Below are 72,089 nucleotides of genomic sequence, written 5' to 3' on the forward strand. Positions count from 1 at the left end.
TAAAAGTTTCTTTTAGATAATTTAGTCTTTCTCAGATAAATGCTAAATCTGCTTCCCTCTGCCTCTCTAAACTGTCTTTTTTTTTTTTATTTTATGGCGATGAGGCAAATGTGACTTCTTGGGGTAGATGGGGTTTTGGATACATTTGGTGTCCTTTGGATCCTTTCTGGTCTCTGCTGTGGAATGAATGGTTTTATAGTATGGATTGGCCCCCACGAGGCCTTGTGGAGTGTTGTACAGAAACTCATTACTAGAATCTAGGTTTCTAGACATTTACTTCTGGAGTGAAACACTGTACACTTTGTCCTCTGCCCATACCTCTGTAAGTAGTCTCTTCACTAAGGTTTTATCACTTGAATCATCTGGGGTGATTTTATTTCCTGCCCTATGGGACCCTGACTAATACAGAGTTGCTGACTGACTTAGACCTAAAGGTCATTGAGGTCATTGATTTAATATCCCCAAACTATCATCCCAATCACATATGTATATCTTTATTATAGTATTCATAATCATCAATATCTGTGTCAACAGTCAAATGCAGAAGTTTTTGAGAGCAAGGAATTTCTTAATCTTTGTAACCCTAGTGTTTACGTACTTAAATACTACATAAGTGCCATGGATTCCAGAGAAAGTGCCACAGATCTCAGAGAAAAGGGATATCTATAAATAGTCAGGCTAGACTGTTTGGGGAAGTTGGGACTTGAACTCTGAAGAATGGATTGATCTTGATTGGGTCAAGAAGAAGAAACGTTCCAGTTCAGAGGAACATTGAACACAAAGACATTAAGGCTTAAACATGCATAGTGTTTTCATGGATCAGTGAGGGAACTGGCCTGCTTAAAATGAGAGATTTTGTTGGGAAATAAAGTTAAGGTCAAATTATAGGAGGTCTTAAATAGAACAGAGGTATTTTAATTTAAAGCAGATGAAAATATAATCATTAATTTATATGGAATTAGGTGAGTACTATGATGAAATAGATGTAAGAAAAATCAGTATCGCTATAGAATGGAATAGAAAGAATATAAGATTGGTTAAAGGGGAGGGGTTGTTCCCACTCTGTTACAATAATTTAGATGTGAAATGATGTAACCATTTTTTGAACACCTCTTATTCATTTAGTTATTCATTAACTTATCTATTTAGTTTCTATCAGTGTCAGACACTGTGCTAGATGCTGGGAATATAGATAAGCAAAAAAAGGCGAAAAAAAAGAGAATTATGTGACATAAAGGATAGAAAAATGTGGAGTAAATTAAAATTTAAAATCCCACTTAATAGGATTTTATAGTAGTAGACATATGTGAGGGAAGCAGGTTTGCACCAAAAACAGAATTGAAGATATATGAACAGTAAGACAATGGATGGATCAGATTAACATTAAATGGTGTCTACAAGACAAAAACAAAACAAAACCAAAACACACAAAAAACAGCTGGGTATTTTGCATTTGCCTACTATGGTTTGCACACACTTAGAGGGAAACCTACCAACACTAGGATTATTGTCAAGAATGGATAACAGAGTTATCAAACAACTACCCATATTTTACAGCCTTGGTAATTCAGAGGTAATGAAGGTATAAATCCAATTTGGCCAGGAAAGTCAGCAGCACTAATCCCAACACAGGGGATCAAATGAGGAAACAAAGAAGGTAGTTTTTTTTTTAAATATTGAAATGTAGATTTAATCATGCATATTTGAAAATCCTGGCACACTTTAAGCCTGTTGTTTTCCCCACTGACATAACTGCCATTGATGTAAATAAATTTGTATTAGCAGATTCACATTGCTTTCCTTCTTCTATGACTGTTTCTCCTATAGAGGCAGTCCTTAGATAGAATGAAGTGGCATTTATTACCTTGGAATTGTTTGTGAATTGATTTGGGATTATAGCTATTTTGACAAACTACTGATGTAACCTATTCATTGTGGCTGCCAAGGTGTTTGTGAGTGTTGTGGGGAGGAGGAACAGAGGAGGTTGGGCCTGTTCTCATGGAATGTAGTGGATGAGATAGATATTTCTGTAATAATTATACAAATAATGTAGAATTATAACCATGTTAAAGGCTATAAAGGATAAGTACATAAACTGTGAGAGTTAAAGAATGAGTAGGAGGCTAATAAATGAAGAATAGAGCATTAGATGCAGATTGATGGCAAAGTACATAAATGTAAATATTTGGATAATTTTCAGATAATAGGAGAGAACTGGAAGTATAGATTTGAGAGTTTTAAGCACAGAAGTGAGAACTGAAGTTGTTATGGATGAATAACCCAAAGAAAAGAGGATGAAGGGTAGAATTAAAGAAAAAACTTTGATAAGAGTCCATATTTGGGTAGTGACAGTGAGAGGGTAAGAAGTAAGAAGCCAAAATCAGAGGGGCAGGTAGAAGAGATGGGAGAACTAGAAGAAAGTAGTATCTTGGAAGTCAGGGTTGCAGAGAATTTTTTAAATATATATTTTTATATTGATTTCAGAGAGGAAGGAAAAGGGAGAGAGATAGAAGCAACAATGATGAGAGAGACTCATTGATTGGCAGCCTCCTGCACAACTTACACTGGGAATCAAGCCAGCAAACCAGGCATGTACCCAGACCAGGAATCGAACCAGGACCTCCTGGTTCATAGGTCAACACTTAACCACTGAGCCATGCCGGCTGGGCAGGTTGCAGGGAATTTTAATAAAACCGAATATAGAAGAGAGTCGGGGGGGGGGGGGGGAGAGGGGGAAATAAGACTGAGAAAAAGACATTAGATTTGGAGCAAAAATATTTTATTGGGAAATCAGAAGATGGCGGCATAGGTAAACACCGGAGATTGCTGCCGCAAACAACCACTTCAAAAATACAACTAAAAGACGGAACGAACATCACCCAGAACCACAGGAAGGCTGGCTGAGGAGAGACTCTTCAACTAGAAGGAAAGACAACAGCATACCGAGGCTCAGAGGAGGCGCAGTGTGGAAAATATAAAGGTGCGGTGGTGCGCGCGCAAAGTGGGCTGGTGGCTGAGGGCGTGGTTGTCGTTTTCAATCAGGAGGGAGTCTCAGACTCTGAGCTCCAGATCTGGGCGAGTCTCTAGGGACTCAGACTCAAACGGGAGAAGTGGGATTGTCTGGCATCAGTTGGAACATGAGGGCAGCTTTCTCTCCGAGGTTTGCAGCGGTTGCTGGGGTTCTGAGAAGCAGAGCCTCTGGGAACGGGACTGAGAGCAGCCATAACTGCTCCCTCCGCCCACCCTGGTGATCCCGCCCCGCCCAAGCCCTGCGCAGAGCCATTTGCCGGATCAGCTCAGGCAAAGGCGAGATTAGCACCTCTCCAGAGGACAGAAGTTTTCCCGAGGCAGACACAGCTGATTCTCACAGCCAGTCGGCCTGGTGGTCAAATTCCTCTAGTATTAACTACAACAATCAAGGCTTAACTAGAACAAGACTGCGCACAAAGACCACAAGGGGGTGCACCAAGAAAGCATAAAAAATGGGGAGACAAAAAAACATGACAGAAATGGAGGATATAGAGCTAAAAAACGCAATTTTGAGGGCTTGCAATAATGTGCTACAAGCTGCCAATAAACTTGATGAGAGCCTCACGAAAACTAATGAGACCCTCGATGCTATCATAAAGAACCAACTAGAAATTAAGCATGCACGGACTGAAATAAAGAATATTATACAGACACCCAACAGCAGACCAGAGGAGCGCAAGAATCAAGTCAAAGATTTGAAATGTGAAGAAGCAAAAAACACCCAACCGGAAAAGCAAATTGAAAAAAGAATCCGAAAATACGAAGATAGTGTAAGGAGCCTCTGGGACAGCTTCAAGCGTACAAACATCAGAATTATAGGGGTGCCAGAAGATGAGAGACAGCAAGATATTGAAAACCTATTTGAAGAAATAATGACAGAAAACTTCCCCCACCTGGTGAAAGAAATGGACTTACAGGTCCAAGAAGCGCAGAGAACCCCAAACAAAAGGAATCCAAAGAGGACCACACCAAGACACATCATCATTAAAATGCCAAGAGCAAAAGACAAAGAGAGAATCTTAAAAGCAGCAAGAGAAAGAAAGTCAATTACCTACAAGGGAATACCCATACGACTGTCAGCTGATTTCTCAACAGAAACTTTGCAGGCCAGAAAGGAATGGCAAGAAATATTCAAAGTGATGAATACCAAGAACCTACAACCAAGATTACTTTATCTAGCAAAGCTATCATTCAGAAGTGAAGGTCAGATAAAGAGCTTCACAGATAAGGAAAAGCTAAAGGAGTTCATCACCACTAAACCAGTATTATACGAAATGCTGAAAGGTATCCTTTAAGAAGAGGAAGAAGAAAAAGGTAAAGATACAAATTATGAACAACAAACATGCATCTATCAACAAGTGAATCTAAGAATCAAGTGAATAAATAATCTGATGTACAGAATGAACTGGTGATTATAATGAATCAGGGACATAGAAAGGGAATGGACTGACTATTTTTGGGGGGGAAAGGGGTGTGGGAGATGCAGGAAGGGACTGGACAAAAATCGTGCACCTATGGATGAGGACAGTGGGTGGGGAGTGAGGGGGGAGGGTGGGGTGGGAACTGGGAGGAGGGGAGTTATGGGGGGGGGAAAAAAAGAGGAACAAATGTAATCTGAACAATAAAGATTTAATAAAAAAAAAAGTCACTTGAGTTCTCAAAAAAAATATTTTATTGATTACCTGAGAAAGTGGTTAAATATAATGGTGATAGCAGTTGAGTTGAAAAAGTCAATGGATAAAGGAGTGAAAAGGAATTGTAGGGAGGAGACATGCTTTCTGTTGGATAAATTTAGCAGTAAAAGAAAAGGAAAATAGTGTAATTAAAATGGGCAAGAGGTTTAAATAAAGGATTTCTTCAGATTCTGATTTGCATGTATGGAGCAAAAGAGGAAGGTGCTAATAATAGGTAGGGAGATATTTTTATGGGAGTACTTTCACAGAAAATGATTTGCTAGGATAAATGTTTACCTGAGTTGATGTTCTATAATATTTCAAATGGAGCACAATATTTTATTGGGGGAATTTAGAGAGATGAATACAATTTTTTGTTTAAAACTCCAGTACATGGAACATTATCTTTATTGCTTTTCCAGAAGGGATTTTGGATGGGATAGGTGGTAGTGGTGTTGGTAGAATGCAGGTGTATTTTTGTGAGAGTAATTAGGATATAAATAGGTGTGAATTTAAATACAAATAAGTTGATTTTCAGGTCTTTGTAAACTGGCATTTCTAGGTTTCCACAATTTTCATAAGAAAACCTACTGGTATGCTAAAATGGATCAACTCTTTTGACCCATCAAATTTTTTTTGACAATCAAAGCAGTGTAATGGCAGTAAAATTAAATTATAAATTTAGCCTTTATGTTATTCTCTCAGGTTTTCTTAAAAGGAGTAGTTAATAAAGATATTATAAACAGGTATACAAATAAAGCTGCTAAGTTTATTACATCATCAAACTTATATTTGCTTTGATGGCTCACTATTATTAATGCTAATGATTAACATATCACATTACAATAAAGTTGGTTATGCATATATGATCTAAGGAACTTAAGCAAGAAAAGTTTCTGAAAGTTTCTCCTTTCATTTTAATAATGTGAAATAACTTAGGTTGTGCTGAATTGAGGCAATTATTTAGATCATTTACTGTTAAAAAAACATTTTGACCAGAAATATACCAATAATTAAGGCAATTTGGGGGACTGGTTTATTGAAATTATTTTTTCTTCATCCTTTTTTCACTTTGGAGATGCAAATCTAAGAGCATAAATGATCTAAAGACAGCATTTTGGCCCTAGCCAGTTTGGCTCAGTGGGTAGAGCACTGGCAATTCTGATCAAGTTACGCACTGGATCCAACGATCGCCAGTGTGGGGTGTGCAGGAGGCAGCCAATCAATGATTCACTCTCATCATTGATGTTTCTATCTCTCTCCCTCTCTCTTCCTCTCTGAAATCAATAAAAATATATTTAAGAATAAATAAAGACAGCATTTCATACAGAAAATGTTAATGTGTGCATTTTATTAGCAACAAATGACTCACTCCCAAAATGTTTGCTGAGGGAGAACGTGTTTGAAGTCTTATGCTTGCTTTTCAAGAACTTTCGAAAAATGCTGATTGCAAATTGAATTTGACTGGTGCCAGTGTTTTTACTGTTAAAGTTAATATCATTGTTATTCTCAAAAAGCTTTTAAAACGGTTATCATGAGTAATCTTCAAAAAACACTTTCTTAAAGAAACCGGGAGCGTCTCTGCGAGGTTCCCCAGCCCTCCATGTAGGGATCCTCCCCGGATCCCAAAGCACCCGCTTCCGGGTGGTAAAGCGCTAGGGTCCCGCTTGGCCCGGAGGAAGCCGTGACTGGCGTAGTCTCGCGGGACTTGGATCTGGCTCTTCAGCTCCTCCATCGGGGCCCAGCGGGCAGTTCCGGGTTGGCGTCTGCCTTCGCGTGCCGGGAGTTCGATTCTGCGTGGATTCTGGGACCCAGGAAAGGAAGGGAGTGGACGTTCGGTCCCGAGGGGCCGGTGAGGTGGATGGGGAAGGGAGCTGTGTGTGGCAGTTATTCCCCCGCCGCCGGTGGCTGAGAGGTTGGGAAGCTGGCGGGCCCTGTCTCCAGAAAACAGCGGGAGGTCGCGTTCTAGGGGCTTCTAGAAACTTCCAGGCGCGTGGCCGGCCTCCGCCACAGGGCGGCCGCAGCCGTGGGCGCCACCGCGTGGGCGGAGTGTGGGGCAGACTCAGGTGAAGGGAAGCAGATGCTGTTCCTGCCACAGAGCGCGGAAGGGCCGCTCCGGAACCGGGTTAGGAGGCTCCGGAACCCGGGTGGGTTAGGAGTGGGGCGAAGCGCGCCTCTGGCGTGTTTCTTAAGCCGACGTGGCGGTCCCGGGAGACCCCCGCCTTCTCCTAGAAGGACACATTCGGAAAGGACATATTCAGAGATATTTATCTCATAGGGCATGTTCTTTTGAGAGCTCTGTGTGTCTGTGGACTCCAGAGCATTCAGACAAGCACCTATAAACAAGTGTGAGGGTGCCCCCGGAAGTCTGCCATGCAACAGTGTTCCCCAAGTACTGAGTGAGGTGCCCACGAGGTCTCTGCCCTCCCCAGTTCTTGCTCCCCATCCACATTTTCCTGTAATAATGCTATGTTAACAAATGTCTTACTGAATATGTGCTGTTTTGCATACGTCTTCAGAAAATCCTTCCTGATAATTTTTTTTCCCCTTAAACACAGTATCCAAGATGAATGACAGCCTATTTGTCAGTTTGGACAGACTTTTGCTAGAATTTGGTAGGTACGAAATAAAAATAAAGAATTATGTAGTTATTTGTATGATCACCTGCTATTTTAACAATGAAGTGAAGTCACAAAAGAATTATTTATTTTAGTTTTTCAGTATGAGCAAGATATAAGTACTAAAGAAGATATGATTCGACGAATTAATAGTAAGTAGTTTTGCACGATAAAAATGTCTTAGTTTTTAATTTCTTATGGCATGCAAGGTAATATGCGGTTGCCTTGCTTAGGGTAACTTATAGTTGGCATTATAACTTTTGTGCCAGTTCTATTGAGTGCCTAATAATGTCCTATTCTGTATTCAGTATTTAATTTGTGCAGAAGAATTTTGCTTTAAGCTGAAATGATCCTCTAAGTGCAATTGAAAATAATATTTTTCTCAAATAACACAGGTTATTTCAAACATTTGAGTGAGTCAGGGGCCAGGATTGATGGATGCCATATTTTTCAGGGATGATAATACTGAAAATAATATTAAGAGTGAGATGGCAAAGCAAATTACATAAATACAGTATTTTAAGATTCTACAGAAAAACTAAAAGAAAATAGAACCATTAATTTCTTAATAGTTCTGAAAAGGAAGAATTTAGTTGTCTTTTCTGCAACAGAAAAGAATACAGGCTATTAAAATTTTATTTTAATCTTTTTAAGAAACTATATTTTACTTTTATCTGTTTTAGTCACTACTAAAAAGAAATGAGTTGAAGGTGCATTTAGTAATTAATTGACATGGAATTGAATCAAAATTTCACATTTGTCAAAAACAAAACTCTTATGTTAGTATCATATATGAGTAAACATTTACATGAACTTATGGCTTCATTAGATGCCATTGATCTTAGATATCACTCTAACCTTCTTACAATAAAAAAGGATGCTTATCTTTCTCTTCAATCCCAAACACAAATCCTTAGCTTATGGGTTTAGGACAGTGATGGCGAACCTATGACATACACGTGTATCAGAGGTGACACGGGAACTCATATTTTTGGTTGATTTTTCTTTGTTAAATGGCATTTAAATATATAAAATAAATATCAAAAATATAAGTCTTTGTTTTACTATGGTTGCAAATATCAAAAAATTTCTATATGTGACACGGCACCAGAGTTAAGTTAGGGTTTTTCAAAATGCTGACATGTCGAGCTCAAAAGGTTCGCCATCACTGCTCTAGGAGCAAGCCTGGCTTTGGTTCTGTGCTTTTCAGTATAGGGCCCTTCCCATCTCATTTTCGCTCTATTCTCTGGCTATCTTCCTTTTAGGTAAATTGCCAAACTCTTTTTTTCTATTGTATTTGTTTACTTTAATTTTATGCTTTTACTTTAAGAAAATAAATATTTTCCTTTTTTTTTCAGAAAACTTTGAAGATATTAAACAAAATAAAGCAATAATTTGTAAGATACAGGAAACTATAAATACAACAGATGAGGAAATTGGTTATTACTGTAAACATAGTAAGGAAATCAAAGACAACTGTAGTAAGTGAGTATTTGAAAGAAAAGAACTTTGAGTAATTGTCACTAGATTCTTTTATTCAAGGTTTCTGAGTTTAGAATCTGCTGTTTTATAATAGTATTTTATATTAGCACAATGATGAATTAAGTCTTAAATTGCCTTGAAAGAAGGGATCAGAGGAAGTTCAAAAGAAAAAAAGTGCTATAAGATCTAATTCAGATCCAACTAGTCTAAATACTGAAATTTGAATAATCTAGATTCAGTATATAAAATTACTATTACATAAATAAATTTGAAATAATTTACATCTTTGAATTTTCAAGATTGTATTTTTGTCTAGTAGAATCTAGTCTAAAATTAGTAGCTTTCCAAAATAAAAGTATTCAATATGTTAAGAATTATTTCAATATGGCATCAGGTTTTAGATTTTAGTACTTAAATCCATTGTAAGATATAATCATTTTGAAATAAAGAATTGTCATTGGGACTTTACTGTATATACAAATACTTAAAAATAAAATGTTAGAGGAGAGGAGAACCAACATGGCAAGGGTAAACACTAGTACTCATCGCCTCCCACAGCCACATATAAATTACAACTAAAATACAGAGCCACAGTCATTCAGAACCATCTGCAGGCTGGCTGAATGGAAGTCCTACAACTAGAGCAAAAAAGCAAAAAGCACATTAAGACCAGTGGGAAGGATGGAGGTATGGAACGTGCTGGTCCAACGCCTAGGTGTGGCATTTTTTTAATCGGGAGGGTTATCTCCAAGGCTTCTCGTGAGAAGAAGGGGGGCTCAGACCCACACCAGACCCCTAGCCCAGGGTTCCAGAGTTGGATAGAGAAGTCCCTGTAACTTTGGGCTGTAAAAACCAGTGGGGATGTGGCTGAGTGACACAGAGGCTGTTGGAGTCCCGGGTGTTCTCTTAAAGGGCCTGTGCACAAACTTACATGATCCCGCTTCCTCTGAGCTTCAGCACCAGGTGGAAGCTTTGGGGGAATCTGGGACATATGGGGAAGAACTGGACTGTGGCATTGGGACAGGAACTAGGGGGCTGCTTTCTCTCAGACGGGTGCTCACAGGGGTCATTGTTCCTGTGCTGGGCCCTCCCCTGTTGCAGAGCTAACTGGCAGCCATAACTGAGTTTCCATGAGCGTGGCTCACACTGTTCACTCTGCTCTGGTGATTCCCTGAGACCCCACCCCATCCAATTTGCAGCCCCATCCAAGCTGTTTGCAGCTGCTTTTCCATATGAATGGCCTGTCCTGGGTCAGTGTTCAGAATTTGCTAAAATCTCTTAAACAAGCAGCAGCTGGCATCAGCATGCTCCAAACTTATCAATAAAAGGCCTAAGAGCCAGCACTAGCACCAGCCTGCTTTGCTTCAACGCTGGGCGTCACCTAGGCTCTTGCCCAACACAAGTAGAGCCATTTGCAGGTCATGGTAGCTCCTGCTGGATGGCCCCAGGCAGTGGCTGACTTAGCACCTCCTGGGAGGCTCCAGAGCCAATGCACTGGTGGACAGCTTCAGACCATACCTGATTACCACTCTACACATTCACAAGTGATACATTCAAGGTACAGACTCAGTGAGCACCAAAGCTCCACAGAAATAAATCCTCCTCCATAGGGGTATCTCTTGCACAGAACCTCTTCCATTGTAGATGCTGCTGGTCCTCATAGCCAATTGGCCTAGAGGTCAATTCCTCCCAGGGATGCCAACAGCAATCAAAGCTCAACTACAACAAGACTGCATACAGCCCACACAGGGGCACACCTAGAGTGCTCAGCTCAGGTGACTGGAGAGGCTTAGCCACAGGGCCCCCTAGGACACCTAATACACAAGGTCACTCTACCAATTCCAGGAGATGTAACAGCTCTACCAAGCACATAGAAACAATCACAGGGAAGCAGCCAAAATGCAGGGACTGCTGGATACAGAGTTCAAAATGATGATACAGAGTTCAAAATAATGGTTATCTGGTTACTCAGGGACCTTAATGAGATTTTCAAGGGACTTGGTGAGACTTCAAGGATTGTAGTGAGAATTTCAAAGATATGAAAAAGGACCAGTCAGAAATTAAGCATACACTAACTGAATAAGGAATAATTTACAGGGATTCAACAGGAGAGTAGAGGATTTCAAGAATCAACTCAATGATTTGGAATATGAGGAAGCAAAAAAACCCCAATCAGAAGAGCAAAAAAAAAGAATCCAAAAATATGAAGATAGTATAAGGAGCCTCTGGGACAACTTGAAGAGTACCAACATTCACATGATGGGGGTGCCAGAGGAGAAGAGAGGGAGCAAGATATTGAAAACCTATTTGAAGAATTAATGACAGAAAACTTCCCCTACCCAGTGGAAAGAAATAGACTTACAAGTCTAGGAAGCATAGAGAGTCCCAAACATGAGGAACCCAAAGAGACCCACACCAAGCAACATCAGAATTAAAATGCCAAGGGTTAAAGACAATCTTAAAAGCAGCAAAAGAGAAGTAGTTACTTACCAAGGAGCACCCATATGACTATGAGCTGATTTCTCAACAGAAACTTTGCAGGCCAGAAGGGAGTGGCAAGAAATATTCAAAGTGATGAATAGCAAGGATCTAAAACCAAGATTACTCTACCCAGCAAAGCTCTCATTTAAAATTGAGGATCAGATAAAGAGCTTCACAGACAAGAAAAAGCTAAAGGAGTTCATCACCAAACCAGTATTACATGAAATGTTGAAGGGTATTCTTTAAGAGAAAGAGAAGAAAATATGAACAATAAAATGGCAATAAATACATATCTATCAACAACTGAATCTAAAAATTAAATGAACAAGAAATCTAATGAACAGAATAAACTGATGAACAAAATAGAATCAGAGGCATGGAAACATGGATCAGATTGACGAAACCCAGAGGGAAGGATGATTGGGGGATGGGAAGAGATTAACCAAGGATCTTATATGCATACTAGAGGCCTGATGCATGAAATTCATGCAAGGAGTTCGGCCCTCGCAGCCACTGCAGCTTGCCTTGGCCCTCATAGCCCCAGCTTCATCTGGAAGGTTGTTCGGCTGTCTAGTCTAATTAACATGTTACGCTTTTATTATTATAGATATATTGCCTATGGACACAGGCAATAGGATGGTGAAGGCCTGGGGCAGGGTGGGAACTGGGTGGAGGGGGGAAATGTAGGGACATCTGTAATACTCTCAACAATAAAGATTTTTTTAAAAAAATGAAAAAAAAATGTGTTAAGTTTTTGTATTTAATTTTATGTGGATCATTGTATTAAGTACTATATCTTAGATTCATATTTGTTTTAAAATATTTTGTTATTCAAAATTTTAATAAGCCTTTTTGGTTTTTACCTCATTACTTAAAAAAAGAAAAATCATAGTTATTCTTGACATTGAGCCTGAAACCCGGTCATGGCCCTGACTGGTAAATGAACAGTGATCTCTTGGTTCATGGGTCAATAATCAAACTACTGAGCCACACTGGCTGGGCCATAACAAACCTTTTAAATAAATTTTCAATATTATTACATACTAGAGGCCTGGTACATGAAATTCATGCACTTGGGGGGTTGTCCCCTCAGACCGGCCTGTGCCCTCTTGCAGTCAGGGAGCCCTCGGGGGATGTCTGACTGACGGCTTAGGCCCGCTCCCCGCCTAAGCTGTCAGTCGGACATCCTTAGTGCTGCTGCAAAGGTGAGCCAGGCTTCTGGCTGAGCGGTGCTCTCCCTGTGGGAGCACACTGACCACCAGGGGGCAGCTCCTGTGTTGAGCATCTGCCCCCTGGTGATCAGTGTGTGTCATAGTGACTGGTCATTCTGCTGTTCAGTCTATTTACATATTAGCCTTTTATTATATAGGATACTGCATGCACATCTATCTACATATATATTTTTTTTTTACAAAGATGGGAGTATACCATATTTATTCTTCAACTTGTTTTTTAAATTTTAACAATATGTAATGTAAATGATATTACACATGTAATGATTATGTATAGACTTCATTTTTTATCAGCTCCATTGTATTTTTTAATATTGATGTATCCTAAGTTATTTAACCATTCTATTAATAGACCTTTAGGTTGTTTTCAGTTTTTTTGTATTATAAGCAACATGTCCAGGTATCCTTTCACATTTATAGACCTAATGCTATAGGATAAACTTCTAGAAGTGAAATTGTTAAATCAAAGAGTATGCATGCACATTTAAACATTTGATAATGTCAAACTGCTCTTCAAAAAGATTATACTAATTTTATACTCCCACCAACAAGGTATGAGAGTTTCTATTTCCTCAAAACCTTGCCAGAACAGGAATTAGTAATGTTTAAATTTTTTGGCTATCTGATCTATAAAAACTATATCTTGTTGAACTTTAAAAAAATTTTTTTGATTTAGGTTTTATTGTAAAGGTTTTACCAGTGGTTTCCATCAACTAACTGCAATGGGTACTGGGAAAGAACTGATAGTTTTGCCAGAGAACCTGCTGTATTCATGATGTATTGTACTTTATACAATTTCATCTCTGCTGGGTTCGGAGGACCGTTAGTAGGATCTGTTGAGTTTAATGCCGTGACCACCTCTAGTTTATGATGTCAGCATGCTGGTTTAGAAATTTAAATGTTAAAGATGAATTCATAATAGTGCTAGAAAAAATATGGATGACATCATAATCTTTGAGAGAAAAAAACTTTTCCAAATATGTCACCAAAAGTAGAAATCACATAGGAAATGGATAAATATGACTACATGCAGATTAAAAACAAAGACACCCTAAATTGATAACAAAAACCAAAAGGAAACAATTTATTTAAACAATAATATTAGTTATTTTTCAGTGTTGAAACTATATGGATGATATTCTGTGCTTCCAAAGTGGGCATTTATACTTTTTGAATCTGAAAAAATAGAAAAGATTAGAAAGAAGAGCTAGAGAAAATATTTGAACAATACTTAGAATGGAGGCTGCCATGATATATGCTAATTATAGATTTTTCACATTGGTAACACTTTTTGAGTCATGTAATAAAAATGTATAATATGAATATTTATTTTATTATTGCCATCTGATTTTATAATTCATTTATAATTCATTTTGGCCTAGTTTCTTTTTTAGTTCAGGAGGGTGTAACAACCCAGCTTTTTAAGTTTCAAAGGAGAAAAAACCTCTCTTTAGGCCTTATCCTAGCTCTTTGAATGCTTACTCCAAAAGAATTTCTTAGCCAAGACCTTAGAAGTATGATGAGAAAGAAAGCCGGATGTTGCAGTGTTGCAGAGGATATTCTAGAAATGCCATAGCAATACGTACACAGTCCAGTCATGTTACAATTGCTGCTTCCCTAGTTACGATTCCAAAATGGGTTTTATGTAAAAACTAGAGGCCCTGTGCATGAAATTTGTGAACTCGAGGGTGGGAGGGTCCCTCAGCCTGGCCTGCGCCTTCTTTCATTCTGGGAGCCCCGTGATCAATGGCCCTGCAGAGGGAGGCCCTGCCCACCTGCCACAGCCCCGCCCAGCCAGGTAGACTTGGCCTCCCTCTGTGGGACGATCTTGGGGCTATAGCAGCCCCCCCTCCCCCACTAATTACATTGCACCTGCCTTGGCTGGCCTGGTGCCAGTGCATGTCATAGCATGGTCGTCTGGAAGGTCATCCAGACGGTCGTTCTGCTGTTCAGTCATTCAGTCAATTTGCATATTATGCTTTTATTATTATAGCTTAACAGATAATGATATTTGAGCATATGTATGATTGCATGAAGGATGGTAGTGATGATGGGAGATGGGACTATTTTTCTTGATGTAAGCTTGTTTTCTCTAGGAAGGGAAAAATTTGTTTATTTTTAAATGGTTGCATTCATTTTCATGATCTCTAACAATTCATTTATCATTCTGAGATGCTAATTATCATATTTTTTTCCATAGCTGGAAGCCAACATGTGATGTTTTTCATAAATATGAAGACTATATGAAGGACCAATTTACTATTTATCAGGAAACAATTGAAAAAGACAAGTACAGTATATAAATGCTTTTATTTTGTTAAACCTCATCCGAGGGTATTTTTTCCATTGATTTTTAGAGTGGAAGGGAGGGAGGGGGGTAAGGGGGAGAGAGAAAGAGAGAGAGAGAGGGTGGGGGGGGAGGGGAAAAGAAAAACATCGATGTGAGAGAGACACATTGAGTGGTAGCCTCCCACACATGCCCTGACTGGGGCGGGGATCAAAACTGCAACCCAAGTATGTGCCCATGACTGGGAGTAGAAACTGGGTCCTTTGGTAAGCAGGCTGATGCTCTAACCACTGACCTACACCAGCCAGAACGAGTACCTATATTTAAGCTTATCAATCCTGTAAGTATTAATAGGATATGCTTTGTAAGAATGCAGAAATTTTGTACAGTGGGGAGGGGGTAGTTTTTTGTTTTGTTTTTATTTAACTTCATTTTTATTGTTTATACTATTATAGATGTCTCCATTTTTCCCACCTTTGCCCACCTTCACCTAGTCCTCACTCCTCCTTCCCTCTGGTCAAGTAAAGCCATGTTTTGGACTCTTGGGGTACCATTAAAGGCCTACCTATTTGTTATATAGCTCTATCAAACCCTGGATTTGTTTATATATGTCCTTAAATAGAAACTATCAATAGCAATTGCTGTAGCAGAGTGCTTCAATTAATAGTGCTTCAGTTATGACTAAATTGTTATAAGCAAGCATCTGGGAGACGAGTTAGCTGTAGATTTAGCTTATGAAAAATTTGGAATACAGGTTTTACCCGCAACCCAAAAATAGAGCATTCTTAGGAAATCCTTCATAAGCTGAAATGGCGTCAAGTGAAGAAGCAAATCCTTCACTGTGCTGAATCAATTTATATGGAAACATTTTTGAGCATTTCTGGACCTAAAAATAATCTATTAAATCATACCAAATAACATTAACATTATAGTAAAAGCAGGAATGCACAAAGTAAATTGAGATAAAGCACAGCTGTTCACAGGCACAGTTCAAGGTTATGGTGGCTTGATAGTGAGATGCTGAGTATAGTTCCCAGGGAAGGAACTTGGTAGTGCCAGTCTCACTGCTGATATTGCAATATCCTTCATATTAAAAGAAGGTAGAGACTGAAGGTATAGATTTGATCTTCATTGGCTTTTGAAATCATGAAAATAGATGAGATAGCCCAGAAAAATGTATAGAGCAAAAATAAGAGAAAGGTAGAATACATGATCATTCAAGGAAAAGGCAGAAGGTGGAATTAGTAAAGGAGACTGTTACTTTGTCATTTATAGCCCATGCTTCCATACAAAAAGCATTTGAGATACTTTGTATAAATAGTACCACAGTGTTAAAAGAAAACTAAATATAAAAGTCAAGGCTACAGAGAAGTAAGGATAATATAGAAAAATGAAGCCTTTGGTCAGGATAGAAATTCATACTACATGGTTTTGCATATTTGTTAGATATAGGCATAAATTAGGCTTTGAAATTCCTAGTAGTAGCCAAGACATTATGGAAATGTGATCTGTTTGGAATTCAGAGTAATCATTTTAAAAACAAAAAACAGTTCAGTTGCTTAGGATAAGTAGAGGTTTTTCCTGGTAATAAGAATTGAGAGAAATTTCTCCTCTTGGTTCTCATAAAGGGGAAATTATGCAATGTGATAATCAGTATCTTCAGTGTTCTCCCCAAAATAAAATCTATATTATTGCTTCTGATAACATCTCTCAATGCAAGCCTTGGTTATAAAAGTTATTAAAATGATTCTATGAGGGGCTAATGAAAACCATACAAACATCGACTTTTTTTATCTTGTTTGTTGTGGATTACTTCTCTTAGCTCGCCATAGCTACTTGTTAAAGCTATATTTTTCTTTCTTAAACCAGCCACATGGGTTGATTGAGTTGATGAGTCAATACCAGGCATCTATAAAAAGAAAAGAGTCTATTTGTTGGTATCATGGGTAATGAAAGAAGTAAAGGCACCAGCTCCTTGTTTTTCCTAATCTCCCATCCCTGTCCCAGGCAGTCACAAAAACTAGTATAGTTGGCAACAGATAAGATTGTAATGACTCTTCTTGAATCATGACTTGGCTATGCTGGGCTCTCTCAGAGTTCCTATACAGAGTATGTTAGAAGAGTGGGCAGGAATATGTAATAGGAACAGGATAGATGTGGTATGCTAATCTCATCAGAAACTGGTGTCTCAGACTCAGTTTTCTTATGGGTATTTTCCCTAAATTAGCACCTAATTAGCAAATATGCATTTAGAGGAATAGGATCTTGTTTGGGCTCAACTGCTTTATCTGGTTAAAAGGGAACAGAGTTTAGTAATATTAAGGAATTAAAACATTCTCAAGATTCAGACCTGCTAGTACAAGGCTGTTGGCCCTACTTTTCTTCTTACTATACAAGCAGTTGATGAATACTTGTTCTTCTTTACTCCTGTGCTGAAGTAAGATAACCATTATTGTATTTTAAAATAATTTCCCTGTATAGTATGGCTTAATTTATAAAATTCACAAAATTTTGAGGAACATGAAGATTATATATTTTTAGAATATTTTCTATGAGTACTAATTCTTGAAGCTAAGTATTATATAAAAATTTGGGTAAAAAGAGGATAATGAATATTTTAGGCTTTGTGGGCTACACAGTCTCTGTTGTAACTACTGAACTCGGCTGTTGTGGTGCAAGAGCAACTTTAGACAATATAGAAATGAATGACTATTCCAATAAAACTTGGTTGATGGACATTACAGTTTGAATTTCATATAACATTTTTAAATCTTTTTTCTTTTTGGTTAATGGATATTTTTCCATTGATTTTTAGAGAGAGTGGAAGGGAGGGGGAGAGACACAGAGAGAGAAACATTGATGTGAGAGAGACAATGATTGGTTGCCTCCTACATGAGCCCCAACCAGGATGGGGATTGAGCCTGCGACTGAGGTACCTGCCCTTGACTGGAATCGAACCCGGGACCCTTCAGTCCACGGGTTGATGCTCTATCCACTGAGCCAAACAGGCTAGGGTTGAATTTCATACAACTTTAATGTGTCATGAAATATTATTATACTTTTTATTTTCTTCAATCATTTAAAAATGTTAAAAAAAAACAAAACATTTTTAGCTAATAGGCCATACAAAAACAGGTGGCAGGTTAGATTTGCCCCATAGGTCATAGTCACTGACCCCCTACTGTAGAGAAAGCAAAGGTCAAATGAGAAGGAAGAGTTAATATCATTTTGCAAGAATTAACTGTCTCACTCAAGACTTATACCTAAATAGATGACCACCCACTTCTACCTGAGTTGGAACAGAGTTCCAAACAGTGCTGAAATTTTCTTTCTAAAATAGTTTTGAAGTATACCAGAATGGTTGTGAAACCAGAGTTCTAACACATAGAACATGACTTTTTGTAATCATTTTGGCTTAGATAATTGAAGAAGATTTAAAAGCCGTAGTTATAGAAGTAGCTAAACTGGGGAGAATAGAGACTCAGAACTCAGGGAGAATAGAAATTCAAGAAGTGATCAAAAGAACCAGGTTGTACCCTGGCCAGTGTAGCTCAGTTGGTTGGGTGTCATCCCATGCACCAAAAGGTTGCCAGTTCGATTCCCGTTCAGGGCACATGCCTGGTTTCAGGCTCAATCCCTGGTGGGGGTGCGGGGGAGAATGCAGGAAGCAGCCCATCGATGTTTCGCTCTCACATCATTTCTCTCTCTCCCCCTCTCTTTTCCTCTCTCTCTAAAAAAGTTAATCAAAAATATATTTTTAAAAAGAGCCAGGTTCTGTAATGTCAGTTGGAAAGAGAGCTAAAAAGAGATCACTGAGTTAGACAAATTAGCTCATCTGTGACCTTGGGAAGGGTAGTTTCATCAGAATGGTGAGAACGGAAATAGTGGATTAAGGAGTGAATAACTCAGGTAGTGAAGAAAAAGTATAAGAGTTGGAAAGTGTGATGGAGTTAAGGAAAATCTGAAGGACAAATGGTATTTAGGGAAGCAGGGATAAGTAGGTATTAGACTTCCCTTTTATGCTTAATTTAGTAGACTTTAACAAGTGATAGTTTTAAAAAATACTCTGTGATGATGATATCATTTTTTAAAATTTTAACAGAAAAATGTACCATGGTTATATATGTCAGTATAAAGATGTTTTGAAGCAATACCAACTAAAATACTCAGAAGCACCCCTTTCACGTGAATATTATGAGAAGAAAAGAGAACATGAAGAAATTCAAAACAGAGTGTTGGCATGTACTGAACAACTAAAAATGAATGAAACTATTTTTATGGAATTTCTAGGTATTAACATTTTTATTGTATATTGTTTTAATAGTGACATCTTTATAATGAAAATAATAACTCAATCTAAAATACAACTTTGTTTTTCAGTGCCTGCTCCCTTTCCATCACTTACTAAATGGACATTACATATGTATCCACAATAGTATTTCTGCTTAGAATTTTTATTAGATAAGTATTATTTCTGCATTTTAATTGTTATTGTGTTTCTTTGGTGAGAATCACATGGGTTTGTTTTTGGTTTAATTAAAAAATTTTAGAGTTTACTTTAAAGTTCATCTAGGATTAATTTTCATATATGTGCATGTGATTAGAAGAGACAATTTTAATGAGAATGAAGTGCTATATGTATCTGGCTTTAAGTGGTATGTCTTAGAAACCAAACCAATGAAAAAGTCATCTTGCTCTGTCTTACCAAAGAAAGAATTCCAATTAAGTAGTTGATTCTAACTTGTTAGGAGGGAAGCGGTAAGGAGGTGGAGTCACAATCATTCATTCACCTATAGAAATTCATTAGGTATCTGCCTTGTGCCAGACAGTGCTCAAGGAGATACAGAGCTTTCTTGCAAGGAGCTTTTAGTAGGGAGAGAGATGAGTAGGCAAATATTTTGATACAGTGGCATTGTATTAGAGTCTTAAGTAATTCTTAATTGGTCTAAGTCTCATTTGTTTGTCAAGATCTTGCCTGGTGATGAACTTGGAACTTTAATCCTCTTCCAACCTCCACAATCCTTCATATGCTTTCCTATCAGATTATAACTCCACTGTTTGTACTAAGTCTTCTTTATCCCTGTACTCTACCTTTCTTCATTCTGCTTCATCCTCAATTACCCTTTTATTCCTTTGCTGCTTGCTCTCTCCGTGTTTGGGTTTTAGCTTTTTCTGTTCTTGATTGTTCAACTGCTGCCCATTTATGTTTTAACTTCTCAATAGGAAAGGGCAGAGGTTATAGATGCAGAAGGTACAGCAGGGGTTTAGGGAGTTGGATGTAGGAGGGATGAGATGTATGAATGCATGGCAAACAAGAAGAGGTATTACAGGTAGGGAGATGATTTAAATGTCTATATCTTAAAATTCAAATTGATACTTTTGATAATGTCATAGCATTATAAATAATGTTCATCTTAAATTTTATGTTCATACAAGTCATATTTTAAGGCAGAATAGAAAAGGCCTGACAGATTTTCTATGGAGTTTTTGTTTACTGTCCTATTAGTATTTATTTTTAAATTCTCCTAAATGAATTGTAGAGTAACTCAGGGAACTGTAGTAGCTAATAACCATGCAGAATATCTAGTAACAGCTGAAAAATTCTCTACTTGAAATTGGGTATAAATTCAGTTCAAGCAGAAAGTCCAGATAGAAGTTCTAGCTCTCTTCTGAGTTCTGCAGGGTACACTGATGAACCTTACAGAGCAGGAAAAGGGTGGATTTTTAATGTTGACTTTGGAAAAAAGAAATAATGTGGAAACACGGGAAATTAGATTTGAACCTGAATTGGTTGTTTATTATTAGTCATGTCAAATTACATGATGAACTTGGGTAGAAAAAAAACAAAAGCAAAAAAACACACTGTAAAAATACTTAACTGAAAGAAAAAAATCTTAAGTATTTTGGATGAAATGTGTTTTGTTTTTGTTAATCCTCACCAGAGGATAATTTTGAGAGAGAGTGGAAGGGAGCAGGGGAGACACAGAGAGAGACACATCGATTTGGTTGCCTCCCACGTGTACCTGGACCAGGGCTGAAGATGAAGCCTGTAATCAAGTTAGGTGCCCTTGACTGGAATTGAACCTGGACCCTTCAGTCTGCAGGCCAATGCTCTATCCACTGAGCCAAACCGGTTAGGGCTGAAATGTTATTTTTACTGTAAGCTCAATATATAACATAGATAAACAATAAATTTTCTTTGTCAGTTTGACAGATGTTTATATTCTGTTTTCATATACTGTTAGTAATATTAATTATTGTTTATGTGGAACATAAGTATATAGAAATGTTACATGATATTCTGATATAATATATGTATTATAAATGTAAAATCTGTTTACATAACATAGTTCCTTAACATATAAGTGTTAATTTGAGATGTAAAACACAAGATATTCTTAGACATGCCAACAATTTTTCCAAAATTTCATGTGAATTGAAGAAAGAAGTAGATGAAGTGGAAATAGAAATTAAATATTTAAACCAGGTATATGTTATGTGTATAAATGTATAAGTGTAATGGTATATTACTTTAAGGTCTTAGGAGAGTTATTTTTAAAGAGCCTCAATATGGACAAGGCCATATGATAATTTGTTTGCCTCAGATTGCCTTTGGAGCCAAAATATAGGTATTGAGTATATCCAATTCTGGATTTTGGGGACTAGTTTAACTTTCTTTGGGGGCTGAGGAAGAAAATGATGAAAAAATATCATCTAGCTTAATAACAAAAATTTAAAGGCATTAAAAGAGAACAAGACAGTAAATGGTTTAAAGGACTTAATTTTGAAAATGTATGACTATAATCTTTATAGAGCTAGGCTAGAACTAGTTTAGCCTTTAAGATTGATGGTACATGATATTTTCTTGAGTACATTTTAAAAATTGATTTTAGAAATAGGAAGGGAGAAAGAGAGAAATGTCGGTTGGTTGCCTCATGTTCACACCCTGACTGGGGGACCTAACTCGAAACCTGGGTATGGGCCCTGATGGGAATCAAACCTGCCACTTTTCAATGCATGGGACAACGCTCCTACCAACTGAGCCACACCAGCCAGGCTTTTGAGTATATTTTTAGTGCCATCTATTGAAATGTGGCTTTCATTGACAGGTATGTGAACAAATCAAAGTCTAAAATTTTCAAAATTTTGAGAAAAATTTAATAGCTAATTTTCTAAATTCTCTGAAAATTGTGTTATATGGTATATTGATCATTCATAGGTATGAGGTTCAAGATAAGTAATATCATTTGACTTCCTTTAAAGTTTGTGGTAATTATGTCTCTAAGTAGGGAATCTGTCTACGTTGCTTCTAACTGTCCTTTTTAAAAAGTGTACATGTCAATAAATAAAATAAAGAATGTTAAAAGGTGGAAGTTCATTGAAATCTAGGTTTGCTAATGGAGTTGTAAGAAAAAAATTAAAGATGTAGGATTTATTGTTAATTTAGCAACTTTCACTAAACAATAGCTTATACTTGCTACAATATAAATCTTGTGGTAATATAGAAAAATCATATTTATTAAGGTAAAGCATGTTCCTTAATACTTTGCAGGTAATTATTTTATTTTGCTTTATCATTTTTATTTTTAGCAGATTACAAGATTTTATGAAACTAAGAATCTGGAAGAGAACACTAAAAATATAGAAAAAAGAAAGGAATTGAAAGAAAGGTATAGTAAACTTTAAAATGGGATTTTATGTGAACAAATATTCTGCATCTAACAATTTTATTCTATATTTTATCCCAAGCCACTAATATTTATACAAAATCTATATTCATATTTTGTGCGTGCTATTGTCTATTAATTTCTTACGAAAAATATTAATATATACCTTTAAATATTATGGGCTGATTTTCAAATTTACTTGTTATTTAGTACAGCCAAGGATAATTTGTAAAGAGAAATGGGATAGCAGCAGCATATTCACTGTTTTATAACCTGTCAGTTGTATATTTCATCCAGTTTTCCATGATGAGTCAGCAATGGGAAAATAGTAGGAGCAGCAACATACTTACCTTTTATCATCCTCTCACCAGCTTGACCAGTTCTTCCTTTGCCAGAGAGAGTGAAGATGAGCCAAAATGCTACTGAATTGTGGCATCATGTGTTTCCTTGTCATTCATCCTAATGGTGATAAAATAGACATCAGTGCTGGAGGCATTTAAAAAAAGATTGACTTTGTCTGTTATTGTGTGATGAAAAAACAGATGTATTACTATTGCTATGTCTGATAAACTTTCTGTTTTTCTATTCTGCCTATACCCTTTTTCATTCTTCTTAAGTTTCTCTCCTATGGCTCCATTGCTTTTATCCTGATTTTTCAACATATTCCTCTCCCAAATTAATTTTCCTGATTCCACTTTCTTGGGTCTGTTATTTTCTTGATTCCCCCTCTCCCATGTCTCACATTCACAGTAATGTGTCTTTAATTTTGTAAGTCAAATTGATTAGAAAAAAAATAGTAAATGTACAGAATCTCACTTTATTGACAAATTTTTAAAAAATGTATTTTTATTGATTTCATAGAAGAAGGGAGAGGGAGAGAGAGATAGAAACATCAATGATGAGAGAGAATCATTGATCAGCTGCCTCCTGCATGCCCCACACTGGGGATCAAACCTGAAACTCAGGCATGTGCCCTGACCAGGAATTGAACCGTGACCTCCTAGTTCATAGGTTGACACTCACATCGGCCAGGCTATTGACAAATTTTTAATATGAAAATTCTTTATATTGTTATTATCAAGTAATATAATTATTTAAATTATTTAATCATCAATATTAAAAAAATTTTTTTTGACTTAGAAAAAATTCAGTGAAATTGCTCTTCCAGTAAAAAACTTAAAAGACTTATGATCATAATGTTGCTTTAATGGTTTCTATATTCATGCTAGTTGATTATTTCTAAATAAATATTTTTAAAGTTTGAAGTATTTCAAAATCTAAAGCATGCTACTTATAAATATTACTAGAGGCCTGGTGCATGAATTCATGCACCAGTGGGGTCTCTCGGCCTAGCCTGAGGGATCGGGCCAAAACCAGCTCTCTGACATCCCCTGAGGGGTCCCGTATTGGGAGAGGGTGCAGGCCAGGCGGAGGGACCCCACCAGTGCATGATCAGGCCCGGAAGGGATGTGGGAGGTTGGCCAGCTGGGAGGAACTGCAGGAGGGCTCAGGGTGTGTCCAGCCCATCTCACTCAGTCCCGATTAGCCAGACCCTAACAGCAAGCTAACCTACCGGTCGGAGTGTCTGTCCCCTTGTGGTCAGTGCACATCATAGTGACTGGTCAACTGGTTGACTGTTTGCCCCTGGTGGTCAGTGCACGCCATAGCGAGCAGTTGAGTGACCTCAGCACATCATTAGCATATTATGCTTTGATTGGTTGAACGGACGACTGGACACTTAGCATATTAAGCTTTTATTATATAGGATATTTTAGTTTAAAATATTTTTGACATGTTTAGAGTCATAAAATTACTGTTTTAAAAATGAGAATGTGGTATACTGAGAAGAGCACTGGACTTAATCAGGAAAGATGTCTTTTAGCTGTGACACTAGTAAGTAACTTAATATTGGGTAGATCTGTTAAATTCTCTGGAACTCAGTTTTATTTGTGAAATAAGGAGTTTTAACTATCTCATATCTAAATATCTCTTCTGGCTTTAATATATGCTAATTTTTATTGAATTTATTGGGGTGACATTGGTTAATAAATTATATAGATTTCAGGTGTATAATTCTATAATACATCATCTGTATATTATGTGTTTACCACCCAAAGTCAAGTGTTCTGTCAATATATGTTAATTTTTTACTTCACTAATATTTAATGTGATTTACTCTTCTCTTTAGAATTTTTGAAAAAGATGAACAACATGTACTTATATTGAATAAGACCTCTCAGAAAAGTCAATTATTTCTTCCAAATGAATCTCAGAAATTAGTCAGACCAATAAATATTCTATCTTCAGAACCAAGAGTTATAGGTACAGTATCTGTTTATTTCCAAAAACTTAGTTTTCTTTGCAAACACCTAGAAGAAGAAATAGGAAGAAGCAATTTTAGTTATCATTTGATATAACCAAAAACAAACTGCTAGAAACCTATCAACTCAGGAAAGTACCACTTTGATTTTTTCTGAGAGCAAACAAGACATGCCTTTTGTACTTAGCTTTTTTCGTTTTGAAAGAGAAATTATTCATACTACATTTTTTTTAAAAAAGTGTTCTGATCTGGTTGCACAGCTATCAGAGGAGGATGGATAATTATATATTCTTTATTTGAGAAGTCTTATTAATAAGTGGGTAGCTGACTTGTGTTAATGATATTTGTGACTTAGTCACTGAGATATTTGAATCGTGATTCATTCAATAGATCTGTATATTAGATTAACTACAATTGTGTTAGATAAGTATATTGGCTATTTTTGTCCCCTGGTCATTAATATTACCACTCTGTCTTTGGTTCCCCATTATAAAGATGTAGTTTTGCCAGCTGGATTTCATTTTACAGTCATAGTTATTGTAATAGCTATTATATAGTGAGGAATTAAGATTTGTATAATAATTTCATAATTCTATATTTTAATTTAAATTAAGTATTCATGTGACATTTTTTAAATTACAAGGTTAGGTTAAATATTGGGTATGATATTTGAGTCTAATCTCTGGAAATTATTTGAAGTTATTCAATTTAATAACCTAGATAAAAAAGAAGACAGTTCTATGAAGCAGTCAAAGCTTTCCAGTGTTGACTCCAAACAAAAAGAAAACAATATGCAGGTAGGTATTTCTTTTTTAATACTATAAATTAAATACTTGCTTGCATTATTTAGGACATGCTGTGTGTGTGTGTGTGTGTGTGTGTGTATGTATGTGTGTTATAAATATACTAGAGGCCTGGGGCATGAAATTTGTGCACTCTGGCAGGGGCAGGGGAGGTGCGTCCCTCAGCCTGGATTGTGAAAGGGCTCAGGCCAGGCTGAGGGACCCCACAAGTGCACGATCAGGGCCAGGGAAGGACGAGGGAGATTGGCCAGCTGGGGAGGGACCGCGGGAGGGTTCCAGGGCATGTCTGGCCCGTATTGCTCAGTCCCAATCGGCCAGACCCCAGCAGCAAGCTAACCTACCGATTGGAGCGTCTGTCCCCTGGTGGTCGGTGCACGTCATAGTGACTAGTCAACCAGTCAACTGTCTGCCCCCTGGTGGTCAGTGCACATCATAGCGAGCGGTTGAGCGGCCTTAGCATATCATTAGCATATTACGCTTTGATTGGTTGACCGGATGACTGGACACTTAGCATATTAGGCTTTTATTATATAGGATTATATCAGCCATTAGTACAACCTCAGGGTCTAAAAAAAAGGAGTTTCAACAAGGCAGCCTGAGCATATACTGTAGCCTTCTCATGTACTCCTAAAAATAATAGAAAAAATATTTAAAAATACCAAGCCCTTTACCCAGTAGACCAAAAACTGAGATATTTCTGAAGGATGAAAACAGGATTGGATTGAAGAGGGAACTTGTAGCCCAGGATTTGCATAGAATACGCTTATTGAAGTTATAGAGCTGAGAGCAATGAATAGGGCAATTGATTGGGTTACTTCAGTAGGTGTTAGTTTCATTAACATCTGTTCATCTCATAATCCTTCTGCCTTTGGCCAGGTGTCAGCAATGGGTTTACTGTCTCCAGGTAGAAGCAGTGAATATAGGAGCTTGGGTTAGAGAGAGGTGGTACTGTGGGTGATTCTTGATTTGCATTAAGAACAAGGAGCACACCACCCAGAAAGCTAGCTTCTGGTGTGGTACATCTCTTTTCCTTCATTCTTCCTGAAAATAGTCCAGAAGGAAATTCTCAATGAAAAATATAATTGCTTTCCATTAACTCATAATTAATAACACAGATATAAGGATAGTGGTGACCAAAGTAATTAGTGAAACATTAATTCTAAATATGTATTAATTTTAAAAATTTAAAAATATGGCACTAAAATTCTAGATTATATCCAATATGGGATGAAGGTGAAAAATAAATGAGGGAAACGAATTTACTCAAGTTCTTTTTTATTCAGGGATGGAGGTAAGGAGACTATATAAATACTGATTAATTCTATGTTTGCTGGAAAAATATAAATTTATGTATATGTTAACACTTAAGGTTAGTCAACAGTAGATAAATGGAATGTGTAAGTTTCAAAACAGTAGAAAAAAAGATGAAATGAAGTAAACTAGTCCAACAGAAGTCAGGAATGGGGGCGGGGGAATAAAACAGCTAGAAAGCATTTTATTTTTAAAACATATTTTTAAAATTGATTTCAGAGAGGAAGGGAGAGGGAGAGAGAGATAGAAACATCAATGATGAGAGAGAATCTTTGATTGGCTGCTTCCTGCATGCCCCACACTGGGGATTGAGCCTGCAACCTCGGCATATGCCCTGACTGGGATTCGAACCATGACCTCCTGGTTTATGGGTCGAAGCTCAACCACTGAGCTATGCCAGGCAGGCACTAGAAAGCATTTTAAATAGAAAACAAATAAGGTGCCAAAAATAGTTTTGAACAAATCAGTAATAATAAAAATCTGACATTGGTGCTTCTAAGGAATATATAAACAAAATACAACTAAATACTACTAAAACAGAACAGCTGAAACAACTTGACAAATAAAGGCTGAAAATAAAAGGATGAAAAATATACATCAGGCAAATGCAAAGCCAAACCAAATGTAACAATGCTATATGAAATAGAGTTCAAGATTTAAAAACATTAGTAAGGATAAATATATTTCATGTTTTTAAAAAGAATAATTCACCAAGAAGTCATAACCATGATGCACAAAATGATAGTTTCAAAACGTATAAAGGAAAAATCGATAGAATTTCAAGGAAGCAATTGAATCCACAGTTAAAACATGATCACTCTATCAAAAATAGTGCTGACTCTGAATTTGGCTACATGTGAAACAATATAAAACCAAACCATGAAATAATAACATTAAAGAAGATAAACATTTATTTTTCTCTTGAAATTCTAAAGTGACTCAGGTTCACTTTATTAGGGCTAATAGCACCATCTCCACAATTTCATTATTTCTCAGGCTACATCTATGCTTTCTTTTCCTGCTATCCTTAAATGCTAAGCTTTTGCCTCAAGGTCACATCATGATTAGAAGCTAACCATTGTAACTTTGCCATTATATCTGCCTTCTAGGCAGGAAAGAAGGAGATCAAGGCTAGCTGATTCAGCCCCATTAAAAAAAAATTGTGTGTGTTTAATTGATTTTAGAGTGTGATTTGACGAGAGAGAGAGAGAGAGAGAGAGAGAGAGAGAGAGAGAGAGAGAGGAGGAAGGGGGAGAGGAGAAAGAGAAACATCGATTTGTTGTCCACTTATTTATGCATTCACTGGTGATTCCTATATATACCCTGACCAGGGATCGAATCCACAACCTTGGAATATCAGGATGATTCTCCAAACAACTGAGCTACCTGGCCAGAGCTCAGCCCCATTTCTTAAAGATCTTTCCTGGAAGCTCTTTAAACAACTTATAGTAATGTTTCAATGGCCAGAACTTAGTCATATGGCTACCTCTATCTGGGGAAAGGTTGAGAAATATATGTGGTTTTGTTTTGGTTTTGGTTTTTGAAATCAGAACACAAAAGGAAAGTAGATTTTGAATAGGATAGAAAACTGACAGTTTTTGCCACAGGAAAAAAATCAAGTAAGATAAAAAATAAGGATATAGAGGACCTGAATAACACAATTAGCAAACTTTGTTTCTAACATACATAGAATTCAGTTAAATTTTAATTTGCAGTATTCACCAAAATTGACCAATTAATACAACAAAAAGGATATCTAAACCAATTCTAAAAAGAAGCTATCTTCACTTTCCCAAGGAATGTTATGTAGAAAAACCTATCGATGTGATTCCCTACATTAACAGGTTAATAAATGACTATAGAGGTGAAAAAAACAAAAACATATATATTTAAAATAGGTTTTTTTTAAAAAGAATGTAGGGACACTCATACTACCAGATATCAAAATGTTTCTTTTTTACTTTTGGTATTGAGATAATTCACATATCTCACCATTTTAGAGTGTGATTCAGTGGTTTTTAGTATATTCACAGGTAGTGTAACCATCACCACTACTAATTCCAGAACATCCAAAAACACTTTAAAATATTATCAAAATGTAGTAATTATAAGTGTGGAACAAAAAAAAAATTTATTAGTGGACTACATCAAAATAAACTTCTGTATGACAAATAATATTAGCAAAATAAAAAACAGTAATGGGCCTAGCCGGTTTTTCTCAGTGGTTAGAGCATTGGCCTTGGGACTGAAGGGTCACAGGTTCGATTCCATCAAGGGCACATGCCTTGGTTGCAGGCTCAATACCCAACCTTGGTCAGGGCGTGTGTAAGAGTGATGTCTCTCTCTAACATTGATGTTTCTCTCTGTCTCTCCCCCTCCCTTCCACTCTCCAAAAATCAATGGAAAAAATGTCCTCAAGTGAGGATTAACAACAACAAAAAGACAGTGATGGAATGGGCAGGAGACTGATATCCAGAATGTATAATATGCAAGTAAATACATAATAATTCTTACAAATTAATAAAAAAGAATAAGAAATGGTCAAAGATAAGGTAGTTTACAGGAAAGGAAAGACAAAGGTCACTAAACATAACAAGATGCTGACCTCAGAAGTACAGGAAAATGCAAATTAAACCAATGAGATGCCTGGTTTCACTTATCAGTTTTCAGACATCAAAACAATTGCTAACATTTAGTGAGGTCAGTGATAGTGGGAATATAATTTGATACAACTACATTGGAGGACTGGTTCAGTGAACTAATTAAAAATAAAAGTGCACATACTCAGCAGTGTTACTTCTTGGCACCTACTGTAAACAAATACTTAAAATACTTGTACAAATACTTGTACTAGGAGACATATGCAAAAATGTATATTGTTTAAAACAGGCATTGAAAGAACACTTGTTCTTTAAGAGACAGATGTTCCTTAAAGGTCCAGGTTTCCTATAATCTAAAAGTTCAACAAGATGATAAAATTAAGACCAGTGGCTGTTAAACAGAAAGAAATGGGATAAACTTTTCCATTAAAATAAAAATATCTTCATTTTGGGTTAAATAAGAAAAAGCAGGGACTGTTTAAAATTAGTGACTCAGGAAAAATTAAAGACTTGAAACAGACAATACAAACAGTAGTAAAGCAGTGGTTTAGATATTAATATCTAAAGTTAAAAATGAAATATTAACTGTCATCCTATATAATAAAAGGCTAATATGCAAATTGACCAAACAGTGGAATGACTGGTCATTATGACATGCACTGACCACCAGGGGGAAGACACTCAATGCAGGAGCTGCCCCCTGGTGGTCAATGCACTCCCACAGCCAACCTCCCATAGCCAGCCAACCTCCCCCAGTCCCTCCGTCTGGCCTGCTGGCCTCGATCAGGACTGGGCAAGATGGCCCCCATTGGCCCTGATCGCCAGCCAGGTTGAGGGACCCCACCAGTGCACGAATTCATGCACCAGGCCTCTATATAAAAGCCTAATATGCAAATTGTCCCCTCAGGAGTTTGACCCGGAGACCAGAAGTTCGATCGCTCACTATGACATGCGCTGACCACAAGGGGACAGCACAGAAGGAAGGTCCTGGCCTGCAGCTGGGGAAGGCCCCAGCCGGCAGCCGGAAGGCCCCAATCGCCCTGATCTTTGGCCAGGCCTAGGGGACCCTACCCATGCATGAATTTTGTGCACCAGGCCTCTAGTAAATAATAATGGTGATGACCAGGGTGACGATGTTCTTGGAAAGCTCTGAGCAGCCATGACAAGCCAAACATTTTTTATTGTTTTGTGTATCAAATTCTAATGCTTAATTTCTTTTTTACAGATTTTTAATGACTCTGCTATGAATAACCACTCAAAATGTTCACATGTTACAGCTATTAAAAGTTCACAGAATTTTATGCAGTTCAGGTAACTTTTAAAAATAAGAAAATGCTTTAATTTCTGAAATAATTTATCAACTTAGGAAATAATATAAAAACTATATTTACTATATTTTAGATTGCTAACCCCACAGAAACAGTCAAACTTCAATCAATGGTTTGAAAAAGGAGATACAGGTACTTATTTTCTGTTTATATTTTTCCTAAGAATTGGGACTAACAAATTATATCAGGTTTTTATGCTATTCAAATAAGTTATTTAGATTGTTCGCATCTCTGGTTAATTGACCATGCAGCCTGGTTTTTTAAGTACATTTTCCCCTAAATATAAAACAAATACTTTTCATTGTCATCACCATTTGGGAAATGGTGTAAATTTGGGAAACAGAGAAAAACATGAAAGATACAAAAATACCACCACCCAGACATAACAGGCTCTTTACACACTGGTATATATTCTTGATTTTTTTCCTATGCATATGTATGTTGTGTTCTTTGATATTTTCCCCACAAATTTGAAACATGCTATGTATATAATTTTGTATTGTTTTTCTTCCCACTTGGTATACCATTGTTGAGGGTGTTTTTCTGTGCCATTCAGTTGAATTTATTTGTGATGATTGTATAGAGTTGCTACAATTTATTTACTAGTAGCCTCCTCTCACTTTGAATATTTTGTTTCCGGTTATTTTGCTATTAAAATAATGCTACTATGTTCTTTTACATAAATCTTTTACTATCTTGGATTATTAACTTTGAATAAAATTATAGGAAGGTCATAGGATATATATCTATGAATTTATTATCCCAGAAACAAGTAGCTGTGGAAACTTCGACACATCCTTAAAAATACTAACTCATTCTCTGTCTCTCTCTGTATCTGTATACATCCATGTAGATATATTTTTAATATATCATGTTCACATATATGCATATTGTGGTAACCTAGTAATGAATAATAATTATTCTACTTATAAACTATATAGAAGTCTTCACCTCTTCTTGTCTGTAGCATATGGATTGCTGACTTTTATTTTGAGGTTTTAAAAATGGCTCATTCTGGTAGCATAAAAATTCTGTAAATATATGCATATTCAAAACGGTCATGTAATATACTATTTCTCACACAGTATAGGATTCAACCAATACAATATGCTTATTTAAATACCCATGTAAATGGATATTCTTCCTGCTTTCTTCTGGAAAAAAAAAATATATCTTATCTGCACAGTGATCTGTTCTACCTGTTTATAATCCTCCATACATGCCAAGCTGACTGAGTGTTAGACAAGGAAAGAATGGCTAATCTCTAGAAACAACACATCACTAGTACACTTATGTGGGGAAATGCATATATGCGGTGTAGTTCTAGTTGCAATGAGCAGATATGGCGAGGTTTCATACTCAAGAAAGCATATAGTTATCTTAGAAGAAAAAAGACTCCGTTCAATAATTTCCAAGTGTATTTTTGAAGAAGTTAATATATGGTAAAAATAATATTTGTGGCTTAAATGCAAGAGGCAAAATAAAAAGCTTTCAGATGATAAAGTAGAAAAATATTTATTCAAGGTAAGAAAGTTCTATTAAATAAGAATTAAAAAGCCCAATCATAAAAGAAAGATTGATAAATTTGGCTATATTAAGATTCAGAATTTCTGTTCATCAAGACACTTAAAAAAATAGAAGCTAGGTCACTAGGTCATCAAAAGATACTATAAAAAGAATGGAAGGCAAGATGATTTAGAACTGTCAGCAGACTAGTTTCCAAATACGTGTAAAGAACTTCTACAAATCAAGAAGAAAAAGGCAATCCTATTGGAAATATGTGCAAAGTACACAAATAGGTACTTCAAATAGCGAAACTTTTGTGGCAGCTAACCATCTGAAGAGTTGCTCAGCAAATCAGGAAACTTAATAAAAACACAATGAGATGCTACTATACATCCACCAGACTAGTAAAATTAAGGAGTCTGACAATACTAGGTAGGTATTGATGAGAATATAGGGCAATAGGAACTCTCATAATTATTGTAGGAACTGCCATTTATAAATGACCATGTATTGAAACCACACCTAAGTTATAATTGGAGTTAATAATTTTGTCTGGTGAAATTGAATGATTTCCTAGAGTAGCTCAGGATGGTCAGTTGCCACAACAAAAATGGATAAATAGTTTGGAAGCTAAACTTTGAAAATAGTTTAACATCTTGTAAAATGGAAGATACACATACTCTATACCTTGTAATTCCACTCTATACCTAGAGAAATACAAGCGTGTAAATGCAAGTATACATGTAAAAGAATGTGATATTATTGTTTGTAATAGCCTCAAAGCAGAAACACTTCAAATGCCCATTTTCGGTAGAATAGATAGATATATTGTGTGTGTTTGGACAATGGGATACTTTATGTCATTAAAATAAGCACCTTTGTCTATGTATAACAATACAGATGAATCTCACAAGCATATGCTAAACAAAAAAAGCAAGATAAAGAGCATGTATATTATTATTTCATCATGTTATCATTTGAAAACAGGAAAAGTAAACTATATTGCTTAGGTGATATATAAAGCAAATCAAGGAAATGATTATTACAGAAGTCAGAATAGTGCTTACATCTGAGGAGGAGGATATGAGGAATATAAGACCTTTTAGAGTACTCATAATTTTCTGTTTCTTACATGGGTGGTGGTTATATAGGTGTTCTCTTTGTAATTTTGTTCATTAAACTGTTCATATAGTTTTTAAAAAATATTTATTTTTTTATTTCAGAGAGGAAGGGAGAGGGGGAAATAGAGATAGAAACATCAATGATGAGAGAGAATCATTGATTGGCTGCCTCCTGCACCATCCCCACTGGGGATCGAGCCCACTACCTGGGTATGTGCCCTGACCAGTAATTGAACCATGACCTCCTGGTTCATAGGTCGACGCTCAACCACTGAGCCACGCTGACTGGGATCATATAGTTTTTATTCTACTGTCTATGTATTGTTTTGAATTATATGAAGTTGTAGTTTTGTAGGTCAAAAACAGTTAAATATTGGCAATTTCATATGGTGTGACATGTTTTATTTATAATTAAATTGCAAAAAGAAAAAATAGTTTATTCTCATATAACAGATGCTGAGTGTGGAGATACAGGGACAGTAAGACAATTGAAAGAATCAAAATGTACTTCACAAGTAAGTCAAATGTTTGGTTTCTAATTTCTCAGCAAAACATTCCAATTTAAATATTAGTTCATATTTTTATTTCATATTTATTATAGTAAAGATTATTTATGTGAGGAATAGATATTATTAGCTTAGTAATCAAGTAGCTATGATGTTATAGAATCTATTCCTTAGAGTTTTAGATTAAAAAATGAAGCTACAAAAAGTTTATATGAAAATGCACAAAAAGAGTTGTCATTAATAATTGACTATATATATTGACACCACAACTAAATTATAACGGAAGAAAACAATTTTGTTTGGTAAGATGGAGTAATTTACCAAAGCAATTTAAGACCAGTGGTTACCATAAAAATATATTCAGAATATTTTTTAATAATAGAAATTGTTAATGATGATATATGTAGACATACTAGAGAAATAAATTGGTAATTATAAAATATTCAGGGGGAAGTAAGAAAAGTATAGGAAATATAGTCAATAGTATTATAGTAATTATGCATGGTGCCAGTTGGGGTACTGAAAATATTGTGGGGAACGCTATGTAAAGTATATTATTTTCTAACCATAATCTGTACACCCTAACCAATGCATAATTTAAAAATAAAATAAAGAACTCAAGAAAAACAAGAGAAGCAACATAGATTTTTGCTGTAAAAAAATACAGGTAAAAAGCACATTTAGAGTTTTTTGTGGAGTGACCCAAACTGTTTCTGTAATGGAATTAAGTATAACAAACATATTTTAGAAACCGCATTGCTAGCATATAAAATAATGTAAAGGAAAATTAGTTATTCAAGTTCTCAATTTTTGCTGAGAAAATAGTATAATGAATTTATAAAAGCAAAAAAAAAAAAATGCAAAGAACATATGCAATGAGAGCAAGATTGCTTAGAAGTAAATCACTTCTCCCTTTCAAGGAGATACCATATTCAACTCAACCCAGAGCATGATGTGGAAATTTTAAAAGAAAAATTGCTCATCATCCCCCCCCCCCCCCATTTTTGGACAGATATATTTTGTGTGTTTGGACAATTACTTTCATTAACTATTCTTATTTTACTTATTTTGCCTATCCTATATAATAAAAGGCTAATATGCAAATCAACTGAATGGCAGAAAGACCAGTTGCTATGACACACACTGACCACCAGGGAGCAGGTGCTCAACACAGGACCTGTCCCCTGGTGGTCAGTACACTCCCACAGGGGGAGCGCCACTCAGCCAGAAGCCCTGAGCCGGGCTCACGACTGGTGAGCGTAGCAGCGGTGGTGGGAGCCTCTCCTGCCTCTGCAGCAGCGCTAAGGATGTCCGGCTGTTAGCTTAGGCCCACTCTCTGCGGGGAGCAGGCCTAAGACATCAGTAGGACATTCCCTCAGGGCTCCCAGACTGTGAGAGGGTTCAGGCTGGGCTGAGGGACTCCCACCACCTCCCCACAAGTGCACGAATTTAGTGTACCGGGCCTCTAGTGTAATGATAATACCATACATTAATATGGTATTTTCCACTTCACACATTTTTATATATGTGAGTTTATTAATGCAATAACATTCATTTTTATAGTTTTCTGTTACTTTAAATTTGCAGGTTATACATGAAGAACATTTGGGGAAGCCAATAGATAATAATAATGAAGTAGAAGAAAGGACTGAGAATTTTGCACAGACTTCTGAAATTCCTTTATTTTTAAGAACCCCTGAAGCTGTGAAAACACCTGAATCTTTGGAGAAATTACTGTTCTCTAAAACCCCCCCACTTGAAATGTAAGATTTTAATTAATAATTATAATTAAAGAACTTATGTTTTGAGTTACATAAATAATTGATAGGAATAGTAAAATGCCTATACCTTTAATAAGTTTTTATTATGGAATATGTCATCTATACAAAGGAGATACACACTAATATAATGACCCTATGTACCTATAACCCTGTTTAAACAATTATTCAGTTATTAACATCCTGCCATTCTTGTTTCATATATCTTCTACCCCATTTTTCCTGCAACATTTAGCTGAAGATGGCATAGATCCTGAGTACTTATCTAGTGCAATAGTCTATATATTTAACATTTTCCAAAGGATAAAAAAAAACCTATGGAAAGTTTAAAATGCTATTACCTCATGTGGTAGATTGTAGACATCATTGAATAATGTTACAGCAGTCATTTTTCCTTATGTTGCAATGTCTAAAGCAAGAATTGCTTTTCTGTAACTAACATCAATAGGCATAAATATCTCTAAAATGATAATTTAACTTTGAAAACCATAGATTTTTAATTTGCAGCTAAGAAAATAGTGCTGCATTTTGACCTTTTATAGTTCACTCCCTTCCTTAATGCTGATCCCTGAGATTCCTCTAAACCCTATGTCAAACAGATTTCACTCCATCAGGAATCTCTCACCTGTGTTCTACTGCTGTCTTTAAATTTTTTGTTGATTCTCACCTGAGTATATGTTTACTGATTTTTTTTTTTAGAAACAGGGGAAGGGAGAGAGAGAGAGAGAGAGAGAGAGAGAGAGAGAGAGAGAGAGAGAGAGAGAAATATAGATGTGAAAGAGAAACATCAATCGGCTGCCTCCTGCCCTGCCCAGGAATCAAACCCACAACCTTTCAGTCTATGGAACGATGCTCCAACCAACTGAGCAACACTGGCCAGGGTTCTACAGCTATATTTTAAATTGTTAGTAAGAGTATTATATATATTAATGTAATACTGTTGACTCAAACACAGCGTGTTCAAAGCAGACTCATCATCAAATCCAAGAACTGTAAAAGGATGTGGCAATCATATGCTAAAACCTTTTTTTATGGATGAGAAAACCAATCTATAAAGTTAAGTGATTCATTAATAATCATAGAGGTAGTTATAGAAGTTATCTTCAGATTTCTATGTATTTAACAAACACTTAATAGCAATGTCTAAGAATTTATAAATATTACTCATTTAAGATTCACAACAACTTTATGAAATGTAAGTACATTATTATCCTTATTTTATTGATGAGGAAACAGAATTACAAGTGGTACAACTCATTAGTGTTAGAGTTGAGATTCAAACCCAGGCAGTTTTGCTTCCAGAATCCCTGCTTTTAACCACTGTTTTATATACTGTCTTATCTAATTATTTTCTCCAAATCTTTTTGTATATAAAAACTGTTTTATATGCTGTCTTGTCTAATTATTGTCTCCAAATCCCTTATGCAACAATATGACTTCTCATAAAGATTTTAATTTTGTGACTGGCTTTCGGGACCTACAGAATCAAGGTTAAGCGTCTCAACTTTGAATCTGGATTGCTACATCAAATCCCAACTCTGGCACTACATTATTTAGAGCAAATTATTTAACCTTTCTATGCATCAAAATCCTGTTCTATAAAATGGAAGTGATAATAATAGTACCTATTTCATAGGGTTATTTGGGGGAATAAAGCACTTTAGTAGTGTTGGAAATACCTAGAATAGAGCCTGACAGTGGGAATTATTATCATTCTATAATTGATTGTTTTACTCTAGTTAACATTTTTCACCTTAAACCATCTTTTTCTCCTTAGGTTGTCACTTCAGTAGCTACTTCCTCCCTTTCCCTACTGTGTCAGTTCTTACCTCTATGCTAGTTATTTTTCAACTGGTATGTGGCAATAATTTTTAAAACATGCAATACCTGACTGTTTAGATGGGCACTGACCTCTTTTCCCTTAGATCAGTGGTTCTCAACCTTCCTAATGCCACAACCCTTTAATATAGTTCCTCATGTTGTGGTGACCCCAAATTTCATTGTTACAAATTGAACATAATTAAAGCATAGTGATTAATCACAAAAACAATATGAAATTATATATGTGTTTTCCGATGGTCTTAGGCAACCCAAAGTTGCCCAAAGGGGTTGCGACCCACAGGTTGAGAACCGCTGCCTTAGATGGTCAAATAAAAAAAATGACAACACAATAGCTGTCAGATGTGAATGAATCAAAATTACACCTACTTTTATTTGTAATATCAGCAAAAAATATATTTTTTGGTGTGCCGCAGAATTTTAGTAATTAGTTTATATGTGCCATGAGATGAAAAAGGTTGAAAATCACTGCTCTATGACATTTGTTATGGTACTTACCACTCTGCAATATTAAATAATATGTTTTTAACATTTTGGTGATTTCTTATTTCTCTATAACAGAAACAGAAATACAATGCCTGAAGATCAAACACAAAAGGAATCCCCTGGGTTTTCTTTTCTTATGAGTTATACTTCTAGATCACCTGGATTGAATTTATTTGATTCTTCTATATTTGATTCAGAAATCTCATCAGATAAGGTAACATGAAAAGCTAAAGTTTCATTTCTAAAAAAAAAAATGTACACTAGAACCTCAAGGAATTTTATTTCTTTAGTACCAAACTATCTTGGGACAAAGGCAATTTTTGAAAAGATTCTGAATATTGATAAATAGCAAAGTTCAACCATTATTTTTTATTTTCAACTTCAGGTGCCCCAAATTGACACATATTTATAAAAAAAGAATCTCAGGGCAGGAATGCTTTGAATTGCAGTTAAAGGCAGTTTAAAAATTAATTTGGTTTTATAATTTATGTGTTTAACTTCTAAACAAATTTCCTATATTCTCAGTGTAAAAACTCCAGGTTATTAGTTGGTCTTTCTATCTACATGAGTGTATATAACAACATTATAATCAAACTAGTAGCCCTGTGCATAAATCCGTGCGCCAGTAGCTCTCTGTGGGGCCTGGCCGCTCCATGCCCGCTGCCCAGAGGCTCTCTGTGGCCCAGAGGCCCATCTGTGCCCCGGCCTGGCCAGAGGCCCATCCGCGGCCGGGTGCAGAACGCTTGCCTCGTCGCCACGACGATGAAGCAAACATTCTGCTAGGCCTCTCATGCTGCCTGCTCTCAGCGGCCGCCCCCACCCCTGGGACTGGGGGACTACAGCGGGGCTGAAAGGACTGGGCACCTCCATCTTGTGACTATGGGCACCACCATCTTTGTGATGGAGTGATGGTTAATTTGCATATTACCCTTTTATTAGATAGGATAATTTTAGAAGGCCTAAAGAATTTCCATCTAATAGTGATTTCTCCTGTTAAGTGATAGAAATCATGATAAAGTACTTAGTTCTGTATTTAGCAATTGAAACTGAAAATTAAGACTATGTACTTTATTTGATTAGTAGAGATAGTATAGCATAGTGATTAACACTAGACTCTGACACCAGACCACTTGGGTGTATACTGGATGTAGGATTTTGAATATGTAAGACTGTATTTTTCATCTGTAAAATGAAAATAATAACTTTTACCATAGGGTTTTTTTTTACTGTTAAGTGGATTTATGTATATAAAACACTTAGAAAAGTTCAAACCATTTAATGCCATAAGTAGCAGTGTAATACAATATAAATATTACATTGTTATTGCTCATCTAATTTAGTCACAGTTAGCCAATTTTATGTGGATTAGAATATTTTATTCCTACATCTAATACATAATATTAAAATGTTGATATTATAAATTTATTGATGGATGATATAGTATTAGTGTACAATTTGTAGTATTTTATGTCTTCACCTTTGATCTCAATTTAAATGATTATTTCAAAAACAGTAATCCCTAGAGGAATTAAAAAATAGACTATAGTTAGTTAATTCTCATTTACATTAGAATGCAAAACATAAATGCAAAACACATGTATGTAACTTTAGCAGGAAATTTGTCCATTTGGATAAAGAAAAAATATAATTGAATATCTCAAAAGATATATGACATACCTGTATAGGAAGAAAATATTGTAAGTATATATTTCTTCCCCAAATAATTTATAAATATCCAATTCTAATTGGAGTCCTGGCAAGCTGATTTACCTTTAATCTTTTGATTTTGTAGTAGTAGGGTTGAGGAATGAGATTGGCATAATAATTACTAAGTTTTCTGACTAAGAGTAATAAAAATGTTAAAAAATAAGATTTGTAATAAACTGAAATGGAATTCTAAGATGACATTTAACCCAAAGGAAGGCAGAGAAGGAACAGCATAACAGATACATAGGAACAAAGTGAAAAAAAAATAGTAAAATGTTTGATGAAAATATGAAATTTTAAAATAATTCCATTCACCACAAATGGACTAAACACTCCATTAAAAGGTAGAGATTATAAGAATGGATAAAAAGCATGACCAAACTATAAGTTATCTATAAGATAACACTTTAAATATAAAGACAAAGACAGATTGAAAGTAAATGGATGGAAAAGGTATATCATGGAAACTGTAAGCGTAAGGTCACATGGCTATACTAATATCATTTTAGGTAATCTTCAAGGCAAAGAATATTGACAGAGATAAAAAGGAACATTTCGTAAGGATAAGAGGGTCAATTATTAAGGAAGATGTAACAATGACAAATGTGTACATGCCTACTAACAGCATCAAAATACAAAACAAAAATTGACAGAATTAAGGGAGAAATAGGCAAAAACACAAACTAAGTTGGAGATTTTTAAACAATTAAAATCTGTCAGCAATTTATATAATTAGACAACAGTCAATAAATGTATGTTATAAAATCTGAACAACACTATTGATCCCCTTGACCTAACTTACATTTATAGAACACCACACCCAGCAACTGATGGTGCATTCACCAAGACAGATCATAATCTGGGCCATAAAATGTCTTAATAAATTTCTCAGACCACAATAGAATTAAATTAGAAATCAATAGCAAGGTATTGGGAAAATCCTAAATATGAAGGTTATGGGTCAAAGAAGAAATCATAAAAAAAAAAAAGAAAAATTTTGAAGTGAATGATTGTAAACATTTAGCATATCAAAAACTGTGGAATGCTGCCAAAACCAGAGCAAAATGATCACTTTAAGTAATTGATAATTTAGATAATTAAATTAATAGAAAAGAAGAGAGGTCTAAAATTAGTGACCTAAGGTTCCATCTTGAAAAGCTAGAAAAAAGAACAAAGTAAAAATAAGAAAGATAAATCAATGAAATAGAAAACAAGCAGAGAAAATTAACAAAGCCAAGTTGGGCCTTTGAAGAATATTAACAAAATTTATAAACTCTTGCCCAGTGGTTGAGCATCAACCTATGAACCAGGAGGACACAGCTCAATTCCTGGTCAGGGCATGTGAAAGGTTGTGGGCTCCATCCCCGGTGTGGGTTGTGCAGGAGGCAGCCTGTCAATGATTCTCTCTCATCGATGTTTCTATCTCTCTCTCCCTCTCCCTTCCTCTCTAAAATTAATAAAATATATATTTAAAAAAAGAAGAAAGTGCATTGTATGTCACTATGGAGAAATATTAAAATGCCATTAAAAATCAGGTTTTGGAAGAATAATAACATAAAAAATGCTCATAATGCAATATTAAGTTTTAAAAGAACAGAAACCTGTTGTAAGGATTCCTTTTTTTTCTTTTAAATCCTCACTGAGGGTATTTTTTTCCATTCATTTTCAGAGAGAGTGGAAAGGAGCGGGGGATGGAGGGAGAGTGAGAGAGAGAAACATCGACGTGAGACACATTGATTGCCTCCCGCATATGCTCCAACTGGGGCCAGGGATGGAACCTGCAACCCAGGTCCATGCCCTTGACTGGAATCGAACCCTAGACCCTTTGGTGCACTGGCTGACACTCTAACCACTGAGCTGGCCAAGGCCATGATTCCATTTTTTAAAAGGTTGTTTTACAGAGAAAACAGGCTTTGGCAGCAAAACTTGAGCTGAAGTGACGTGAAGCTATCATACTTCCTATTACTTTAAAAATATATATCTTTATTATTGAAAGTATTAGAGATGTCCCCTTTTTTTTCTCTTTGAACCCCTCCATCTCCTTTGGACCTCCTTCCCAGGCCTACTGTACTATTGTCTGTGTTCAGTAGTGCATTATGCATATAAATTCTTTGGTTAATCTCTTCCTGCCCTCATCCCTGCCCCACTTCTCTCTGAGATTGGTCAGTCTGTTCCATGATTCCATGTCTCTGGAAATATTTTGTTCCTCAGTTTATTTTGTTCATTATATTCCACCTAAGAGAGATCATGTGACTGGCTTATTTCACTTAACATATAGGCAGGAAAACAATACCAAGAGCCCTAACCGGTTTGGCTCAGTGGATAGAGCATCGGCCTGCAGACAAGGGTCCCAGGTTCGATTCCGGTCAAGGGCCCCAGGTTCGATTCCGGTCAAGGGCATGTACCTTGGTTGCGGGCACATCCCCAGTAGGGGGTGTGCAGGAGGCAGCTGATCGATGTTTCTCACTCATCGATGTTTCTAACTCTCTATTCCTCTCCCTTCCTCTCTGTAGAAAAATCAATAAAATATATTTAAAAACAAAAAACAATACCAAGAACCTGATTTGTAAAAAAGGCTTCAGAATAAAGCAAAAGTTAATTAGAATTCTAGGTTTTTTTAATATTCCAAAGTAGGAACTTCCTTAGTAAAATATATGTTGCCTATTAATATTTTATCAGTGTCCAGAATCAAATCAATAAGACTTATTTTAATATAATCAAATGATAGGTTATAAAGATAAATCTCTTTTTAAGTACAATAGTGTACTATATAGAATGTTTCTGTTTTGTCTACTCTGATTATGCTTACTAGAAGAACCAGGCTTTAGATCCAAATATAAATGCTATGTATACTGTTTTACTGATTTTATGAATAATACTTAATGGAAATTATTTTTCAGTTTAATGAACACTATTCTGCAGGAAATTTAAATCCTCTCTCATCACAACAAGAAGTTGGTAAGTGATATGTAATTTGCATCTACTGGTATATTCATGAGGGATACTAGTCTGTACTTTACTTTTCTGGTAGTGTCCTTTTCTGGTTTTGGTATCAAGTTAATGCTAGCTTTATACAATGAGTTTGGGAGTGTTCCCTCCTCTTTGATTTTTTTTGGGAAGAGTTTGAGAAGGGTTGGTGTTAATACATCTCTAAATGTTTGATAAAATTCACCAGTGAAACCATCTGACCTTATTTCTGACAGTATTATTGATATCTCTTCATATCTAAAATACCTATTGACATTATAGCCGGGCGGTGTGGTCGAACATTGTCCTATGAACCAAAAGGTTGCTGGTTTGATTTCCTGGTCAGGGCATGCCTAGTCAGGGTGTGTGTGGGAGGCAACCGATCATCTCTCTCTCTCTCTCTCTCTCGATTCAATATTTTAGTTCTTTCTGGACCTGTAGCTATATTTTATCAATCTTCCTTTAAGTCTACTGAATGTCAGTGGAACAATAAAGTGAAAAAGGCAGAGAGGAAGTACTCAGGTATCTGTAATCAACCCATCCATCCACCTACTCACCCACTCACCCTACTGCTGGCTGGTTCAGATTTATTTAGGGTGAAATAACTGAGATGTTTAAAAATATATGAAATTTCTAAGTGGCACAAACTAAATTGTTTTGCTTAATGTACTCATTGAATTGGTTCTCTATGAAAAAATATAGGTGCTTTAAAAGACTTGTTTCAGGTAAGTCTTTGGATTACTGTACATTTTAAATTACTTAACAACAATTATAATTAAGATGTTGAAAATATATCTATAGTATTAAATAATAAAATCAATGAAAAAGAATATTTTTCCTTAATAACAATTCTGGGAATTGTTATTTTTTATGTAAAGTTGATTTTTAAAATTTTATTTTTAAACTATAGAGCCCTTTTCATTGTTCTGTCATTTCCTAAACCAGTGATGGCGAACCTTTTGAGCTCGGCATGTCAGCATTTTGAAAAACCCTAACTTAACTCTGGTGCTGTGTCACATATAGAAATTTTTTGATATTTGCAACCATAGTAAAACAAAGACTTATATTTTTGATATTTATTTTATATATTTAAATGCCATTTAACAAAAATCAACCAAAAAAATGAGTTCGCGTGTCACCTCTGACACACGTGTCATAGGTTCGCCATCACTGTCCTAGGCCAATGTCATTAGCAGTAATTGTAGTTACTCATAAATAATATTTGAATACATTTGACTTATGCGATGTCTCTTAGATCCAATATTTCTTTCTCCATTCTTTTTGCTGTGATTTTAGGTAAGGCCAAGCTTTTATCATCTCTTTTCTGTTATTTCCACTTCTAGACACTCTCCCAGCCTTTCTACATATCCTCTCCTGAATAAATCTTATATAAAGAAGTACAAGTCCTGTCATATCTCTTCTTGAAGATGTTTAGTGGCTTTCATTTACTTACCAAATGAAGCCCAGTTCTGTAGCTGTACATACAGCAGTTTTTCCAAGCTTATCTTCATTAATTCCCTTTTAATAACTATTTATTATTTCTCAATGCTCCTGAAAGCTGAATTGTTTTCTGTCACCTGTATATTTTCTCTGCATACCTGTTTCTGTGCTATATTCTCCATTTGAGTTCTTTACCCTTCCTTCCACCTTATATACTACTTCTTTATGTACTTGAGTACAAATTACTTTAAAGTAGAATTTAAGTTTGAATCTCTATAACCTTCCATACTACAAAGGATAGTACTTTGCACATAAAAGAAATACAGTTAAATATCTGCATGATAGATAAATGATTCAATGTTATCCTATTGTAAGCTGTATACTGTAATTTAGTAGGTTATGCAAATTACATAACATGAATAGCATGATATTATGTATATATTTTCTTCAGGAAACTTATTTGGGAAACCAGAAGATGCCTTTACATTTTCTTTTCCATCAGACTCTTCAACTCATACATTTGGAGCTGGAAAAGATGATTTTAGTTTTCCATTTTCATTTGAACAGGATCAAAACTCAACACCCCCCTTCTTCTGTAAAAGGTTTTTCATCTTCCTCACAAAATACAACTCAGTTTACTTTTTTTTGAACTAATTACTAAGTTCTTGAATTATTTTACTGCTCTGTAAACCTCTAGGGCAGTGATGGCGAACCTATGACACGCGTGTCAGAGGTGACACGCAAACTCATTTTTTTGGTTGATTTTTGTTAAATGGCATTTAAATATATAAAATAAATATCAAAAATATGTCTTTGTTTTACTATGGTTGCAAATATCAAAAAATTTCTATATGTGACACGGCACCAGAGTTAAGTTAGGGTTTTTCAAAATGCTGATACGCCGAGCTCAAAAGGTTCGTCATCACTGCTCTAGGGTATAAATTTACATTATTAAAATATGAAGACTTTTTCGTTGATTAAAGCAATAATGAGTTATCATAATTATATTATTTAAATATTGAAGGAAATTAAGCCCATGTCATTTAATTTTGTTTTTATTGTGGTATTAGCTATCACTATCATTATTTTGGTTTTGATTTTGCAAGCCATATTCAGGCAGAACTTTTACTAATCTTAATAGAATTTGATATTTTTTTTCCTTTAATCTTTATTATAAATATTAAGCCTGCTTCTCCACAGAATCTTAAGTTTCATTTTGGTAGTATTTTAGGTGCTTTGATAAGAACAAGAACTCCTTCATGCCATCAGAAGACCTTTTAGCAGTAACTATGCAGAATTAATGTTGAGATGTACTTATTTTTTGGCTACTAAAAAGTGCTTTTAAAATTACTGTGTTTCACTTACTCTTTACTCTCGCAATATAAAGAGTAATACCTTAATAATATGTGTTTTCTTATAATACAACAAAGGATAAAATTATAATTTTATCAGGGTTTTTTCAGTTTCTTTAGTGGAAGAAAAGGAAATGTGAAACATAATTTTCTGAAAATTGGGTTGTTGTCTTAATGGTGACACTGTTAATGTATTTTTTTGCTTAAATATCTTTAAAGAACATTTAAAATTTTGTTTCCTGTCTTCAACAAAAATATATTTTATGAACAGCATTTGCTTGTTAATCAGTTCTATAGCTTAAGTGAAGATATTTAAAATTTTATGAAATTATATAAACACATTGCTCAATATCATTGTATTTTGTGTTTTTTTTAATTAGTTGTATCAAGTTATTAAGTAATAAAGAATTTGACTCCATATTTTGGATTTTAAGCCTCACCCTGTTTTCTTCCCCTTTTGCCCTATATTTGGTCAAGCTGATAAGAAAGCCCAGATGTTCCCTCCTTTGGCACCACATTAAAACAATCTATAGAAACTCTTGCTCCAGCTCCACCCCTACTGATATAAAAACCCAAAGCCAGTTTTCTTCCCCTGCACTCTTAAGCCATTTTCATACCAGCTTAGAATGTCTGGCCTTCTCTCCTCAGAAAAATGTTATGCAAATAACAAGACTTCTCATATCCTATTGGAGTGTGTTTGGTGTTATAGCTCAATATCCTAAACAAATTTGGAGTGAGAGTCTATCTTGCTTCTTTAGGATGTTCACAACATATCACAATTGTATTAAATTAAGACTTCTCAAAGTGTATTTTTAGAAGTATAAGGATGACATATAACTAATGATAGAACAAATTTAAGAGAACTTTGGACTGTGTTTTTAAAAACAAAACAAAACACAAAACTTTCAACAATGGTTGAAAGATGAACATTTCAGTGAAGCTGGAGGGGGTTGTTTTTTTGTGGAGTTTGTTTTCTCATAAAGGAATGGAGAGAGAGACATAGAAACATCAATGATGAGAGAGAATCATTGACCAGCTGCCTTCTGCTCACTCCCTACTGGGGACTGAGCCCCAAAACCCGAGCATGTGACCTGACCAGGGATAGAACTGTGATCTCCTGATTTATAGGTCAACAATCAACCACTGAGCCGCCCCGGCTGGGCTGGAGGGTTTTTTTAAAATCCTCACTGGAGGGTAGGTTTTTATTGATTTTAGGAGAGAGAGAAAGAGAGAGAGAGAGAGAGAGAGAGACAGACAGACAGACAGACAGACAGACATCGATCAGTTGCCTACCATATGCACCCCGACCAGGGATCGAACATGGAACCTGGGTATGTACCCTGACCGAGAATCAAACCTGCAACCTTTTGGTACGGAACAATGCTCCAACCAACTGAGCCACATGGGCCAGGGCTGGAGTTTTACTTTTTATATCAAGTATTTTATTGACTCTACAATTGAATTAAATGATAGTTTTGGTAAAAACATTGACTATATTTGAAAAAGAAGAAAAATGTTATTGACTTGTCATTTATTAAGAGGTTCAAAATGGGTTTTAGCCTTGAGAGACCCAGTGATTCTATGGTTAATTTTTACTTTAAATAAATGCCTACCACACCAGTATAGTTAGATTTATCATGTATTAATAAATGAGGTAAAGTAAAATACGTATTTAAAAAATATCTAAAGTGTGCATGATATTTTGAGGGCATATAGAAGAGCTAAAAGAAATAGTGTTGTTTTTTAAATTGAATTTATTGTGGTGACATTGGTTCACAAAGCCATACAGGTTTCAAGTCTACAACTCAATAAAACTTCACCTGCATGCTGCAAATGCACTCACTGCCCCAAGCAAAGTCTCTTTCTGTAAAAGACAGTCTTATACTGAAGGAACTTATATTTTAGTTGAAAGGACAAAAACTTGTTAAACAACAAAAATGTTACAATAAAGTAGTTTATAATAAAATTCGATAGTTTATAACTTGGTCTGTGGTAGAGAAGAGACTGAGTATTTTAAGAGTCAGGAAAAAAGGCCATCATGGAATGGAAAGCCTGGGAGGATTCATTGAGGAGATAGCATTTAATTTAGGACTTTAAAGGTACGTAGATTGTAAAATTATTCAGTGTAAGGTTGATGCCTTTTTTTAGCTTTGCATTTTTTCTGCCTAACTCTATGGGAAAGTGTTTAGTAGGATTTCATTAAATGCTTATTGAATTAATAGAATTGACTGTATTGGTAAAGGAAGCAGGGAGGACTTTCGAGGTAAGGGGAACAATATGAACAAAAGAAATATACAATCACAAATATAGTATGTGTGGAGGAAATTTAGAATAGGCCTAATTGGAGTAGAGAGTAGGGAAATGAGTCTATTACATATGATAGGACTGATTTATAGAGGATCTTCAAGTGTTTTGATTTGATTTCTGAGGCAAATAAGGAACTTATATCCTAAATGCCACAGTTGCAAGAGAAAAAGTTTGGCTAAGAAAGATTAAACTGACACTGGGGGGTAAGGGAGGAAGGGGATTGTCAAGGGCGGGGGGGGGGGGGGAAGGACACATATGTAATACCCTTTGTAATACTTTTAGCAATAAAAAAAATTAAAAATGAAAAAAAAAGAAAGATTAAACTGACAATAGTCAGAGGAAAAATGAAATTAGGAGGTAATTGCAATGGTCTAGGTATGCAAATGAACATGTGAAATGATGCTTTACAACATATGTCATCAGAGAAATGCAAGTTAAAATAACACTGAGATGCCACTTCACTCCTATCAGAATGGTCAAAATCCAGCATGTTGACAATACCAAATGCTGACAAGGAATGGAGCAACAGGAATTTCCATTCATTGCTGTGGGAATGCAAAACGGTATCGCTAATTTGAAAGACAGTTTGGCAGTTTTTTACAAAGCTAAGCATACTCTTACTACTAGTATATAACCCAGCAATAGCGCTTCCTGGTGTATACCTAACAAAGGCAAAAACTTAATGTCTACACAAAAACCTGAACATGGATGTTTAAAGCATCTTTACTCATAATTGCCAAAGCTTTGAAGCAACTAAGATGTTTTTTAGTAGATGAATGGATAAACAAACTGTGGTATAACAAGATAATGGAATATTATTCCATGTTAAAAAGAAATGAACTTCAAGCTATGAAAAGATAGAAAACTTAAGTGCATATTAGTAAGTGGAAGAAGCCCGTCTGAAAAGCGTACATACTGTATGATTCCAACTGTACAACATTCCAGAAAAGGCAAAAACTATTGAGACAGAAAAAAGATAAGTTGTTATGAGGGGTTAGGAGGGAGGGAAGAATGAATAGGCAGAGCACAGAGGATTTTTAGGTAGTGAAAATACTCTGTGATAATACAATGATGGATACATGTAATTATTAATTAGTCCAAGCCCATAGTATGTACAACACAAAGAGTGAACCCTAATGTAAGCTATGGACCTTGGGTGATAATGTGCTGATGTAGCTTCATTGATTATAACAAATGTACCACTGTGGTGGTGAATGTTAATGGGGAGGACTATGCATGTGTGGAAGTAGGTAGGGAGTATATGGGAAATCTCTGAACCATCTGTTCAGTTTTGCTGTGAATCTAAAACCTCTCTAAAAAATAAAATCTATTTTAAAAAACGAATGAAAGGCAATTTGGACACCACCACCCCCTTCACACACACACACACACACACATGCACACGCGCACACACACACACGCACATGCACACGCATACACACAACCTTACTTAAGCTTTTTACTATCTTGTTGATTGCAGGGTTGTAAATCCTTTTTGGGTAATAGAAAATATAAATATTAATTTTTATTTATTGTGACTGAGTAGGTATTAGAATTTCAGGGGCCTAAACAGACAGCTGACCAGAGAGTGTTAGTAATTTTGAAGTGGTATTATTACCACTTTTAATTTAAAAAGCAAAGTTTTTCTGATCTTTTGAAAGAATGAATGAGCAAGCAATATATAAACCTGGCTGGCATGTTGATGCTTTCCCTTTGAATTTCAATTGCTGCCATGTAACTTGCCTTGGAGGCTGAATGGCTCATTTAGAAGCATTCCCATTGCTTTGCTTTTATATTTTGCTCTTGATTTCTCTAAAGTTGACACAAGTCACATGTAATCAAATCTATATCCCTGGTGGATAGGCCTGTCCTAATATTTTCTGACTCACACCCAGGTTATTTGCAGCTCAGCAATTCTTCTAAATACATTACTTTGTATTCTGATGTTAACATCTAGCTGATAATTTGTCTCTTAAAACACCATTTCTTTAATAGTGTACCTTTTTTGTTTTGATATGAATATGATACTTTTTAGAACTTAAGTTAACTTATTTTTTTGAAGGTAGTTTTTCTAAAGAATCAGCTCACATTTTTATTTTATTTTTGATGTGTTTTAGGAAGTGTGTTTTAATGAAGTATTTGTAGCGCCAGACTGATGAAGCGTTAAGTACAGCAGAGGAATGATAGGAAGAATATTCCATAGTGTGGGCCCTGGAGTACTGTCTGGGTTTAAACACGGAGAGATTCTTGCTCAGGTCTGACTGTGTGCCAACTGCTTATCCTCTTTGCTTCAGTTTCTTCATTTTCAAAATGGGGTTGATGATCCTACCTACCAAATAGGGTTGTTAGGAATATGATAGTGTTTGACTTGGTGCTTAGCTCATGGTAAGTGCTTGATGAATTGTGGTCTAATTTGTTTTACAGAAAGAGATTTTCATGCAAAACAAGATAATTTGATGTTCAAATTTTTAAAACATTAAGAAATACGAAGCACATCAAATGATAGAGACACAAGATATTTTAAAGTAACTTTTAGAACCTGTCCAATGGCAAAGCAGGTATTCAATAGGAAGGTATTTTATATTCAGTTATTCTATAGTCCGAATGGGTTTGAAAAATAACTGCTTGCAAAAGTTATGTGTGTTTTGTTCCAGGCAAGGAAATAATTCTTTCTTCCAAAGAAAGGATTTCTTTACATATCATAAAACAGTAACATTAAATTATTTACTCCCATCCTAGCTGGTTTGGCTCAGTGGATAGAGCGTCAAACTGTGAATCAAATGGCCCTCGGTTTGATTCCCGTCAAGGGCATGTACCCGGGTTGCAGGATCCTCCCCGGCCCAGGTCCTAATTTTATTTTTATTATTTTACCAATTTATACCTTCTGGTACTATAAAAATATTTGAATTGTGTGTGGAGGTTTTAAATTAATAATATTCTACGTATATTTGATTAGTATGTCTTTTTCTTTTTTTTTTTAATATATTTTATTGATTTTTTTACAGAGAGGAAGGGAGAGAGATAGAGAGTCAGAAACATCGATGAAAGAGAAACATCGATCAGCTGCTTCCTGCACATCCCCCACAGGGGATGTGCCCACAACCCAGGTACATGCCCTTGACCGGAATCGAACCCAGGACCCTTCAGTCCGCAGGCCGACGCTCTATCCACTGAGCCAAACCGGTTTCGGTAGTATGTCTTTTTCTTACTTTCTGTACTTGATGTGTTGAAAATTAAAGGGCCTCAAAAGGGAAAATGTGGCAAATCTAATAATTCAAGAAATATTTGGTAAGATCTAAATGGGAATGAAAAGCAGTGCACAAAAATTGCATAAATATTTAAAATGAACATAAAATTGGCATAGATTTTGAAGCAGGAACTTGGCTTCTTTAAGAAGTAAAGGATTAATACACTGTATTTTCCTTCTCATTCCCTAGGCTGGAGCATAGTGAATAAGAAGGAAAATACAGTGTATTAATCCTTTACAGCAATAGTAGCTTCTCTGTAAGAACCTGAATTTATTCATACAGAAAACCAAGAAACATTTCACAGGAAATTTTTGACCAAAATAATTAGAGAGGTAACATGTTTTAAGATTTAAAAACTGAATTCTTTCAAAGTTTATGTTTAGATTCAATTCAATCCCAAACAAAATCCTAACAGAATTTTTTTTTTAAAGTTCACAAGTTGATCCTAAAATTTATATGGAAAAACAAAACCCAATCTTGAAAAAATATAAAACACAGCTGATGGATTTACAGTATCTGATTTCAGAATTTACTACAAAATTACAATAATTGAAACAATGTGGTCATGTCATAAAGACAGATAAACAGATCAGTGGACCAGAACAGAAAGTCCAAAAATAGACCCTCTCATATGTAGTCACTTGCTTTTTTCCCCAAAGATGCCAAAACTATCTAACAGGGAAAAGAAAGTCTTTTCAACAGATGGTACTATGACAAGGGAATAAATATGTGGAAAAATGAACTTCAAATCCTATCTGCTACACTTCACAAAAATTAGAGATGTATCATTGACCTAAATATAAAATCTAAAGCTATAACTTCTAGAAGTAACATAAGAGAATAGCTCTGACAACTTAAGATAGATAAAGATTTATTAGAGGACACAAAAATCATTCATTTTAAAAGAAAAAAATTTTGATAAGTTGGACTTGATCAAAATTTAAAACTGCTCAGCAAAAGACACAGTTAAGAAAATAAAAACACTGCCAGCATGGCTCAGTGGTTGAGCATCAACTTATGAACCAGAAGGTCATGGGTTCAGTTCTTGGTCAGGGCACATGCCCAGGTTGTAGGCTCAACCCTTGGGTATTGTGCATCCAAGTCCTAGGGATAGTAGCTACTCATTCTATCTACTATATTTATTTTTAGAGCTCTCTTTATTTCTTACTAACCAATCTTTGGTTACTTCAATCCCCTGTTATATTGTAAGTATTCTTAACTATGTTAAACTTTTCCTGTTCAAATTACTATATGGCTTCTCTATCCTGATGGATACAAACAAGAAAAAATAATTATATCTGACATATATCTGACAAATGACTGGTATCCAGAATATATAAAGAATTCCTACTGCCCTGACCGGTTTGGCTCAGTGGATAGAGCGTCGGCCTGCGGACTCAAGGGTCCCAGGTTCGATTCCAGTCAAGGGCATGTACCTTGGTTGTGGGCACGTCCCCAGTGGGGAGTGTGCAGGAGGCAGCTGACCAACCGATGTTTCTAACTCTCTATCCCTCTCCCTTCCTCTCTATAGAGGATCAATAAAATATATTTAAAAAAAAAAAAAGAATTCCTACAAATCAATAACAAAAAAGACAATTCAGTAAAACATGGGCAAAAGATATGAACAAAACTTTCCCAAAAGAAGATATGTAGATGACCAATACACCTAAAGATGCTCATCTTCATTGGTTGTTAGGATGAAAACAAAACCACAAGGAGATATTATTTCATACCCATTAGACTGCCTAAGATTAGGAAGATTGACATTACTATAGTGTTACTATTATTACATGTCAGAATGGTGATGGAGTCCAGCCAGGGTGGCTCGGTGGTTGAGTGTTGATCCATGAACCAGGAGGTCATGGTTCAATTCCCACTCAGGGCACATGCCCGGGTTTCATGCTCAGTCCCCAGTAGCGGGCGTGCAGGAGACAGCCAATCGATGATTCTCTCTCATCATTGATGTTTCTATCTCTCCCTCCTTCTCCCTTCTCTCTGAAATCAATAAAAACATATTTTTTAAAAAAGTGGTGTTGGAATAGCTTTCAACATATTTCCATGGCCCACTGTGCCACCTCAGCCAGAGTCCATAGCATTATATGAAGACTAGAGGCCAGGTACACAAATTCGTGCACCAGTGGGGTCCCTTGGCCTGGCCTACGGGATCGGGCTAAAACCAGCTCTCCAACATCCTCTGGGGGGTCCCAGACTGTGAGAGGGTGCAGGCCAGGCCGAGGGACCCCACTGGTGCACAATCTAGGCTGGGGAGGGACATGGGAGGTTGGCTGGCTGGGGAGGGACTGCAGGAGGGCTCCAGGGTATGTCTGGCCCATCTCGCTCAGTCCCGATCAGCCAGACCCCAGCAGCAAGCTAACCTACCAGTTGGAGCGTCTGCCCCCTGGTGGTCAGTGCACGTCATAGCGAGCGGTTGAGCGGCCTCAGCATATCATTAGCATATTATGCTTTGATTGGTTGAACAGATGACCAGCCAACCCGACACTTAGCATATTAGGCTTTTATTATATAGGATTAGAAAGAAACTTGATGGGAATATGCAATAATTTTCCTATGAAAATATTGAGGAAATATATTACAGAGGCATTTCAGACAATTAAAAGATTATATTTTCTAGATTTTGTGATGTTTGTAGTCTATGTCTGTACTTTATTATTTACTTTCTCATTCTAAATAAATATTCATTTTTTACTTTAAAAAAGTTAAAAAATTGAAACTTTTCAAAGGAATTTCATTAATATGTTAACAATGGAATGATCACTTAAGCTTTATTGATGTTTTAGAAGAAATGTTATGAAAACAATAAATTTATTTTTTAAAGATGCTCAGATATCAGCATTTAATATGTCTGGCATATAGTAGATTCTCATTAAGATTTGTGAGGGAGGGAGGAAGGGAGGGGAAGAATGAATGAGTTGTACATAGCGTACACAGGACCACAATCTGTTTTGCATCAAAGTAGACGTCTCATTATCACTACACTTTGTTGAAAATATCACAGCACTTTGAGGAAAGAACAAAAAATAAAATTAAAAGGATTAATTTATTTGTTTGAATCTAATGGTCAACATGCAAGGTTTTCTAAGAGAAGTAATTTTTGAAACATTAGTAAAGTCTCTTAGCTATAAAGTAGCATTACATAAACACAAGGAAAACAAGCAGAATTATATCTTTTAAAAATAACTTTTCAAAAGAGACATATTTAGCAAGGGCAATGAAACTCTTGATTTGATTAGATGCCAGCATTATGTATACTTAGGCATATCATTCTCCTTATGATGAAGCTGAGTGAGGTCCCTTACTGCTGCAGATACTCTTTTGAATTGGCCTACCACTTGCTTAATCCAATTTGCTAAGTGATAAGCATAAGCTCCAAGTACTTTTAGAATTACATTGATTTTGCTTACAAGATCCTAGTGACCGAAGTTGATAGTACTATAAAATTAGATGAATTAAATTATAAGATATATTTCTTTTTATTTTTAATTTTTTAAAATAAATCTTTGTTGTTCACATTATTACAGTTGTTCCTCTTTTTTCCCCCCATAACTCCCCTCCACCTGGTTCCCACCCCACCCTCTGTCCTTACCCCCCACCCCCACTGTCCTCATCCATAGGTGTACGATTTTTGTCCAGTCTCTTCCCGCACCCCCAAACCCCTTTAACCACCTGAGAATAGTCAGTCCACTCCCTTTCTATGCCCCTGATTCTATTATATTCACCGGTTTATTCTGTTCATCATATTATCTATTCACTTGATTTTTAGATTCACTTGTTGATAGATGTGTATTTGTTGTTCATAATTTGTATCTTTACCTTTTTCTTCTTCTTCCTCTTCTTAAAGGATGCCTTTCAGCATTTCATATAATACTTGTTTGGTGGTGATGAACTCCTTTAGCTTTTTCTTATCTGTGAAGCTCTTTATCTGACCTTCAATTCTGAATGATAGCTTTGCTGGGTAAAGTAATCTAGGTTGTAGGTTCCTGCTATTCATCACTCTGAATATTTCCTGCCACTCCCTTCTGGCCTGCATAGTTTCTGTTGAGAAATCAGCTGATAGTCGTATGGGTATTCCCTTGTAGGTAACTGACTTTTTTTCTCTTGCTGCTTTTAAGATTCTCTCTTTGTCTTTTGCTCTTGGCATTTTAATGATGATGTGTCTTGGTGTGGTCTTCTTTGGATTCCTTTTGTTTGGGGTTCTCTGCGCTTCCTGGACTTGTAAGTCTATTTCTTTCACCAGGTAGGGGAAGTTTTCTGTCATTATTTCTTCAAATAGGTTTTCAATATCTTGCTCTCTCTCTTCTTCTGGCACCCCCATAATTCAGATGTTGGTACGCTTGAAGTTGTCCCAGAGGCTCCTTACACTATCTTGATATTTTTGAATTCTTTTTTCTTTTTGCTTTTCTGGTTGGGTTTTTTTTGCTTCTTCGTATTTCAAATCTTTGACTTGATTCTTGGGATCCTCTTGTCTGCTGTTGGATCTCTGTATATTATTCTTTATTTCAGTCAGTGTATGCTTAATTTCTAGTTGGTCCTTTTTCATATCCTCAAGGGTCTCACTAAATTTATTGGCGGTTTCTAGAAAATTCTTGAAAAACCTTATAAGTGTGGTTCTGAACTCTATATCCAGTCGTTTGCTTTCCTCCATTTCTGTCATTTGTGATCTGTTTCTTTGTCTCTGCATTTTGGCTCCTTCCTTGTGTTGATAGAGTGGCTTTCTGTGCTAGGTGTCCTATAGGGCCCAGTAGTTCAGCCTCCCTAATTACCTGAGGTGGACACTCTTGGTACACCCCTTTGTGGGCTGTGTGCACAGTCTTGTTGTAGTTAAGCCTTGATTGTTGTTGGTATCACTGGGAGGAATTGACCTCCAGGCCAATTGGCTGTGAGAATCAGCTGTGTCTACAGTGGGAGAACTTCTGTGCTGGAGACACCCTTCTGGGGCAAGACTTGCTTCAGTGGGGCTTTGGTACTCACTGAGTCTGCCCCCTGAGCGTGTCCCTTATGGATCTGAGGAGTTGTAATCTGGATGGTCCCACTCTGACCACTGGGTACACTGGCTCTTGGAACTCTAAGGAGGTGCTAATTTAGCCTCTACCTGAGGCTACTCAGCAGGAGCTATGGAGAGATCTGCAGATTCCTCTTCCTTGTTTGGGCTTTGGAGGTGCCCAGATGAGTCCCAGCTGTGAAGTAATGCAAGCTGCTGTGGGGCCTTGGGCCTTCTTTTGGATGTTCTGGGTCTCTCTGACCCAGCTGCAGTTTGTTAGGTAATTTTAGATCTCAAAGGGCCAGCCCATTCATATGCAAAAGCCTCTGCTCACAGCTTGGGTGGGGCGGGGTCTCAGGGAATCAACAGGGCATAGCAAACAGCTATGGCTGCTCCTCAGTCCTACTCTAAGAGGCCCCCGGGTCTCAGTGTCCCCCGGTAATCACTGCAAGCACCTCTGAGAGAAATCTGCCCTCGAGTTCCACCCGATGCCAGACAGTCCAGTTTCTCCCTGTATGAGTCTGGATCCCCAGGGACTCAGTTCAGAGCTGTCAGGAGCTTGATACTCCCTCCCTATTGAAAAAGACAACCGTGTCCTCCGTTGCCAGCCCTTTCCGCACGAGCCTCCATACCTCTGCACTTTACTTCCGCACCTCCTCTGAGTCTCAGTGTGCTTTTCTCTTTTCTTCTAGTTGTAGAATTTCCACTCAGCCACCCTTCCTGTGGTCCTGGATGATGTCTGTTTTGTCTTTTAGTTGTAGTTTTGAGGTGGTTGTGTGAGGCAGCAATTTCAGGTGTTTACCTATGCTGCCATCTTGGTTTCTCAAGATATATTTCTTTTTAAAATGAAAACCATTATTAAACATTCTCCCTGTTGTTGCAGTTTTTGTAACTATAGAATCATTACCTATTAGACATGTAATCATACTGAATGTAAAAAAACAAAACACAAAATATGGGGAAAAGAGCAAAATAGAAGACTTCATCCAAACAAAATATCCATAAATTTCTGAAAAAATTGCAAAATATTATTGCATAAAAATGATTAATAACTAGTGGTGGTAGGTTTTTTACAGATGCAAAAGGAATCCTATCTAATAAAGAGGGAATATGCTAATTAACTGCCCAGCCTTCAAAGATGGTGAAGCCCACAGCCACAAGATGGCGGTGCCCAGTCCTCTCAGCCCCGCCAGGGTGGCAGGCACATGGCAAGCCTATGCGTGCCTGCCTCTGGAGACACCCCCCTCAGCCCCCCAGCCTCCGAGGGCCACCTGAGGCTCAGGTAACCAGGGCCGGCCGAGGATCGCACTGCCGGCAGTGGCAGCAGCAGAGGTGTGATGGGGCATCACCTCCCCCTGATCGCCAGGTGGCCTCCTGCCCCTGAGGGCTCCTGAACGGTGAGAAGGGGCAGGCCAGGCTGAGGGACCCCCTCCAGTGCATGAATTTTCATGCACCGAGCCTCTAGTATTAACATAATCCTATTAGAGCATAGCTTTCATTATGCATACTTATACCAATTAGCAGAACTTATTAACTAAAAGGTGTATTTTTAGCACTAACTGAAAAACAGACTCTGATGCAAAATAAAAAATAATCATCCAACAAATATCAAAGTTTATTAATGGACTTTATTTGATTATAATTTTCTCTAATTATATTAGTAGGATGACTCCTGGTACATTAATATAACTATTTGTTACATTTCTTTAAAAAATCAGTAGGCTGAAAAGAAAAATATATATAATTTCCATACTTTCAAGTTTGACTTTAAAATGTGAGCATTTTATCCATTTTTTAATTGTCACAACCACCTAAATATTAGAAAGTAAGACTAATCTTTTTTATTTTAAACATTTCAAAATTTTAGTTACTTCTCCAAAGGATAGAAAGGCTCTAAAATTTCCTTTTTAATTTTGTTCCATCCTATTAAGGATATAGAGAAATTAAGCTGATAGGCTGAACTCACTTTATCCCATGATGTTAAACCATTGACCAATCAAATCTCTACAGTCCACTGAAAAACTGAGGATTTATTAAAAGGAGGAGAAAAGGAATAAAAATGAGAAACTTAAAAGTAAAATGTTGAGTAACCTTTTAAATCCTCTTTTCTTTTGTTAATCTTCACCTGAGGATAGTTTCCCATTGATTTTTAGAGAGAGTGGAAGGAATGGGGGAGGGAGGGAGGGAGAGAGAAGGAAACATCGATGTGAGAGAGGCACATTGGTTGCCTCCCACATGCCCCCCGACCAGGCTGGGATCAAACCTGCAACCCTGCAACCCAGGTACATGCCCTAGACCTGGAATTGCACCTGCAACCCTTTGGTGTATGGGCTGATGCTCTAACCACTAGGAAACACGGGGCAAAGATAAATTCATTTTAAAGAGTTAAATTTTAATCACTTCAAGAATACTACTGGAAAGGAATGAATTCTAGAAAAATAACGATAGACACCAGCTTCTTTTAAGTATATTAATTTATTCATTTACTTGCCAACTTATTGTTCAACAGATATGATCGAACACCCACAGTGTACCAAGCACTGTGCTAAATTCTTGGGATATAGTGGAGAGCCCAAAGACGTGATCCCTGCCCTAAAGGAGCTTCAGCCTCAGGATGCTTTCTCTGGAAAACAAAGGAACATGCTACGGAGCCTCACAAATCAATTATAGTTTTTAAAAATGTTTTATTTGGTTTTGGAGGGAAAATCTTATAAAAGTTTCAAAATGTAAAATAATTCTATAAGTTCAATTAAAATGATCACTTCCCTAGCTGGTTTGGTTCCGTAAATAGAGCTTTGGCCTGCAGAATGAGGAATACTGAATTCAATTCTGGTCAAGGGCACATACTTTGATTGCAGGCTCGATGCCCAGCCCTGGTCAGGGCACGAACAAGAGGCAACCAATTGATGTGTCTCTCTCACATCCATGTCTCTCTCTCTCCCCCTCCTTTCCACGCTCTCTAAAAAAATAAGTTAAATAAAATAATCAGCCTTTCCAGCTGATCAATGTTTCTAACTCTCTATCCCTCTCCCTTCCTCTCTGTGAAAAAAATCAATAAAATATATATTTTTAAAAAATAATCAGCCTTTGTGAAAAACAAGAAGAAACAACCTATTGTTCTACCTATACCGTACTTGAATCAGCAAGAACTATCAGAGAGGCAGCATGGAGCTTTATTGCATTCCTGCTACAGACTCGCTGAATCTATTTGAGCAGCTAAGTCAACAGCTGGGCTTACATTTTATCATTTATAAAATGGAATTATTTATAAAGACTTTTAAGCTAGTGGGACTACATATGAGTGCTCACATGAGCCAGCCACTTCAAAATATTATTGTACATTAATTTATCATTGATGTCAATAGGAAAGATAAGGAAGCAATATCCTGACATAAAATCAAGTTCAATGTATTGTGTAAAATCTGGTGCTCATAAGAGACTGGGGTTTTGCTTACTCTCAGACTATTAGAAATAAAAGTTTTCTACCCGCCCCATTGTGTTTGGTGGTAATAAGGAGTGCTGGCCTGGGCCCACTTTCCCCAACAGTGTCTCATCTCTATTATTACCCCTGCACAGACCTGCAGGCAGCCATCTTGCATAGACACATGTTAAAGAAAGTCAAAGGCAAAGTATTAACACCTGCATAAAGGATGCAAACCAGGCCATCACATTAAAGAGTACAAATTGATAAAATGAAAATGTAGTAAGTGACATCCTAATGGTCCTATTCTGGCTTCCTAATACTCTGTGCACAAGATGCTTTTATGCACCACTGAAGTAGAGCCATCACAACCTCCAACTAGCTCCAGTTAGTCTAATTACAGCCTAATGCTCCCCAAATATGGCTGGCATAAAAGCCTGCATAACTTCCTTTCCTTAATTTAGATGGGTCAGATTGAGCAATTTTTAAAAATCTGAACCATAGTGTATAAACTTATAGTACACACAAAATATACGTTCTTAAGGAAAGTGTGCATTTAAGCTATCTTTGGTATGGTAACCTGTCTCTGTACATAGATTGAGAATTTATGAAACTAGGAGGAGTATGAGGATTAATGAGGCCATACAATTAAACTGCTGTAAAAACTCTAAACTTTAAACTCTTTTTTTCTGCCAAGGGCCATTTGGATATTTATAACATCATTCGCAGGCCATACAAAATTATCAACTTAAAAATTACTCTGCTATAGTTGGTCACACATTTAATTAACTCACCCCTAATGCCTTGGCAGGGCCAGACCAAATGATTTCATGGGGCTTATACAGTCCACAGGTCGGACGTCCCCTACACCTGCTCTAAGTAAAAGGTATTATTTAATCTCCATATCCTAACTTTTTATTCACTTTGGCCATGCAGTTTTGTCTTAGTAAGACATGGAAAAATTAGTCAGATAATTGTTTCCTTATATTATCAGTATACTAGAGGCCCAGTGCATGAATTCATGCACCAGTGGGGTCCCTCAGCCTGGCCTGTGGGATTGGGCCGAAACCAGCTCTCTGACATCCCCTGAGGGGTCTCGGATTGCAAGAGAGTGCAGGCCAGGCCAAGGGACCCCACCCATGCACGATCGGGGCTGGGGAGGGATACAGGAGGTTGGCCAGCTGGTGAGGGACCGCAGGATGGCTCCAGGGCATGTCTGGCCCTTCTCGCTCAGTCCCAATTAGCCCGATCCCAGCAGCAAGCTAACCTACTGGTCGGAGCATCTGCCCCTTGGTGGTCAGTGCACATCATAGTGAGCGGTTGAGCAGCCTTAGCATATCATTAGCATATTATGCTTTGATTGGTTGAATGGATGACTGGACACTTGGCATATTAGGCTTTTATTATATAGGATTAATAATAGGTAATAAGCATTAATTGCTTTACATTAGGTTGACTTATTTAATTCTAAAATAACTCTAATCAGAAGGTACTATTAACACTATTTTAGAGATGAGGAATCCAAAGCATCAGAGAGGTTACCTCAGACCACACAACAGGTAAAGGGTAGACCTGGAATTTGAACCCCAGCAGTCAGTCTGTCTCAGGTCAGATCTTTTCATTACCACACCAGGCTACCTGTATGGGTTAGAAGTGCAAGTCAAGGCTCTTCTACATTAAGAACCCTATTGTATCATTAAGGATTCTTAGAATGTCTCGTAGCTCACAGAATGTCCAGGAGGGTCAGAGAGCCAGGCGTGGGGCCATCCGCACAGAAACGGTATTGAAACTCGTGCCACAGATCTGGTTCCTTAAAGCCACCTTAGTTTTCCCCCTGGGTACAACATCACACTTGAACCGCTATCAGCAAAGCTCCATTCTGGATGCTGCTGCTAGAATCTACCTCAGCAGCCGACACTGGACGTTGCCACCCCCTCACCAGAACTGATTCTGCCAAGTCTCTACTTCTTTGCATCCCTTGGTCTTGCCTCCAAGTCCAGCCTCTGTGGTGACAATGACCACAGAGAAAATGTCCTGCAAAGACGTTGGGGGCCACACATTTGTTTCAGGTGAAACAATGATGTAAACCGTTGAGAAAGAAAGCAATTTTTAACTGTTGAGATGTGTTGCCACTGAGAAGAATTTAAAGTCACCAAGAACATTTCCATTAATTAGGCACCATCAAGCTGTAGAGATCATGGAAAACGGGAGTGCTTCCTCACGGATATATTTTCCATTCAGATTAGCAAAAGGTATCTCCGAAAATCCTCAGAGGACATGAGGAGTCAGTCACAGCAGTATCTACGGAGTCTACATCTTTCTTTGCACTGTAGAATGTTTCACCTCAGAGGACGCTAATGGAGAAAAAAAGAGTTTGTTGTTTGCGTGTAAAGACTAAATAATGATAAATTGGTTGCCTGAAGTGCAGTAAAAAAAGAAACAAATGGATGTGTGGCATTAACAGAGTTAATTATAGATGCAGATTAAAAGGCAAGATTAAGTAGTGGAAGAAAAGCAGAGAGTCACCTTCGGCCCAGACCCGCCAAGCAGGAGCGGTCAGTCACCTAGCAACAAGTTTCCTATCCCCGCTGTGCTCTCTAATTCAGCAAATCTGCTCAGGATGGCAGGCTGTTCTCCTGACAAAACGCATTATGTAGGAGACTGAGGGCTACAAAAATCCACTGTGTACAGCACTCTGCTCCCTATTGACCACTGATCCTTTCTCTCAGTCCACAAAGGAGGCTCACATAATGCCCTGAAAGGAGAAGAGCCTCCACAGAGAAAACATTTGCTTGTAATGGAGATTGACTACATAATGAAAATGATGTTCTTTTTAAAATTCTGCTTGTTGAGGCCACACTTTTTGTCTCCAGGCACTCAAAACACATCCCCGCTGGGAAAAGGGGCAAACATTGTAAAAACTCAAAACTGTGATTTTTTTTTTCCCGTTGCATTGAAAACACCCATTCTATAACGAAATGGCCAGGTCTCTCTCCTTAGAACTTAAACAAGTGGTAAGAAGGTAAACAGGAAAACTTCTATTCAGAGTTGCTGTCACAAACGCTTGCTTTGCTGAAGGCATACAGGCGGGGCATGCTTATTCATCTGCACAACAACTAGAGAATTTTGATTTCTTGATTGTACCCTCTGTGAAGAGACCATAAGTGGCTGGTCAAAACACAGCCACCATTGCAAATATGTGGGTAGAAACACCCATTGAAACTTTAACCTGCCTTGGAGGAAGGGGCAGAGACAAGGAGTTGGCAGAATAGCTCATCTTCTTAACCTAGAGGACACTATTAAGGTGGCCTGTGTTTGGCCTTCATTTGATCTCCTATAAAAAGGTTACAGTGGGATCTTCGTAAAGACTGAAGCAGCAGAGTCACAATTGTTTTAAAATCAGATTATTACTTTGGAAATGGTACTGAAATTATTTTTAGATAGATTAGCAAACATTAATATACGTGTCTGGGTTTCTGTGTTTCAAGGATTTTATAAAAAACTAGAGGCCTGATGCATGAAAATTCGTGCAAGCGTAGGCCATCCTTCCCCCGGCTGCTGGCACCAGCTTCCCTCCGGCACCTGGGCTTCCCTCCTCCAGCAACCGATAGGCACCCAGGACCCAGGCTGGCATCCCTCTGGCCCCAGCTTCCTCAGCAAGGACATCCGGAATGACGTCCAGAAGATGTTTGGACTAATTAGAATATTAACCTTTTATTATTATAGATAAGTGATTTCCCACACATTAACAAGCTACTGTTACTGGAAGAGTATGATTCAATAAATATTTACAAGGCACCTATCTGTGCCAGGCACTGTTGCAAAGGCTGTGGTTTCAGAGATTTTTTTAAAAAAAGAGTCCTAGCCCTCAAGAGGAACCGAGGAGTATCATACAATTAAAGCATTGTGTGAAGGGTGTTGGGATTGAGTTTGGCACAGGGTCATAAGAGAACAACTAGAATAATATAGGGCCCAAAATGTAGGGAGAGTGGTTGTCCACACATAAGAATTTTGGGGGGAGATGACACCAGAGCTAATTCCTTAAGGATGTGTGGTTAGAGATTCTCCAAGTTTTTGGCAGAGAAAACACTGTATAAAGATTCTAACTAAGAGAAAGAGCTTTGAGTGACTGAGACGAGTTCCATGTGGCAGGAGGTCTAGAGGAATTCCAGGACCAGGTCATGCGTAGCCTCGTGTGCTGGGCTAAGGACTTTTCTTGAAGGGGGTGAGGAAATATTGATAATATTGATAGATCTTAGGGATGATTAGGTTTGCAGTGACATTAACAGGTGATATTTATTTCCTTTTTCTGAGGAAAGCCCCCAGGTAATAAGGAAATGCAAGTTCCCCATTATAAGTTACCACTTAAATTAGATGACAAGATGAGATTTTGCTGGAAACTCTGATGGGGAATGAGGATGGTTGGTTTTATTGAATGATTGAAGGTGAAAAATAATACTTTAGTTTTCAGGGCAGAGCAAGGTAGTCCTTGGTATTACCGGGGCTGCACCTGATTAGCCTAGAGCGAAACAAAGCCCGGTACAGTGAAGGCATTTGCGCATCATTATTTTGCTGGTTAATAAAAATGTGGCAGTGACGAAATCAGAATCACAGTTCAAAAAAAGTTATTTTCTGGTTTTCTGGCCTCACAAGTGAAAGTTGCCATATTCTTATGATGAAAAGCTGGTAATTGTGATTGCCTCCGTTAAGGAACTGAATGAATGGAGTGTGTGCTCTGCATCTGGGCAGAAAAATGGAAGATTATATAAAACACAAAACAGATCCCCAAAGGCTAGCTTGTTATCTACACAGAGGCATGATTAAAGACATGTCAATACACAGTATAGCTATTGTCTAGTAGTTGTCACGGGAAGGCAGGACTGTACTGTCTGCAATAATGAGCACCTGCTTGCTCTATCTACCCCCATCCTCTCTTCCCACACTCTCGGAATACAGTTGTGTCTAGACAAGGCCCAGAGGGAGCGTCCAGTATCTCTATTGGGACAAAGATGAACCAGTTCTAAAGGATGATTTTATATCCCTGCTAGGTGGCTCATCCCCATACTCATATTTGCTACATTGCTGATGGCACCCGAATACAAGGCCCAGCCCAAAGCAGCTTAGGCATAGCACTTCTGGGTTAGCTAATTTTTAAAAAGGCATGTCAGAACTCAAGAGGTGAAAAGATCATGAGAGGTGACAAAATGGAAATACTCGGTGCTGTAAGGACAGGAGCTACATTCATAGCAGACCCAGGGCCCTTCCACTTTGCAGCGAGCAGTTGCAAAACCGATGCCGATGGGCCTAGCCAGCTTCAGCATTCCCCTTCTCCCTTTTTGGAGGCATATTTGCAGAAGTTTCATCGTGGGCATTTCAAGAGCTACTCCACAGGAGCTTTCTTCTCTGCTAGGCAGAATCCTTGGAAAACAGGGTCACAACCATGCTGATCAGCTCCCTCCGTATAAGGTGAATTTAAACTCTCCAATGAAAATGTGCCACATCAAGTCTGCGTGAGGATCTCTGGGAGATTTATGAAAGCATTATGTGAAAGGTTGTGGAAATGGAAGAGTTAGGGAGTCTCACTCCAATAGTTTCTTTCAGAGAGTATGCTTAAGAATGTTGCAAATGTTACCTTCTCACATGTATGTCTAATCAGTTAAACCACATTATCCACCCTCTTAGCTTTCTCATAGAAGATTATCTGACATTTAGCATTCACCAGTTCTTCTGAAGAGGTTAATAGTTCACCAGCCAAAGTTAGAACTAAACAGAATTGATCATTCCTAAAACTCGGTTGAAATGTGAGGGCTTTGTGTTGACAGCCTAGGAGTTGTAATGAGTCTCCAGTACATTCTTAAGGCTTGTTTCTTTTGCCCTGTGAATGGAGAGAGTAAAATTATAATCTCTAGGTGTTTTCCACGGTCCTTTCACACGCAGGCTGTCCGACACCAATTAAAGAGATTATGTCATCAAGTGAAAGGAAAGCTATAACTTGTATGTTAATGCTATGATTACTTGAGACAGGGTCACAGGGCCCAATAGCATAGGAGCTGACCTTCAGAAAATTAACTTTGAGCTCAATTCCTAATTAACCTTTTTCAATACAAGAAAGTATAATTTCAGGCCATTGGCCCCCTAAAATACTCACTTTCTTTTAAATGATGACTGTGTTACCAAATTCAATGAGTAATTGTCAAAAGATTTTTTCCCCTTAATGATGTTATCTTTAAGGATTAATTTTTATTTCCATTTAAAATAGTCTGTTTTCTCAGTGAACAAACCTTCAGGAAATACACTTAAAACTACAAAAAATAGTAGTGTTCAAATAAGTTCATGTCAATGCACAAAAATGTCAAGTATACCGCATACTCAACAATGTGAGATTACAATCATTTGGACAAATGGAAATTTGTGTAAGTTTTTAACAATTATGTTGGAATCCAAAAACTTCATTGCTTTGAATTAATGCTTTCTGTAACTCTTAAAACTCTGCTTTGCTGGACAATGCATATTTCATTCCAGAAACTGCTCTAGGATAAAAGTGCTTCAATTATATTAGCTCTCATTTAATCAGGCCTGAAGTTAATAGCTGATGGACTTCAGATTTCTCATCATCTCTGGCACCTCCTGGCTGAACAAAAGAGAAAGTGACTCTTAAGTTAGTGCCTTTCAGGGTTCGGATCTGATACTCATGATTTGCCTCTGGAGATGATAAGAATTCCCCAAATAGATGATTTTCACATCATTTAGTAATTACTCTCTTATGACCTCCATATTAAAGCAGCATTTATCACATTTAAAAATCAAAACCAGCGTTTTTGTGCCATAGGTTTAGAAAAGACTTTAAATTCGACCTGACCGTGTGTTCTACTAATCACTTCTTTGACTGTTTTGAATTCAGATTGTAGATAACACAGGCTAAAACGTTGTTTCATTAATACATCATTCAGAAACTATCCTAGCAACATCTTTATTTTTCTATTTTACATTTCCCCCAGGTTTGCTATAGCTGCCCTTTGTATTCTGTTAGTCGTGCACAGTGCTACACAAATCCTGCAAGATTTTAATGGAAATAATTTATCATTATTATCCTTCTGGTTAAAACACCTCAATATCCGGGTCAGAAGTGGCCTTGTGGCAGAAGTGAGCAATAGCCTTTTTAAAGGGCCCCACAACATGCCTGAAATACGCTGGCGCGTATGAATTTTCACCTGCTCTTTGCCTCCTGAGCAATGTGGGGAGGAATACACTGCTGTTTTGTTTATTGGTTATATTTCCCTCGGACATTCATACACATCAGGATTGAAAAGAAGAGCAAGGACCAGTAATGAGACACAATTAATGTCTTGCATAAGTTTCGTTCAAATCAGAAAAATGATACCAAGGACATAGAAGCGAGCACAATAGGAAACAGCTGGAGCACAGCTGGAAAAGTTGCCTTGATATCTAAGCACGCACTTGGCATTGATCCTTAGGCTTTTCAGATGAAGGAGGGGCGGGGGAGTGGGGTGGAATCTTCCAGCTCTCCACCTGATTTATAAAATAAACACACGATGTTGGGAAAGCAAACAAAAAGTGTACATTTTAAAAGCAAGTTTTATGTAGGCTTAGCTTTGGTCCAAAATAAGACATAACAACTCTAGAGAGGACAGTGCAGGCTACTTGTAAAATGTGTGTGTGTGTGTGTGTTTGTGTGTGTGTGTGTGTGTGTGTGTGTGTTTATGTATGTACTTGTCAATGGAGGAATTGGGCACAGAAGGACTTTAACATGGTTATGAAATGGAATTGTCAACTTCAGAGAAAGGCAAAATGATTTCTAAAATCACCAGCAACACTTTGTTCCACTCCAGGTGGGATCTTTTGTAATGTTTAATTTCCTCGAATTCGTTTGAAAAAGGAACAGTGTTGTGACAGGATTTGAGATGTGCTGAATAATCCCCTTTCCTCAGCTGGTGGCTAGAGTGACTTAGAGAAAGAGCAAGTAGACTGTAATGCTCACTCTTAACATTTATGTTTATTTGGTCAACTAAAATACACACCAACTCACAAATGGTATTATATAATTCAAGAAGGGTCAGTTATTAATGCATTCTTATTAAATACTAGCAGCTAAATGTGCTAAATGTGTTAAAATATGTATAATAAATAAGTGACATAATTACTGGATTTTACTCTTCAACTAGAATTACCTCCCTGTTACATAAAGGAGACGAGATGCAAGGGTTTCTGAGTTCCTTTCCCAGCTCTCATTGATCTCTAGTCCACTCTTCAAGATGCTCTGGATTTGGGAGGAAGGCATTGCTCTCAAGTTTCCAAAGAGAATGCTTTGTTTTAAACCACCACCATCTGTGACTATGCATGCCCTCCACCAGCTGTAGAGCACCTCTCCACACAGACATATGTGTTACCACCTTTCTCCATCAGCCTTTCTACATTCCTGATTCCTATGACAGCTGCTCACCTATTCACCAGCACACCTTTTAAAGTCTCACTGAACTAGTCTCCACCTTAATCCACAAACATTTACAAAGTCCCTCTTCAATCTCTAGTTCTTTAGCTCTGTGCCTTTGAGCAAAGCCCGTAACCATCCTGGGCCTCAATCTTTTCATTCTTAAAACAAAATGTCTTGTTGATTGTATACAAACTCTCTTGCAACTCTGTAAGTCCTTTATAAATCTGTTTCTGAAAAAAAGACGGAGAACATGTCGATATTAACATGTATATTCTCAGTGTGCAGTTTTTAAAATCAATTCACTTATGGATACCTATATACGTATGGCAAATACCATATATGAAAAATTAAACTACAGATAAAATATCTTTACGTTCCTCAGTTATAAATGATAGGAAGTAGGTGGTGCCACTTAGTTCTGATCACTTATAACCTAGTTTCTTTTCTTTAGTTGAAATATATTTGAGGCATCAAAATTCCGAAGCAATATGTGGAGCTGGACAACCCAATGAAACGCACCTTAATACGATCTGATACTTATGCAAATGCATGTATGCAAGGCAAATGCATCACTGTTGGTGCTTGCCAAGAATGTGAGAAAAGAGCTGAAGAAAGTACTTGACAAAAGAGTTTGGGGACCTCCAACCCTTTAAATCATAGCCCTATGAGGTGAGACTCTGTGAGGGAGAGGAAGGGTCCGGCACCTCCTGCAGGCTGGCCTCCCAGAGTGGGGAACTAGTGCTCACTTAATGAAGCACTTAATGAAGACATCCCCGCACCCAGACGGAGCTGGGCGGTGTGGTGGGTGTACGTCACACCTCGCTAATCGTTACAAAGATGTCCTCACGGAGAAAAGGAACTCAAGCGGGTAATAAGCCAGCATTTCTCTCTGCCTCAGTAGCAAGGTGAGAGAGATAAAATTTTAAAAATCAACTTTGCCATTGTGAAGCGATCTAAGAAAGGGCTAGCGTGAGCGTTTGACTTGACAGTGGGCTTAAGTCTTTATATTAAGCACTGTGATTGCTGATGTTTTAATGAAACCGTGCATGCCAAATTTACTTGAGTTGATACTGAAGTTTTTCAGCCTTTACGTTCCCAGTAACTTGACCGTCCCTGGAATAGATAGGGAACAGGGTTGACTTCGCCACCTGCTGGCCATTTGAGATACTGCGGCTCTCAGGAGCTCACTGCAGTACAGCGCACCTCAGCCGGGTTGTGCAAATGCCACGCTGTCGAGAGGGGCTTCATCTGGCCTGCGCGGTGGGGGAAAGAGCACTGGATCCAGCACCACAAAGCCGGGTCGGGGGGATGGTGGCGGTGGTGGTGCAGGCGTCCCAGTGTTACCAGGTCTCTGGCGGCCGCCTAATGTCCTCCTCCCTAGGATAGGTGCTATGAGACCTGCCTTACATAGATCAAATGGGAAAATGCTTTTAAAACCATAGGCATTATGCAAGCAAACATATTGGTGAGAATTAGGGGTTGGCTTCCTGCAATCTGTGTTTTATGGGCGAATTGTCACGAAGCTTTTAAAACCCAAATTCTAACTGGAGTCGAGTTAAGTCATCTTGAGAAAAATGGAAAAGTATAAACGCATGTCTATGGAACCAGTTTCCAACATCAGCAGATCCCCGACCAGTATTAGCATTCCATCTTCCGAAAACACCTATTCCAATTAAAATGCTGACAGTTTCCAAAATTTGTGCTTTAGACAGAGAAAGTACCAGCAATCATAAAAACAAAATTACCCTCATGATCTTTTTCTAGTTATGCCAAATAGTATTCAGAGGTGGCCTTAATGGAACGCAGGGAAACAAAACCGAGATGCACAAAGCATAAAAGCCAAAATTGAATTGATTCAAATTACCACATTGAACTTTTTTTTTTCTTTCCCTAACAATTTCTTGATTTCCTAGCTACGGACTATTCTGTTTTTAAAAGTCCCAACAAAATTTCCACAATTTATCCTTGTGTGGGACTCGGCTGTTGAGATTTAATATAAATTTGCAGGTATTCACAAAAGGCAGGTCAGACAAAACCACATCCTCCCAAATTGCTTTATTTCTTCACATAAATATCCCTTAAAATAGGCTTTTTCATGCTCCTGAACAGCACTGCAATCACGCTCACAAAACAAACATAGAATTCTGAACCTAAGCAGGCCACTTAGTCTGCTTGAGAGAGACAATGTCTTCCTTGTCACTGATTTTGTCTTTTTTTTTTTTTTTCAGCAGAGGAAAGTTTTTCCCCCCTCCTGTTTCCAGACCACCCATGAACCTTTTCATTTCTCTCTTTTAATCTGAGAAAGGGGAGAAAAGGAGACTTGTTGCCCTTAGCAGTTCTTGGGCTTTTCTCCCAATTGGGTAAGTTAATTATTTTAACCTGCTGATGAGGGGTGGCCCGGGCAGTGCGCGGGAGGGAGGGGGAAACAGGTGTCGAACACCTGCATTTCTAGGCTTAATTGCTCTGAAATCTTGTAGGCTCTCAACTGCATTCTCCTTTCTTTCCAGGGGCTCGGGGGAGGAGCCCATTTGTGGAGTTCTTAACTAATTGGAGCATAAATATGCAACCACTTAGCGTTGAACAAATTATTTTCCTTAAAATAAAGTCCAGGTAAATTTAATTAGGAAAAAGGTGATTGGCAGGTATGACTCTGAATGCAAGGATTAAAAGCTCTACTGTTGTTAGTAAAAGAAAAAGGCAGAGTCAAGAGTCAGCCATATTTCTAGTGGTTCTCTTCTTACAGCAATGAGTTCAGGCCAAGAAAACCTGCATCAATGACTCTGGAATTCTCCAAGTTGTATGACACATCTACCACAACTAAGTACCAACAAGCAATTTCTTTTTCACTAGAGCACACGGGAAAAATCTGCTCTTAAAAGATGTTCAAATAAGCTGTGGACCAAAATGAGTATTTAATGTGGTATTTTGCATTCAGCTGGAATGTTTTCATAAACTGAGTGCTTACCACGTGCCAGGCACGCTTTTATAGGTATTGTCTCATTTAATCTTCACACCAAGCCTGTTCGATATTTCCTGTTAATCGCCCCACTTTGCAGGTGCAGAAGTTGAGGGGTAGGGAGATTAATTAATTTACCCAATAGTAAGTGGTCAAGTAGGGATTCCAACTCAGGCAGCAAGATCCAGAGGCGATGACTCCCATTCACAGCATTCGTTTGCTAGAAGTCAGTGGCTCTGAAGTCTCCCTACGCAAAAGTGCTCCCTAGAAGCTTTTCTTCTTGATCCCTGAGGGTGGTAGAGGCAACATAGGGATTAACACTGGTGCTGAGCACAAAGCTCCAGGAGTTCCATTACCTGGCCCTGAATCATAAGAGCAGCCTTGAGCCACACATAGGAGTCAATAAATGGTATGGGAACATTCTAGAAAAAAGCACAAGACTCCAGGCTGTATCAGACCTGAAGACAGGAATTGAAACCCAATTATTTTGGAACTCATCCCCCTGCTGAAGGAGTAAGTAATCTGTGGTCCAGAGAAACTAAAGGAGATTTGTTCACGCTTTCACAGTGGGACCAGAGTCGGGTGCACGATTGTGAATCCAGAAATATGCTTCGCAGCCAGGGCCTTTTTACTCCCAGTCACCGATTTTTCTTCCTTAGGTGAGGATATTCGACCAATCGGTAGGCCAATGGTGTAATGACCTTGCCCTGTGACTTACTTCTCGTGTATTGGTGCAAAGGCACTAAAATGGAAATAACAGTCTGCTACCGACTGAATGGTTCTCATCAGGCAGCAGCTAACACACGCTCGCTTGACATAGGAAATCAGGTGTCAACACTGGCTGACTGGCAAGTAAACATCTAGCCTCAGACAAGGGAGCCTTAGTCCTTGCTTCCCATCTCCTCTCTGCCTGCCCATTTTCACCTCCGCCTTCTCAGGGTGTGGAAGTGTGAACATAGGCAAGGGGGGGATTCCCCCTGGGAATGGCCTGGGACTTCCCTCTGCCTCCTGATGGATCCCAGACACAGCCTTCCATTAGGCCTGGCTCTCCCTCCACTTCCCTTCTCACAGCATGTCCCCAACCTCTTTTACATCATCATAGCGTGGAAGTCAGTGAGCTATATTAAACCATGAAATGGAAGGGGTGCACATGGCAGTGTGAGTAATGTGTC

The 72,089-nt window shown here is 37.3% G+C and overlaps 1 protein-coding gene across 1 annotated transcript; it reads left to right on the forward strand.

Moving 5' to 3' along the window:
• Window positions 1–7,269: 7,269 nt before the first annotated feature.
• CUNH14orf39 (chromosome unknown C14orf39 homolog) lies at window positions 7,270–44,831 on the forward strand. Its single transcript, XM_070403746.1, is given in 18 exon segments — window positions 7,270–7,318; window positions 7,417–7,473; window positions 8,680–8,806; window positions 14,717–14,806; window positions 18,906–19,093; window positions 19,184–19,226; window positions 21,170–21,290; window positions 22,394–22,473; window positions 24,659–24,792; window positions 25,511–25,587; window positions 30,730–30,815; window positions 30,906–30,964; window positions 33,913–33,974; window positions 35,553–35,728; window positions 38,138–38,282; window positions 42,676–42,733; window positions 44,634–44,764; window positions 44,766–44,831. Coding segments are annotated over 18 exon segments (1,749 nt in total).
• Window positions 44,832–72,089: the final 27,258 nt, after the last annotated feature.

This window comes from Myotis yumanensis, unplaced genomic scaffold, assembly GCF_028538775.1.
Source record: "Myotis yumanensis isolate MYYU_CA2020_CCGP unplaced genomic scaffold, mMyoYum1.0.hap1 SCAF_1, whole genome shotgun sequence".
NCBI classification, from domain to species: Eukaryota; Metazoa; Chordata; class Mammalia; order Chiroptera; family Vespertilionidae; genus Myotis; species Myotis yumanensis.